The sequence below is a fragment of the Oncorhynchus clarkii genome, chromosome 7 (genome assembly GCF_045791955.1).
Source record: "Oncorhynchus clarkii lewisi isolate Uvic-CL-2024 chromosome 7, UVic_Ocla_1.0, whole genome shotgun sequence".
NCBI lineage: Eukaryota > Metazoa > Chordata > Actinopteri > Salmoniformes > Salmonidae > Oncorhynchus > Oncorhynchus clarkii.
In genome coordinates, this window is record NC_092153.1 from 68,138,640 (window position 1) to 68,193,060 (window position 54,421).

General features: G+C 46.4%; 3 protein-coding genes across 5 annotated transcripts; 2 read left to right on the forward strand and 1 right to left on the reverse strand.

Moving 5' to 3' along the window:
- Positions 1-7,110: 7,110 nt before the first annotated feature.
- Positions 7,111-19,506, reverse strand: LOC139413718 (ADP-ribosylation factor-like protein 8A). The gene is made up of 7 exons (XM_071161410.1): positions 19,065-19,506; positions 11,282-11,362; positions 11,083-11,156; positions 10,794-10,887; positions 9,714-9,781; positions 9,555-9,625; positions 7,111-9,452 (listed from the first exon to the last, which is right to left on the reverse strand). Exons 1-7 carry the CDS (start codon positions 19,185-19,187, stop codon positions 9,397-9,399), a joined length of 567 nt encoding a protein of 188 aa, XP_071017511.1. The 5' UTR covers positions 19,188-19,506; the 3' UTR covers positions 7,111-9,396.
- Positions 19,507-20,006: 500 nt separating this feature from the next.
- LOC139413719 (bombesin receptor-activated protein C6orf89 homolog) lies at positions 20,007-28,694 on the forward strand. Of its 2 annotated transcripts, none has more exons than XM_071161411.1 (8): positions 20,007-20,127; positions 20,644-20,964; positions 21,323-21,488; positions 21,603-21,751; positions 21,939-22,087; positions 24,040-24,175; positions 24,294-24,417; positions 25,991-27,285. In XM_071161411.1, the coding sequence occupies exons 2-8, from the start codon at positions 20,776-20,778 to the stop codon at positions 26,071-26,073; spliced, it is 996 nt and encodes a 331-aa protein (XP_071017512.1). In that variant the 5' UTR covers positions 20,007-20,127; positions 20,644-20,775; the 3' UTR covers positions 26,074-27,285. The 2 variants fall into 2 exon arrangements, with proteins under 2 accessions (XP_071017512.1, XP_071017513.1); XM_071161412.1 differs by having other exon boundaries at positions 20,022-20,127; positions 20,677-20,964; positions 25,991-28,694.
- A 911-nt stretch (positions 28,695-29,605) lies between these two features.
- Positions 29,606-50,930, forward strand: LOC139413720 (zinc finger protein 76). 2 transcript variants are annotated; one of them, XM_071161414.1, is made up of 13 exons: positions 29,606-29,654; positions 32,639-32,738; positions 32,869-32,952; positions 33,063-33,140; positions 33,335-33,525; positions 33,749-33,934; positions 35,622-35,823; positions 47,991-48,170; positions 48,486-48,689; positions 48,786-48,877; positions 49,150-49,311; positions 49,431-49,544; positions 49,631-50,930. In XM_071161414.1, exons 2-13 carry the CDS (start codon positions 32,666-32,668, stop codon positions 49,718-49,720), a joined length of 1,656 nt encoding a protein of 551 aa, XP_071017515.1. In that variant the 5' UTR covers positions 29,606-29,654; positions 32,639-32,665; the 3' UTR covers positions 49,721-50,930. The 2 variants fall into 2 exon arrangements, with proteins under 2 accessions (XP_071017515.1, XP_071017516.1); XM_071161415.1 differs by lacking the exon at positions 29,606-29,654 and adding an exon at positions 29,686-31,670.
- The last annotated feature ends 3,491 nt before the right edge of the window (positions 50,931-54,421 follow it).

The following is a 54,421-nucleotide window of genomic DNA, read 5'->3' on the forward strand; positions in this document are numbered from 1 at the left end:
TAAACTTCTGACCCACTGGAATTGTGATACAGTCATAAGTGAAATAATCTGTCTGTAAACAATTGTTGGAAAAATTACTTGTGTCATGCACGCAGTAGATGTCCTAACCGACTTGACAAAACTATTTGTGGAGTGGTTGAAAACAAGTTTTAATGAGATGTTGTTACCTACCCTCACCACATGGGGGCGGCCCGTCAGGAAGTCCAGTACCCAGTTGCACAGGGCGTGGTCGACACCCAGGGTCTCGAGCTTGATGACGAGTTTGGAGGGTACTATGGTGTTAAATGCTGAGCTGTAGTCGATGAACAGCATTCTCACATAGGTATTCCTCTTGTCCTTTCAGTTTCGCGCGAATGCTGCCATAAATCCACGGTTTCTGGTTTGGGAATGTTTTAATCGTTGCTGTGGGTATAACATCATCAATGCACTTCCTAATGAACTCGCTCCCCGAATCAGCTTATTCATCAATGTTGTTGTTGGACGCAATGCGGAACATATCCCAAATAGCAACATATACAGAGTAGCAGACAAAGACAGACAGACAGACAGACAGACAGACAGACAGACAGACAGACAGACAGACATTTAGGTAAAGTCACTCGTGTCCTCAGAGAAACCTAGAGTTTGTGTTTTGTCCGACCATGCTGACCACATCAACAATTTTCAAAGAACAGTTCAGTGATGTCATCAAATTGTGGAATATACAGTGCATTCGGGAAAGTATTCAGACCCCTTGACATTTTCTACATTTTGTTACGTTAAAGCCTTATTCTATAATTTATTAAATAATTTCCCCCCTCATCAATCTACACACCCACTCCCCTATAAGGACAAAGCAAAAACAAAGCAAAGCAAATGTATTACAAATAAAAAACGGAAATATCACATTTACATTATTACGTATTCAGACCCTTTACTTTGTTGAAGCACCTTTGGCAGCAATTACAGCCTTGGGTCTTCTTGGGTATGACACTACAATATTGGCCCAATATTGGAGTTTCTCCTATTCTTCTCTGCAGATCCTCTCAAGCTCTGTCAGGTTGGATGGGGAGTTTCGCGGCACAGCTATTTTCAGGCCTCTCCAGAGATGTTTGATCGGGTTCAAGTCCGGGCTCTGGCTGGGCCACTCAAGGACATTCAGAGACTTATCCCGAAGCAACTCCTGCGTTGTCTTGGCTGTGTGCTTAGGGTCATATTCCTGTTGGAAGGTGAACCTTCGCCCCAGTCTGAGGTCATGAGCGCTCTGGAGCAGGTTTTCATCAAGGATCTCTGTACTTTGCTCCGTTCATCTTTCCCTCGATCTTGACTAGTCTCTCAGTCCCTGCCGATGAAAAACATCCCCATAGGATGATGATGCCACCAGCTTGCTTCACTGTAGGGATGGTGCCAGGTTTCCTCCAGATGTGACACTTGGCATTGGGGTGGCAGGGCAGCCTAGTGGTTAGAGCGTTGGACTAGTAACCAGAAGTTGCAAGTTCAAACCCGCGAGCTGACAAGGTACAAATCTGTCAGTCTGCCCCTGAACAGGCAGTTAACCCACTGTTCCTAGGCTGTCATTGAAAATAAGAATTTATTCTTAACTGACTTGCCTAGTTAAATAAAATTCAGGCCAAAGAGTTCAATCTTGTTTTCATCAGACCAGAGAATCCTGTTTCTCATGTTCTGAGAGTCCTTTAGGTGCCTTTTGGCAAACTCAAAGTGGGATGTCATGTGCCTTTTACTGAGGAGTGGCTTCCGTCTGGCCACTCTACCATAAAGGCCTGATTGGTGGAGTGCTGCAGAGATGGTGGGATATCTGGAAGGTTCACCCATCTCCACAGAGGAACTCTGGAGCTCTGTCAGAGTGACAATCAGGTTCCTGATTACCTCCCTGACCCAGGCCCTTCTCCCCTTATTGCTCAGTTTGACCGAGCTTACATTTAAGAATGATGAAGGCCACTGTGTTCTTGGGGACCTTCAATGCTGCATGATTTTTGGGTACCCTTCCCCAGATCTGTGCATCGACACAATCCTGTCTCGGAGCTCTACGGACAATTCCTTTGACCTCATGGCTTGGTCACTATCTCCTCTTTATGCTGGGAGCATGGAGTAAAGATTGGTTTACCGTGGTTCACAAGATTAATTGTAGTTTACTGATGTTGCAGAGACATTCATGAACCATGATGTAAATATTTTTATAAACTCAGCAAAAAAAGAAACGTCCCTTTTTCAGGACCCTGTCTTTCAAAGATCATTCGTAAAAATCCAAATAACTTCACAGATCCTCATTGTAAGACACTAACAGCTTACAGACGGTAGGCAATTAAGGTCACAGTTATGAAAACTTAGGACACTAAAGAGGCCTTTCTACTGACTCATCAAAAGAAAGATGCCCAGGGTCCCTGCTCATCTGTGTGAACGTGCCTTAGGCATGCTGCTAGGAGGCGTGAGGACTGCAGATGTGGCCAGGGCAATAAATTGCAATGTCCATACTGTGAGATGCCTAAGACAGCGCTACAGGGAGACAGGGCGGACAGCTGATCGTCCTCGCAGTGGCAGACCACGTGTTACAACACATGCACAGGATCGGTACATCTGAACATCACACCTGCGGGACAGGTACAGCATAGCAACAACAACTGATTGAGTTATGCCAGGAATGCACAATCCTTCCATCAGTGCTCAGACTGTCCGCAATAGGCTGAGAGAGGCTGGACTGAGGGCTTGTAGGCCTGTTGCAAGTCAGGTCCTCCCCAGACATCACCAGCAACAACGTCGCCTATGGGCACAAACTTACTGCCGTTGGACCAGACAGGACTGGCAAAAAGTACTCTTCACTGACGAGTCGCAGTTTTGTCTCACCGTGGGTGATGTTGGATTCGCGTTTATTGTCGAAGGAATGAGTGTTACGCTTAGGCCTGTACTCTGGAGCGGGATCGATTTGGAGGTGGAGGGTCCGTCATGGTCTGGGGCGGTGTGTCACCGCATCATCGGACTGAGCTTGTTGTCATTGCAGGCAATCTCAATGCTGTGTGTTACAGGGAAGACATCCTCCTCCCTCATGTGGTACCCTTCCTGCAGGCTCATCCTCCAGCATGACAATGCCACCAGCCATACTGCTTGTTCGGTGCTTGATTTCCTGCAAGACAGGAATGTCTGGTGGCCACACCAGATACTGACTGTTACTTTTGATTTGGACCCCCCCCTTTGTTCAGGGACACATTATTCAATTTCTGTTAGTCACATGTCTGTGGAACTTGTTCAGTTTATGTCTAAGTTGTTGAATCTTGTTATGTTCATACAAATATTTGCACGTTAAGTTTGCTAACAATCAACACAGTTGATAGTGAGAAGACATTTATTTTTTTGCTGAGTTTATGTAACAATATGATATGATATATTCAATGTGTTAATGTAGCCTTATTGGTCTTTTATTTGGGAATTGGTCAGTTTGGTTTCATTTATATTATGTATATTATGTATTAAGAAAGAGAGAGAGGAAACAAACAGTTTTAAGCTTCTCAATGGCAGCATTATTTCAGATGTACTAAAGATAACCCATCCACTCATCAAAAATCACAAGTTCACTCACATAAGACAGACACAGACAACCCATCATCTTTCCTACTAAAAATGACATACACTTTATCACAATGCCTTTGTAATAATGTCATAATGATGACATAACATCTATCACAACATATTGATGTGGTTCCAGGGAGCTGCTGTAAGAAAAGTGGTTGTATGTTTACATTAAAAGAATGATCATATTCATCAGGCCTGATATTCAGGAGAGTTGTTTTGGTTTAACCTGTTAGTGATCCCTTCGCGCGCCAATCCCTTTAGCGGGATCGATTTGACAACATCCAGTGAAATTGCAGAGCGCCAAATTCAAACTGCAGAAATATCAATATTCAAGATAACTGAAAATGTAAGTGTAATACATCAAAGTAAAGCTTCACTTCTTGTTAATCCAGCTGCAGTGTCAGATTTCAAAAAGGCTTTACGGCAAAAGCAGCCCATGCGATTATCTGAGGACAGCGCCCCGCATACAAACACATGAAAATCAGGTGGCGACACAAAACGATATAATAAATGCCTTACCTTTGAAGAGCTTCTTCTGTTGGCACTCCAAAATGTCCCAGAAACATCACAAATGATCCTTTTGTTCAATAACGTCCTTCTTTATATCCCCAAAATGTCATTTTTTTTGGCGCGTTTGATTCAGAAATACACCGGTTCCAACTCGCCCAACGACTACAAAGTATCTAATACGCTACCTGTAAACTTGGTCCAAACATTTCAAACAACGTTCCTAATCCAACCTAAGGTGTCCTAAAACGTAAATAATTTATCAAATTTAAGACGGGATGAACTGTTTCCAATACAAAAAAACAACGTGAAGAGCGTTCCAGTTCACACGCACCAAACAGTAGAATCCATCTGGAGTGACACTTACAAAGAACAGCCATACTTCTTCATTTCTCAAAAGAAAAACATCAACCAATTTTTAAAGACTGTTGACATCTAGTGGAAGCCATAGGACCTGCAACCAGGATCCTATTAAATAGGGCTTTCAATAGAAATCTCATGGGAAATACTATGACCTCAATTTTTCTTCCGCCTGGATGGTTTGTCCTCGGGGTCTGCCAAATCAGTTCTGTTATACTCACAGACATTATTTTAACGGTTTTAGAAACTTTAGAGTGTTTTCTATCCAAATCTGCATATGCATATCCTAGCTTCTGGGCCTGAGTAACAGGCAGTTTACTTTGGGCACGCTTTTCATCCGGACGTGAAAATACTGTCCCCTATCCCTATGAAAGTGGCTATTTACAAGATCCTATCTGAAACTATTAAAAACACTTAATACATGTTTATTAGTACAGATTCCAATTCATGAGAAATATGCATATTCTCCCCAAAAGCAGTCAGGTGTATTAAACTTAATTGTATTATTTTTTTAAATACAGAATAGGCTAACTAAAGGCAGAGTTAATTCCAGTAGACAGTAATGATAGGGTTGGGGTCAATTCCATTTTAATTCCAGACAATTTAGGAAATACACTGAAATTCATATTCCAATTCTCCACAATGCTTTTCAATTAGTACAATTTGGAATTGGATGTTGGTTAACTTCCTAAATTAAAATGGAATTGACCCCAAACCTGAATAAAACCCAACACAACCAGGGCCCTGTTTCACAAAAGCATCTTACGGCAAATTTCATCGTTAGAACATTCATAGGAGCGTCGTTAAATCTCTGAGATGTTTCCCAAAAGCATCATTATTAACGTTGTAGTTGGTTGCTGTGCCCTCCCACGTCACTTTATGTACAGAAGATCTATGCTAAACATAGAATCAGATGGTTGATCCGTTTCTCTGTGACTGCCGATAACTTCAGAACAACGGTAACTAAAAATACAAAGTTGCCAATGGCTATAGATAGAAACAAGCGATATATAAAATTGCAATAAATTCATTAGGCCCCTAATCTATGAATTTCACATTACTGTTAATACAGATATGAATCTGTTAGTCACAGATACCTTAACAAAAGGTAGAGTTATGGATCAGATAACCACTCAGTACCTGGTGTGACCACCATTTGCCTCATACAACGCCATTTGATTGTGGCCTGTGGAATGTTGTCCCACTCCTTTCAGTGACTGTGTGAAGTTACTGGATATTGGCGGGAATTGGAACACACTGTCGTACACGCGTTCCAGAGCATCCCAAAATTGGTCAATGGGTGACATGTCTGGTGAGTATGCAGGCCAAGGAAGAACTGGGACATTTTCAGCTTCCAGGAATTGTGTACAGATCATTGCGACATGGAGCTGTGCATTATCACGCTGAAACATAAGGTGATGGCGGCGGATGAACGGCACAACAATGGGCCTCAGGATCTTGTCAAGGTATCTCTGTGCATTAAAATTGCCATCGATAAAATGCAATTGTGTTCGTTGTCCGTAGATTATGCCCGCCCATACCATAACCTCTCCATGGGGCATTCTGTTCACAACATTGACATCAGCAAACCGCTCGTCCAAACGATGCCATACACACTGTCTGCCATCTGCTCAGTACGCTTGAAACCGGGATTCATCTGTGAAGAGCACCCTTCTCCAGCGTGCCAGTGGCCATCGAAGGGGATGCTGAACTGCAGTCAAGACCCTGGTGAGGACAACAAGCACCCAAAAAGTCCTGGATGGGGTTACACGTGGTTTACTGTTGTGAGGCTGGTTGGACGTACTGCAAAATTCTCTAAAACGACATTGGAGGTAGCTTATGGTAGAGAAATGAACAATACATTTCTGTCAACAGCTCTGGTGGACATTCCTGCAGTCACCATAACAATTGCACACTCCCTCAAAACTTGAGACATCTGTGGCATTGTGTTGTGTGACAAAACTGCCCATTTTAGTGTCCTTTTATTGTCCCCAGTACAAGGTGCACCTGTGTAATGATCATGCTGTTTAATCAGCGTCTTGATATGCCACACCTGTAAGGTGGATGGATTATCTCAGCAAAGAAGATATGCTCACCAACAGGGACGTAAACAAATTTGTACACAGAACCTGAGAGAAATCAGATTTTTGTGCATACTGTATGGAACATTTCTGGGATCTTTTATTTCAGCTCATGAAACATGTAATGTAATGAAACATTACATGGTGCATTTATATTATATTTTTGTTCAGTATTTTTCATATGTAAACTTATGTACATAATTAATTTGTATTGAGTAGCCTAAGCATTAGCCGCATCAATGTTTGCAGCCGTAGGTGGTAATATCTCTCTTGGAGCTGATTCGTTGTCAGTATTGTGAAATAATTCTAATGCCAAGGTAATATTTGAATGGAGGAAGCTGATCCGAGAGCAGTGCTATCTTCTTTTGATCCTATCTGTATGCTCCAACCATGGACTTAGCAACCATTCTCTCAGCGAAGTGTTTAGCCGTTGTAAGAAAGATGCATCATTAAAACACTTGTAAGCCTAAATTCCATCACTATTGGGAAACTGGGCCCAGGCCTGTTCCGTATTAGGCAAGAAACTCCTGTTTTTAGGCAGAGGAATAAGACAAAGCTGGTCCTTCACTGTCAACCAATAACACATCACTGTCTGTTACTGTAGCGGCAGGGTAGCATGGCAGGTGCATTGTGGAACAAATTACACCTTTCACTTTATTTTAGAGACAAGACCGTTTTTTACTTTGAGGGCTTCAAGCCAATTCACTCATTGTACATTATGTCAGGTACAAACATTCAACTTAAAATAACAAATAGCAACCTTAAACTGGCAATAAGTCAATGGAGTGGTGTTGAAATGAATGATGGGACTAGGAGGTTGCATCTCAATATTCTGAAGGGGCTTTGTCTACTAATCTCCTTTCCTTCATCTGCACTGATATGAAAAGGCAGCATGTGTGAAAGCGATATGGCGGATGGATGCTTTTTTTTTCACCAGTCTAGTTCTGTCATGTCTGTGCGGATGAAGGAAAGGAGGAAAGGATTCAAAGAAGAGGAAGCCACGGTAGACTACTGGGAAGCACCCTACAACTGCATGACACTACATTAAAAGGCTGAGCTGAAAACTCTAAATCCAACAGGGAGAAACTGTAGAGGAGCCAACGGCTTGATTCATATTTAGAGTGAATTATCAGACAAAACCTGTTGAAAACAACAAAAAACAAGTTGGTTATTGTGTGCTTTACATCATTTCTGTGCTCCATGAGGTATGTTTAGAACATGATTTTAGTATTGAATCTTTTTTCATGGTTTCATGTTCAAAACATAAAAACAAAGAAAACCTAACACTAAAATAGTTCATAAATATTTCCTTATGAATATTAAACATTGTTATATGAGATGGCACATAGCATTCATTAACATTCATGGACATGTGTTTGTTAGTAACATACATGTCAGACAGAAAAGCTTGTGAATGTCAATGCATGCTAATGTCAGGTGACATAAAAATAGCCAATTAGCTGCAGTTGCCATCTTCAAATATTGTTAAATAACATTAGGAATAGCTAGCTAAATTATCGGAGAAACTCTTTCAAGGTTGCAATTGTTACACTTTACTTGACCCCTCCATCAAACTTCTCCAAATCCATCAGTTGCCATAAGCAAACATGACTGTTTGACAGGGTCATGTAGGCCTCTAAAGGAAGGTTCAAGTAAACGGTTGCAATTATAGTTTAAACTGATATTGATGATAAAAATATGTACAACTCAAATCAGGGTCTAAAACTACCCCAAATAACACGATATAAATCGTATATTACATTGTTTCAATTCCAAACGCAAAACAGACTGACTGTGATATGAGAAAATATGTTCTAATTGAGCAGCATCAAGGTGAATAATATGTTTGTTTGGATAAGATGACCATCAAATTGTTTTACTTATTGTCAAGGATATCGAACATGTATAAAACATTATTGAGTTCTGTTGCATCAGTATGGAACAATTCTCTTTGATGTCTTGTAAACTTGTGAGCTGACCTCTGTATTAAATGTATACATCCTTCCTATTGAAGAGGAATGCATTTCCTTTCAGTTAGGTAACATGCAAAAGAAATTAGAAATAATTGTGTTTGATAAAATATAAAATCATTGGTCAGAGCTTGTCACCTGATCCAGTAAAAAGACAAAATGGCCACCATGTTGCTATGGGAACAGCTGTGAAGATGCAGGTTAGTAGGCAGAATGAGTGAGTGAGTGTGTGTGTGTGTGTGAGTAGTTTGCACTTTGAACAACACATGATTCATTTAAGCAAGAGAAAATAGATTACCTCCTTGACCAGAACCTCATCAAAATCAGATCCACACTGTACAAGTATAGTACATATATATTTTTTTAAAAAAAGAAACAAATCTATAACAGTCAACGAAAACAAGAGTTGCTCGGAGTCCACTTTGTTCAGTCTGAAGTACATGGTGTAAAAAATGCATATAGGTAGAAAACAAAACCATTTAAACAGTGCAAATCATAATTTTTCACACACTCTTTACAAGAATGGAATCAGGTAGAGAGAGGAAGAAGGGCTGTTTTTAAAGAGTAAAATATAGGGATCTCAGATGGGTAAGAAGAAAGGAGAGCTGAGGATGAGAGGACAGCCCCTTCTCCTAGTCTCTATCTATTCCATGTTCACAGATCCGAGAAGATTAGATATGTATACATTTGATTTGTATAAGCATTGTGACGCTGGGTCCATATTCTGACATATTTCTCACACCTATCCAATCCTGTCAGATCTGTTAACACCCAAAGGTGTACGAGATAAAGGAAGGGGCTAGAAATGGAACCAGGGTGATAAGAGAAGGGAAGAGAAGAGGAGGCAAGAAGGAGGGGTACGGTTGGTCTTAGGGCAGAGGAAGGGGAGAGGGGTCGTCCAGTGAGTTGAGCCCTCATGTTGTTGTCTTCCTGGTTCTGGAATGCTGGATCAGCCACTGTAGTGTGATGTCTGCCAGAGGATAGAAAGTCCATTTGTTTCAAATACTCCAAAGAAACAAAAAGTCCTTATCAGGTAATTAGGTCGTTTTGAATCAACCATTTGTTTTCTCACCAATGTTGTCTTTTTCCTTGCAGGAGATAGAGTAACAGCAGATCTCTCTGTCCTGGATGGCTGACAGGTTCCTAGGTTAGGCAGAGAGGATAGTGTTAGAGAGAAGAAAACTTAGTAAGCTTCATTTACAAAAGGAAATGTCACAGCTCCGATACTCACATCCTCTCAATCAGCTCCTTCTCATCCAAGGCACCTGGAACATCTCTTTTGTTCCCTAAAACCAGTACCTGAGAGAATTCAAGGGAAACCACATGAGTGTTGTCTTTGCCAATGCACCTGCCTTTAGGCTTTTCTCCTGCAAACCCATTCCATTTCAACTTTACATTCCACAGGCTTTATAACACACTAACTAGAGCTGATCATTACTGTTGAAAGCCAATATCTGCTAGAGTGGAGAAATAAAAGGTATTTTGTGAGAATTGTTGTGAATGGGGGAGTAGCTAGCTAGCCAGACAAACTGTTATTCATCTTCTTCCTCTCATTTAAAAATGGTTGACAGCCACACTCCACTGCTTTAAATAAACATGTCTTCCCACTGGTCAGCTGTAGCATCTGTAGTTAGGGTGACAGTGTGTTAATGCTACTCCTGCCATCCATTCCCTGTCTTTTAGGCCCCTATCATCATCTCAATGTGAGCAGTGATATGTTAAGAGATGTAAGGAGGAAACCTTCTCTCCCCTAACGTTACTCTGAGGATCATCCTGTATGGATCTCACTGCACTGCCCAGGCCTGCTAAGGGTCTCCCCCCCCAGTCAATACACGTCTGGACCCAGACAGACACACACTCCCCTCCCTCTGTCTGTCCGTCCCTCCCTCAATCCCTCCATCTCTCCTGCAATGCTACAGCACTAGCCTTGGAGATGCTAGTAAAACTAGAAGCATCTGCAATGCTCAAGCACCGCCCACTGTTTCGCTCTCCCTCCATTCCTCTCTCCCCTGTCTCTCTTAAACCTCTCTTTCTCTCCCTCCTTACTCCCCCTCGACTTATATCTCACTTACCATCAAACTTTCCCTCCCTTCTCTTTCTGTCTGTCTGTCTCTTCCTCCCTCTCCATCTATCCCTCCCTTTGGTTCGATAAATCAGGCCCACATCACTCAGACACACATTCATTATTCATGTCTGGGCTACAGAGAGAGGGGGGTGTTGTTAGGTACGTGACAGATGCCACTATGAGTCTGCTCAGGGTGAGCTTCTGATGCCCAATACCTTCACTCATATCGACCTCTTCCATACTCACTGGGATCCCCTGTAGCTGGGGTTTGTCTAGGAGGTTGTGTAGTTCGTTCTTCGAGGCCTCAATCTTCTCTGGGTCTGCAGCATCTACCATGTAACTGAGAGAGAGAACGAGAGAGGCACATGGTGAACAATATGTTTGGAACATCGAATCGCAACAAAATTACAGTATCGGATCACAATACATATAGAATCGTGAGAATTGCAATACATATCTTATCGGCACCTAAGTATCGTGATAATATTGTGTCGTGAGGTCCCTGGCAATTCCCAGCCCTAGTGTGTGTACTTACACAATGACACTGACACCTCGGCAGTATCTTTCCCACATGCTCCGGAATCGAGGCTGACCCCCAATATCCCACAGCTGGAGAACAACAGAACACACACAAACACCACTTCAGTCTCAAAAAGGTAGTCGTACAAACACAAACGATCAGTAATACTATCAGCATTAGTACCAAGGGTAATTATCAAGTATGTTGCTCTGACCTTAATGGTGACGTTGCCCTTGGTGATCTTCCTCATGTTGAAGCCCACTGTAGGAATCATGTCCTCACTGAACTGTCCTGACTGGAGGGAGGGAAGGAAGGGTAGGGGGGGCGGGTAGATAAACTGTTCAGCAGAATAACAAACACATTAATCATAACAATGAGTCACTAATTATGTGGAGATCTGACACATGACCACAAGTCACCTGATCCCGACAACCAGCAGCACCTTCACCACACTCACCAGACTACAGCATAAGATACATGCAGAGAGGTGTGTAAAGACACAGAAATAAGGTTCCTGTACTGTACACACTCAGGCCTTAATATATGTACATGTGTGGATATGTACATTGTGTGTCACTCTGAAAGCAAGGTGGTAGCACATTTCATGAAGCAGGATCAATGAGTTATCTAGCTACCTTTGATATATACACTGTAATAGTCCTAACTTTCTAGACTATAATAAAGAGAAGCTAACATTGTCAAATGAGGTAGTAATACCAATAACATATTCAATAGGTTTTTCTTTAAACAGAAGAGAGAGAGTTGTTTCAGAGCAAGCTGACAAAAAGTCACTGAAATAGCCTACAGGTTCCACGCTTAAACAATATGTCAAATTCCTGGTTGATGTCTCATGCTAGGTGTCACTGTGTCTGCCTAGATCACAGTGTTGTTGGGGCTTTCAAAGGTTTACTTTTGGTGCAGGGTGAAGTTGTCCCTAGACACTGGTCTTGGGTCAGTTTAGCATTTTCCCCAATCCCTACTAATGGTTAAGGTTAGAATTGGGGGAGCGGAAGCTGAACCTAGATCTGTATCTAGGGGAAACTTCTCCCTGGAGCTGACATTTCTGACTAGTCATTAATCTGCAGAGCGCTGACACTAGAGGTCAGTCTAGACAGCAGTACTAACAGTAACCTTTTAGGAAAACAATGGATTTAGTTTATCTGATGAGGAAAATATGGAAATGTTCAAATATATGCAGTGGTAATGTCCGTCTAATCTCCAATTATAAATTAGTTTACAATATAAACCTTCCTGTAGGTTAACTCAAGAAGAAAGCCTTCGTCTTGTTCTGTCAAAATCCTGTTACTCTACTGTCTGTGATGAACAATCTTTTCAAGTTGAGAGCATCATGTGCAGCCATTTCCGCTGCTTCCTATTAAATTAACAACTCGAAAACGCCTCCGTTGCTGTTGTCCTTGGGCTAAAATTACAAAACAGGTTATTCCACACCATCACCTGATGCACTTCATTTTCTAAGTCAGTTCTCTTGAGGCAAGGTTAAAGCAGTATACTAAGCACAAGTAGGACACTGCTACCCTATACAGCACAAGGCCATATCTCTACTTGACATAAATATGACACTTTCTCAATATAGGGCCTGCTCCTAGCTCAATTTCCTTCCTCCCGAGGCGATGTGTTGCCCTGATCATGTTGTCCTGATCGTATATATTTATATATTTCTTAATTCCATTATTTTACTTTTAGATGTGTGTATTGTTGTGAATTGTTAGATACTACTACATTGTTGGAGCTAGGAACACAAGCATTTCACTACATCCGCAATAACATCTGCTAAATATGTCTATGTGACCAATAAAATTGGATTTTATTTGGAGGTGTTTCAGACAAGGCTAAAGCACTGGTGGAGCAATGTAACCAGGAACTATATTTCAGCCAGACACACCGACACTTTAATACCAAAGAACTGTAAATCCATTTCAATTCAATCACTTTTTGACAGCATCCCATTAGATTTAAATGTTACCTCATGGAAGAAGAGGTCAGAAAGTTACTTTTGGGACCTGAATGCCAAAACATTCAGGAGAATGGCTCAAAGTTGGCCCCATTGGCAATACCCCACCATACCATGAGAAATCCATGTCTTCATTACTGGAAAATATACATTGAGTTTGATATCATTTAAAAGCTTACAAACAGGGTTGGGAAACTATTTTAGAATGTATTCATTTTTTTGTAAAAAAAAATATATATAATAATTCAATTTGACCAAATACTTATTTTCCACCATAATTTGCAAATAAATTCATTAAAAATCCTACAATGTGATTTTCTGGATTTTTTTTCCTCATTTTGACTGTCATAGTTGAAGTGTACCTATGATGAAAATTACAGGCCTCTCTCGTCTTTTTAAGTGGGAGAACTTGCACAATTGGTGGCTGACTAAATACTTTTTGGCCCACTGTATAAACTCAAAGTCCTATGTAGAAGGTCAACAGGATTAGCCTACAGCCAACCTATTGATTAGATTATGGAGTGACCTCATTATCTTGGGAGGAAATAAGTGAGGCCTTTGTATCACCTTTATAACCACTGAACAACATCGGACCTTAATATCCCAGAGTATCCAAGAGCATCCCAGAGTATCCCTCTGATCCTCAGGAGAACACTGTCAAGTAGGGCCATTGTCCTCACAACATGGTATCAACATCCCATGAAACTCACTGTTAAGTAAGATGTCATTGTCTGGATATGATGATATAATAAGGGTCCAGAGTTTCCTGACCATGTGACCTGAGTCTAACTAGGAAACGGTGCCTATAGTTTTCCCTGGTCAGGTCACATGCTCCGGAAAGACTCAGGCACCTAGCTATACTATATTGCATTTATATAGCTGAGATCACTGGACCTCAGTCTCACATGCTTTACTTGGGGGTATGTCACCTCATCTACCCCATCTGAATTAACCAGAAACACATAGCCTATAGCAGAGCCAACATATCTGTACTTGGATTTCTGAGCATGAGTGGGAGCTTGCTTCAATGCTTTCACAACAACCTGGAAATAGAAATGTAATGTCTAGAATTGATATGGTCCCCTCTCTATTAAGTGGAACCGAACACCATTTCTACTCTATACATCACATCTCAATCTGAACATGTCATCCCAAAATGTTTACGCATTTAAAGATACACATTCTCACTAAGTGGTCATACTGCAGCCACCTACTACCTCTGCCTACTGCCCAGTGTATGGCTAAGTCCACTTCTGGGCCTTCAGTTGTGTAATAAAAGCAGACTTAAAGGACACTTAACTGCCGCTCAATGGGACTGTTATGAGACGGATGAGACCACAAAAGGCCCAGATGGGAGGATCTGACAAACAAGGACGAGTCTCTATGTCACCGTCTTCCCAAATCCCTGTCTAGCACTCAGTAGGGAGCCAAGACCAGATCCAGAGCATTCTCAAACAACAAGACAGAACAACCCCACTCACTGCCACCTGTGGCAGCTAAACAGATACACCATAAGGATCAGTAACTTGGGTATTGGACGGTCTGTGAAACCAGACGGATATGGCCCCGCAGACAGTAAGTTTGAAAGCCATGAACTAAACAGTGGGCCTGGGGGTGGTGATGGGGCTGGGTAATGGGACGAGGCTGGGTAATGGGATGAGGCCAGATAATGGGATGAGGCTGGGGATGGGCTGGACCTGGGGCTGTGGATGGAGCAGGGGCTGGGTAATGGATGAGGATGGGGCTCAGGTGATGCTGGAACAAGTGCAGGGTCTGGGGTTGGGCTGGGAGCAAGGGCAGAGTCTGAGGCATGGTCTGGGAATGTGGCTGGGCGATTGGTCTCAGCTGGAGCAGGTAGATGCAAGAAGGGCACCGGAGGAGATGGCTGCCGGTTTACGGGCTCCTAAGGCAATTGTGCTATTGTGTGTGTTTTTGCGTGTTATTTTGTACATAATGTTTCTGCCACCGTCTGTTATGACCAAAAAGAGCTTCTGGATCTCAGGACAGCGACTACTCACCTCGTAGTGGACAAAGATTTTTTCTTTAACGAGTCAGATGAGAAGGATTTACTTGAGACACCCGACAAGGCCCAAATCCCTCTCATTCGGGGACGTAGGTCAGGGTGCCTTGTAAGGATCCAACAGCGAGTGGTAATCTGCCTCTACCGTCAGTCCTATGAGCCAACGTACAATCATTGGATAACAAAATAGACGAGCTAAGATCACGTATATCCTACCAACGGGACATTAAGAACTGTAATATCTTATGTTTCACAGAGTCGTGGCTAAACGACAACATGCATAACATACAGCTGGCAGGGTTTACGCTGCATCGGAAAGATAAAACAGTTGCCTCCGATAAGACAAGGGGTGGCGGTCTGTGTAAATTTGTAAACAACAGCTGGTGCATAAAATCTTATATTAAGGAAGTATCAAGGATTTTCTCACCTGAGGTAGAGTATCTCATGATAAGCTGTAGACCACACTCTTTACCAAGAATTTTCATCTATATTTTTCATAGCTGTCTATTTACAACCACAAACCAATGCTGGCACTAAGAGCGCACTCAATGAGCTGTATTCCGCCATAAGCAAACAGGAAAACGTTCATCCAGAGGCGCCGCTCCTAGTGGCCAGGGACTTTAATGCAGGGAAACTTAAATCAGTTTTACCTAATTTCTACCAGTATGTTAAATGTGCAACCTGAGGAGAACAAAAACAACTCTAGAACACCTTTACTCCGGACACAGAGACACGTACAAAGATCTCCCTCGCCCTCCATTTGGCAAATCTGACCATAATTTTATCCTCCTGATTCCTGCTTACAAGCAAAAACTAAAGCAGGAAGCACCAGTGACTCGGTAAATAAAGAAGTGGTCAGATGACGTAGATGCTAAGCTACAGGACTGTTTTGCTAACACAGACTGGAACATGTTCCGGGATTCTTCCGAAGGCATTAGGGATTACACCACATCAGTCACTGGCTTCATCAATAAGTGCATTGATGACGTCGTCCCCATACTGACCGCACGTACATACCCCAACCAGAAGCCATGGATTACAGGCAACATCCACACTGAGCTAAAGGGTAAAGCTGCTGCTTTCAAGGAGCGGGACTCTAACCCGGACACTTATAAGAAATCCCACTATTTTTATTTATTTAACCTTTATTTAAGGTTATGCCCTCCGATGAACCATCAAACAGGAAAAGTGTCAACAAAGGACTAAGATTGAATCGTACTACACCGGCTCCGACGCTCGTTGGATGTGGCAGGGCTTGCAAACTTTTATAGACCAGAAAGGGAAGCAGAGTCGCGAGCTACCCAGTGACACGAGCACACCAGACGAGCTAAAATAATTCTATGCTCGCTTCGAGGCAAGCGACACTGAAGCATGCATGAGAGCATCAGCTGTTCCAGACGGCTGTGTGATCACCCTCTCCATAGCTGATGTGAGTAAGACCTTTAAAACAGGACAACATTCACAAGGCCGCAGGGCCAAATTAATTACAGCATGTGCTGACCAACTGGCAAGTGTCTTCACTGACATTTTCAACCTGTCCCTGTCTGAGTCTGTAATACCAACATGTTTCAAGCAGACCACCATAGTCCCTGTGGCCAAGAACACTAAGGCAACCTGCCTAAATGACTACCGACCCGTAGCACTAACATCTGTAGCCATGAAGTGCATGAACTGTAGCCATGGCTCACAACAACACCATTATGCCAGAAACCCTAGACCCACTCCAATTTGCATTCTGCCTCACAGATCCATAGATGATGCCATCTCTATTGCACTCCACACTGCCCTTTCCCACCTGGACAAAAGGAACACCTATGTGAGAATGCTATTCATTGACTACAGCTCAGCGTTCAACGCCATAGTTCCCTCAAAACTCATCACTAAGCTAAGGACCCTGGGACTAAACACCTCCCTCTGCAACTGGATCATGGAATTCCTGACGGGCCACCCCCAGGTGGTAAGGGTAGGTAGGCCTGATCACCGACAATGATAAGACAGCCTAGGAGGTCAGAGACCTGGCCGTGTGGTGCCAGGATAACAACCTCTACCTAAATGTGATAAAGACAAAGGAGATGATTGTGGACAACAGGAGAAGGAGGACCGAGCACACCCTCCTTCTCATCGACATGGCTGTTGTGGAGCAGGCTGAGAGCTTCAAGTTCCTTGGTGTGCACATCACCGAACTACCATGGTCCAAACACACCAAGACAGTTGTGAAGAGGGCATGTAAAAGCCTTTTCCCCTCAGGAGACTGAAAAGATTTGACATGGGTCCTCAGGTCCTCAAAAGGTTCTACAGCTGCACTAACTGGTTGCATCAGTGCCTGACATGGCAACTGCTCAGCCTCCGACCGCAAGGCACTACAGAGGGCATGGCGTACGGTCTAGTACATCACTGGAGCCAAACTTCCTGCCATCCAGGACCTGTCAGAGGAAGGCTCTAAAGATTGTCAAAAGACTCCAGACACCCTAGTCATAGACTGTTCTATCTGCTACTGTACGGCAAACTATACCGGAGCACCAAGTCTAGGTCCAAAAGGTTTCATATCAGCTTCTACCCCCAAGCCATAAGACTCCTGAAAAGCTGATCAAATGGCTACCCAGACTATTTGCATTGCCACCCCCACCCCCCTATTTTACACTACTGCTACTGTTTATTATCTATGCATAGTCACTTTAACTCTACCTACATGTACATATTATCTCAATTACCTCGACTAACCGGTACCCCCGCACATTGACTCTGTACCGGTACCCCCTGTATATAGCCTCGCTACTGTTATTTTACTGCTGCTCTTTAATTTCTTTTTTGACTTATATATTTTTTACTTAACACTTATTTTTCTTAAAACTGCATTGTTGTTTAAGGGCTTGTAAGTAAGCATTTCACTGTAAGGCCTACACCGGTTGTATTCGGTGCATGTGACAAATGTCCAGGTTGAATTTATGTGCTCTGACTGTAAGGTGTGAATTTATACACAGATGACCTTCTTCTGCACAGCCTGGTTTTATACGTGTTCTTAGAGGGAATACTCATCAGCACCGGTAGAAGGGTGAACACACACACACACACACACACACACACACACACACACACACACACACACACACACACACACACACACACACACACACACACACACACACACACACACACACACGTCTACAGTATTAACACAAATTCTAACAATAAAGATAGGGTAATAATTATTTCCTCTTCATTCAACATACCATTCATAAACCTGTAGAATTGACAAACCATTATACATCCATCAACCTACTACCACACTGCAGATGATATCACTACAATCCCACAAATCCTCATCAGGCAAACAGGAGTCAAATGAGGACCCACACTGAATGGAGCAGGTGGAAGGGCTGTTGTTGTCATAAAGTAGTAACAAATGAGGGCTCTGGGTGATACAATGCATACAGTCAAAGAGGAAGCATGTATTTGAGGCTAATGTATGTAGCAGCCCAACTGTCATCTAGCCTACGGCTGGTGTCAGAGATAAAATATTGTGCAGCCAAGTGTAGCCTGCAGTGTGGAACACTAGGTTGTGTAACTCTGGTGTACAATGAAATAACAGTGCCCCATTTCAAGGTTGTAATGCTTGTATTTCACGACAGCATAAACTAGGACGTCACTTGTGATGTCGTCATCACTACTAGCGAACACATCATATGATGAAATAGCCAGCCAGTCTCCATCCCTCAATAAATCAAATAGGCCAATTAATATAGCCTACCATCCGTCCTATTTGCAGTTAAATACGACCATTATTCACTCCACACACATATAGCATATTCATTTCTGCCTAGGTCGAAAAGGTCCTGATTACAAATAGTACTGCGACACTGTAGCAATTAAAGGGTGGAGTGGCGTTTCAATCACGGGACCGCTACTTTGTACCACGGTCTATTCCCGTCGTAAATCGGTGCACACTAATGACTGTAGTTTTATGAAGGCGCATACAGACACAGAGCGAGTAAACAGCGAAATTACCGCTATCACGTTCACGAAGGTTGTCTTTCCCGAATACTGCAGACCGACCAGTGTCAATTCCATCTCTTCCTTCCAAAATAGCTGTTTGAACCAGTCCAACAGCTTGTTAAAGAGGGCTATCATCTTGAGAGAGCGGCTAGGAGCTGGTAGCAAAATATCAGCTGACTGGCTGTCTTCACCGCCGCGGCGCTCAAAGGTCTTTAATTTTCGGTCTTTAAAAATCGCAATATAAACGGCGGTGTTTTGACTTTACGCCTTTAATGAATGACAATCGCTTTGAAGCCTCGTATTTTCCTGAGGTCGGTATTGCTTCGCTTCACTTCTTTCCTTCCTCATTGGGTGGGGTTTTAGATCCACTCACAGCTGATCCGCGAAACAATGCGCTGAGGGGCGCTTTGGTGAAAGGAGGTTCAACGGGTCCAGCTTAGTTGCGATCCACTCACGAAAATGCGCCCTCTGCCGATTGATAAAATAGCTGCATATTACATTTTTTTTTTACATTTTATGACAAAGCAGATTCATCAACACATTTCTCATATACATGTAAAAAAAATATATATATATATACTGCCAATACAAAAATAACAAGTGTACTAATATAGACTATATAATTCATATTTTACCAATTGTTTTTTTTTTAAACATCAATCTTGAGTTTTACTACACGAATCTGCTGTTGACAGTCTCAAGGTGAATCTGTCCAACAGGGAAGTCAAGTGACATCGGTAAATTCTGGTTTCCATTAGTTACCACAGCCACAAAGTCAAATTGTCTATAGGCCTATCATAAAAGTTTATGAAAACAAACATTTAGGTTGGGGTTAGGCATAAGATTTGCAGTGTGATTAAAGTTCGGTCTAAAATATGATTTTAAGAAGATAAATTGTAGAAATTGGCGGAGGTGGTTTATGACTTTAAGGCTGTGGTAACTAGTGACGACCGCAAATTCTCAAACAGCAAGCAAGTGGGAAGGGTTGCTTGGTCGACACGAAGCTAAATATGAACGTGACAATAGATCTGTAAAAAAAATAATAATAATAAAAAAAGAACAATAAAAAAAAACGGTGAGTTCAAGATCACTGTTTGAAATATGACGTTTCCTTGATCTTATGAAATCTAGCTAGCTATACCTGTTAAAAGTAGAAAAGCTAAGTTAGGGTCCTAGCCAATTAGCTAGCTAACGTTAGCATTGTTTATTTGTTTACCCCACTGCTGTCGCTGGCACACTCACTGTATGATAAAGGTAAAACGACAACGTTAGAATAACATAAATATATACAATGGTTAGATTGACATCGAGTTGAACTTAGTAACGTTAGATGCGTTCTGTACATTGTGGATTTCGAAGGAAAGATTTATCTGCCTGTTTAGCTTCTGTCCAACTTTCTTTTTTTTTAACCTCTCAATTGTTTGTTGATATTGTTCACACATGCAAATTACTACTTATTGCATACAGTTCACATATGCCTCTGAATGCATGTGTTGACATTGACACGGTGTCTGTTTTGACCACAGTCCAATGCCATGTTCAGCCAAATAATTAGGATTGTTTGTGTATCTTCTGTCTGGGGCTTCGGAAGTGCTTTCTTACCAACCTCTTCAACTTCAAACAGGGAAGACAATATGAGTGACGCAGCTGCAACCGGAAGGCTAGAGGCACTGTCCTCCTAAATTAACTGTTGACTGAAATCAGTTGGACCACATTGTTTGCCATGGGCACCACACTGAGTGAGCCTTGCATCTACGACAAGCTGTCTGAGAGCATCGATATTCTCCGCCAGTCGGGGTATCGCTATGGCATGTCAGAGCGGGAGATCGAGAAGTTTATCAAACAAGTCTTGGAGACCAACGAGCCTCGAAGAGACCCACCACAATTCCCCATCCTTCGAGCCACCATCAAGGTATGATGCGCACACACACTCATGTAAGATCATACACAGGGACTGTCTAAAAGGCACTTGCCCATCGGGAAAGTCAGGAGTATTTTTGGGTTGCCCAAAGATTGATCGCTTGCAGAAAAATCTAAAGTGGCTATTTGCACCTACATGGGAGGAACCAGAAAGAACAGACTGCTAGAATTCTTTGCATTTTGTTTGTTATCAGTAAAACACAATCACCTACCCAATGGGGAAACCACAGAGCAGGCTCATCTTGCATGATTGCTCAGGTCACTTGCCCTGGTCAATAAGGCAACCCTTAATATCAATCCCTGCATTGATGAACCATCCTCTCACTAGTTCCTCTTTTTCCATACTGTAGTTTGTGGTAGCAGTAGGCTTTCTGGTGGTGGTGGTGCTGGCCTTCACCTACCCCCAGACTCGGCCCCAGCTAGGTGTGACGTACACGGGGGGACATAACTGGTCCTCCCCCCTCAGCCACATCAGACTGCTGGCTCTGCCCATTGCTAAGAAATACAACCTGCAAGGTACAGTAAGTCTAAAACACTATTTTAGACACTATCCATAGTTGTTCACTATAGACAATAGGTCTTTGTTCCTAGCCAGTGTGTGTAACAGCAGCTTCTCTCTCTCTCCTGTAGGTTTCCATGAGTGGTGGAGTGCAGGGGCTCTGCGACAGGGCCTGGTCAACTGTTCTGGCTGTGCTGAGGTGTCCTCTGTGCTGGAGGTCCCTGAGACACTCAGAGAGTCTGCAGCCATGCGCAGAGGTCCACAGCCTGTGCTGCTCAAGGTACGACCACCACTAACAATAAAGAAAGACTGAAAAACAACAAGTTCCCTGAAAGTGAGGGTCAAGTCTGCTCATTGTTTACGGATCCACCACAGAATGATCTTTATTGAGCTAGTTCATTTAGCTAACATCAGCAGTTAGTCTTGTCTGCGGCTGTGCCTGACATATGTCCTCTGTCTTTATGTAGGGTGGGGAGTCTCTGTGTCTGCAGAGGCAGCAGCTAGAGGAGCTCTACTCAGCCCACTCCAGCTCCATGAGTATACTACTGGAGGAAGATAACCTACTGTCACATGATGAGGGTTTTCCACAGGGCCCCGCAAACTTTACCCTGCTCTGGTACATTTACATTACATTTGACATTTTAGACATTTAGCAGGGTGGGAAATGAACACCCGCCAAATGCGGGTAGATTTTGGCATTGGCGGGTAAAAATATCACCAGCCACATTGGCGGCTGGTCACACAGCATTTGGGAACATTTTTTAAATATTTATTTTTATTTTATTTTAAACCGAAGCCCAAATGTAGAAGTTAGTCAAATTGACCTGAAAGGCTACTAAAGTGTGGCTTTGTCCTCATGTTTCTTGGCTAGTTGTTCAATATTATTTTGCGTTTGCTGCAACTGTCTGACACAGAGATTCTCAATCTCATCCCTGACAGACACTGAATGCTGCCACCACAGTAATGGCCTGCCCTTAAAGGGGCAGCTGAAAAATTGTGTCACCTAATCACTCAAATATTTGGGGGTACATTGTGCTTGATTGAGCATGGAACACTGCAAAAACCTTTTTATTCGTAAATGTTTAGTCATGTCTTATCATTAAGACACCTTTCCAGGATACAGGCCCAACGCTCTTAACCGCTAGGCTACCTGGTGTGTGTGTGTGTGCGTGCATATGTAGATAAACACAGACACACAACTACACACACGCAGTGCATTTGGAAAGTATTCAGATCCCTTCCCTTTTCCACATTTTGTTACATTAGACTTATTATAAAATTTAATTAAAAAAAAATGTTTTTCCCCTTAGCAATCTACACACAATACCCCATAATGACAAAGTGAAAACAATGTTTGCAAAGGTAAAACAGATAACTTATTTCCATAATGATTCAGACCCTTTGCTATGAAAGTTGAAAGTTTCCATTGAACATCCTTGCTGTTTCTACAACTTCATTGGAGTCCACTTGTGGTAAATTCAATTGATTAGACATGAATTAGAAAGGCAAACACCTGTTTATATAAGGTTGACAGTGTATGTCAGAGCAAAAACCAAGCCATGAGTTTGAAGGAATTGGCCGTAGAGCTCTGAGACAGGATCTGGGGAAGAGTACCAAAAAAATGTCTGCAGCATTGAAGGTCCCCCAAGAACACAGTGGCCTCCATCATTCTGAAATGGAAGAAGTTTGGAACCACCAAGACTCTTCCTAGAGCCCCAGCCCGTCCAAACTGAGCAATCGCGGGAGAAGGGCCTTGGTCAGTTCCTCTGTGAAGATGGGAGAACCTTCCAGAAACCCAACCATCTCTGCAGCACTCCGCCAATCAGTCCTTTATGGTAGAGTGTCCAGATGGAAGCCACTCTTCAGTAAAAGGCACATGACAGCCCCCTTGGAGTTTGCCAGGCACCTAAAGGACTCTGACCATGAAAAACAATATTCTCTGGTCTGATGAAACCAATATTAAACTCTTTGGCCTGAATGCCAAGTGTCATGTCTGGAGGAACCCAGGCACCATCCCTACGGTGAAGCATGGGGGTGGCAGCATCATGCTGTGGGGATGTTTTTCAGCGGCAGGGACTGGACGACTTGTCAGGATTGAGGGAAAGATGAACGCACAAAGTACAGAGAGATCCTTGATGAAAACCTACTCCGGACATCCTACTGGGGCAACAGTTCACCTTCTAACAGGACAGCGACCCTAAACACACAGCCAATACAATGCAGGTGTGGCTTCGGGCAAGTCTCTGAATGTCCTTGAGTGGCCCAGCCAGAGCCCGGACTTGAACCGGAAAAAAAAAACATGCATTAGCAAAAATCTCAAACCTGTTGGCTTTGTTGTTATGGGGTATATTGTGTGTAGATTGAGGGGAATATATATTTTTTTTAGAATAAGGCTGTAATGTAACAATGTGGGGGGAAAATCAAGGGGTCTGAATACTATTTCTGACTGCACTGTAATGAGCATGACTTGGTCACTTTAAAAACAGGTCTCCAAGGAAAGAAAACAAGGACGCATTTCTGTTATTCTCATCTGACTAAATCACCTCTCCTCCGCCCTCCACTCCCTAGGAGGTTTGCATCTGGTGCCAGAGAGAAGGTGTTGAGGTGGCTGTTCCCCAAAGCTGAGCTATGTCCTCTACTGGACAGCGCTGGAACAACACTGCAGCGTTGCCTGGTCACGCATAGTGCCAACTCTCAGAGCAGAGTGAGTCTGGCCTCTAACACAGCCCAAATATACAAACATGCATGTTTGTTGTTATGGTGTTTGGTGTGATTCAGCAGCATGTTGGTACAGTGGTATTGTGTGTGTGTGTGTGTTTTAGGGGGTGCGTGTGTTGGGCTGGCTGGTGGTAGGAGAAGGGCTACCCACGGTTCGAGTGGTCCCTGTCCACCGCTGTCAAAAACACTGTAGCTCCTTCAACCTTTGGCTGGGACCGGGAGATATGGGTGAGAACACAAACGTACTTACACGTATACTGTGTTAATTTTTTAGTTCATTATTTGAATATGGTGTGTTTGTGCTAGAGGTTGACCAATTAATCGGAATGGCCAATTTAATTGGGGCCGATTTCAAGTTTTCATAACAATCGGCATTTTTGGACACCGACTATGGCCGATTGCATTGCACTCCACAAGGAGACTGCGTGGCAGGCTGACTACCTGTTCTGAGAGTGCAGCAAGGAGCCACGGTAAGGTGCTAGCTAGCATTAAACTTACCTTAAAAAAACAATCAATCTTAACATTCACTAGTTAACTACACATGGTTGATGATAATACTAGTTTATCTAGCTTGTCCTGCATTGCATATAATCGATACGGAGCCTGTTAATTTATCATTGAATCACAGCCTACTTATTTAACAAAAGTGCATTTGTGAAAAAAGCACAATCGTTGCACGAATGTACCTAACCATAAACATCAATGCCTTTCTTAAAATCAATACACAAGTATATATTTTTTTAAGAAATTCATGTTAGCAGGCAATATTATCTAGGGAAATTATGTCACTTCTCTTGCGTTCATTGCACACAGAGTCAGGGTATATGCAACAGTTTGGGCCGCCTGGCTCGTTGCGAACTAATTTGCCAGAATTTTACATAATTATGACATAACATTGAAGGTTGTGCAATGTAACAGGAATATTTAGACTTATGGATGCCCCCCGTTTGATAAAATACGGAATGGTTCCGTATTTCACTGAAAGAATAAACGTTTTGTTTTCGAAATTATAGTGTCCGGTTTTTACCATATTAATGACCTAAGGCTCATTTCTGTGTGTTATTATGTTATAATTAAGTCTATGATTTGATAGAGCAGTCTGACTGAGTGGTGGTAGGCACCAGCAGGCTCATAAGCATTCATTCAAACACTGTTTGCCAGCAGCTCTTCGCAATGCTTCAAGCATTGAGCTGTTTATGACTTCAAGCCTATCAACTCCCGAGATTAGGCTGGCAATACTAAAGTACCTATTAGAACATCCAATAGTCAAAGATATATGAAATACAAATGGTATAGAGAGAGAGTCCTATAATAACTACAACATAAAACTTCTTACCTGGGAATATTGAAGACTCATGTTAAAAGGAACCACCAGCTTTCATATGTTCTCATGTTCTGAACAAGGAACTTAAACGTTAGCTTTTTTACCTGGCACGTGTTGCACTTTTACTTTCATCTCCAACACTTTGTTTTTGCATTATTTAAACCAAATTGAACATGTTTCATTATTTATTTGAGACTAAATAGATTTTATTGATGTATTATATTAAGTTAAAATAAGTGTTCATTGGTCATTCAGTATTGTTGTAATTGTCATTATTATAGATGTATATACATTTTAAAAAACGGCCGATTTTAATTGGTATCTGCTTTTTTTTGGTCCTCCCAATAATCAGTATCTGCGTCGAAAAATCATAATCGGTCGACCTCTAGTTTGTGCTAGGCTGTAACAAACTCCTTTTTTTTTATAGACCTATACAAGTTTGCATTTAGTTTGACCTTTGTGCTTTGACCCTGCCAGTATATGCTGACCCGCGCTACTGGCAGATGGAGCTGTTCCCCGGCCGAGACCAGAACATTGTTTGTGACGGTTCCACTTTCTGAGGGAGGAGAGGAAAAACTGAACGAGACAGAATGGGAGTAAAGGGGAGGAGAATGGAGGGTTTGGACTTGCCATCCAGAACTCTTAAACCCTCACTCCAGTCCAGACTTCTTACCGGCTGAGAATATCACTTCCTGTGATTGGACCTTTTAACTGTAGGCTTGTCCCACCCTCCTCTCTAGGTCTGGAAAAGTATACTTTCCACAGGCACAAAAGAGACTGAAGAGTTTCCCCTAATACTACACACATCCCTAGCCCCTACTGTTCTCTTGCCTAATACCAAACCAATCCCTAAACCTCACCCCTCTCTGGCCTAATATCAAACTCATCTCTAGCCCCTACCTGTGCCTCTTCATTGATATCCCTTCACAGATCTGCGGCAACTGGATGATTATAAGCAGGGAGGGACCACACTCGGGCTGGGAGATGTGTGTTGGTGAGGAAGAGGCTGGAACGTTCTCCCATTCAGCCCAAAGAAGAGAAATGGAGAGGGTGACTGATCTAATTTTTGGAACATCAGAAGGCCTTTGCTCCTATGCTGTGTTCAGTGGGAATGTTCAAGATTATTTTGGTTATGTATTTTAGTTGCGATCAAATCACATCCAGAATTGGACAGTTTTGCAGTGCTGCCCTCCCTCATCTACTCACTTATGAACTGGTCTGTATTCATCTAAATTCAACATGTCGCTGCTAATGTAACAATGACAGTTGGTTAGGAGGATGTGTAAAATTGATTTCTACATTTAAGGTGAATTGCTTTTGATAACAAAGTGCAGAAATTGTATTTAATATATAGTTGATGGTAAGTGCTTGTGCCATAATTTTAAATGCTGTATGTTAATGTTCTTTTCACTGATTGTTTTTGTTTTGTCTCTGCTTTTTCCCCCTGTCGTCCATTCGCCCATGTAAGCACTTTAGCTATCCGGAACTTGTTGACAATGTCAGTGTTTGATGTTGTCACACTGTCGCCGTTCTGAGAATTGATCCTGTTCTATTGCTGAACATAATATTTATACAGTTTTATTCTCTCAGAATTCACAATTTTACACAATGTCAAGTTATGGCCATATTGTTAAGTTATACATTGTCACCGTTTTAAGTAAATCTGTTTTTAGACTTGTCACTTTGGTTTTCTCAATGCATCAATAACAATGTGATTATGTACTGGTAACTGCCAAAATAAAGGAAACTCTTGAGTAAATGAGGGATACAAAGTATATTGAAAGCAGCTGTGGTTCCTGAGTTAATTAAATAACATCCCATCATGCTTAGCGTCATGTATAAAAATGCCCAGTTGCCCATTATCTACCATGGCTAGGAGAAGAGATGTCAGTGACTTTGAAAGAAGGGTCTCAAAGGAGCATAGGGGGTTTAAGTAGTGTGTCACCAGATCTCAACTCAATTGAATACATGGGAGATTTAGGAGCATAACCTGAGACAGCGTTTTCCTCCAACAAAACAGCAAATTATGGAATTTCTCGTGGCAGAATGGTGCCTCCAATAGAGGTCCAGACACTTGTTGAATTTATGCCAAGGCTCATTGAAGCTGTTCTGATGGCTCAACACCATATTAAGACACTATGTTGGTGTTTCCTTTATTTGAGCAGGTACCTGTGTATTTTCAAGGGAATTCTGTTATCAGAGCTGCTTTTATTATTTTGTCATGTTCAAATGATGTCCATGTATTGAAGCCTAAATTATTAACAGTGGTTATTACGGTTAGACTTCATGACTGGGGATGTATTGGCATGTACTACTGCCATATTGTGTATATACATACTGTGAATGCAACTGTTCTTTGGTAGTACACATATCCAATTTCCTTTGTATGAACTCTGAGGATAGTGCCAAAAATGTCCTTATTTGAGTCAGTTTTCTGGGTGGATAACCCAGTCTGAAACCCAGTTGGGTGGTGTTTGATCTCTTTACTCGAAGCCCAGTTGGGTGGGTGAGATCTTTATCATTGTCTTTGCTGCTCAAAGTATATATTTGGTTCAAGGCCCTCAGCTTTCAGCAACCGCTATCATCTCCTTCCTGATCCTGAAACATTTGCCTTGAGTTCAAGCTTGCCTTTTTCTTATCACGCCTTACTTACAGTACCACCACTAACACTGAGTGGCTGCTGCCAACACACTGACACTGACTCAACTCCAGCCACTTTAATAATGGGAATTGATGGGAAATGATGTAAATATATCACTAGCCACTTTAAACAATGCTACCTTATATAAATGTTACTTACCCTACATTATTCATCTCATACGCATACGTATATACTGTACTCTATATCATCGACGGTATCCTTATGTAATACATGTATCACTAGCCACTTTATACTATACTATGCCACTTTGTTTACATACTCATCTCATTTGTACATACTGTACCCGATACCATCTACTGTATCTTGCCTATGCTGCTCTGTACCATCACTCATTCATATATCCTTATGTACATATTCTTTATCCCCTTACACTGTGTACAAGACAGTAGTTTTGGAATTGTTAGTTAGATTACTTGTTATTACTGCATTGTCGGAACTAGAAGCACAAGCATTTCGCTACACTCGCATTAACATCTGCTAACCATGTGTATGTGACAAATAAAATTTGATTTGATTTGATTTGTATGTTAAATTATTTTGTTTTTTTTCTGTTAGCAAGGTTAAGACTACTATTAATGTTGTCCTTCAAGCAGGCTGTACTGGATACTTTGATGAAAACAGGGTAATGTATGTCGCTGGCTTTAGAGCTGCAATATTTAACTTTCTGGGCCACCTGACCAAATTCACATAGAAATGTGAGTTATATATCTGTCATTCTCATTGAAAGCAAGTCTAAGAATTGGTAGTAGAGCTGTTATGTGCCGGATTTCTATTCTTCCCATTCTTACATTTTGTTTGTGTGCCTTTTACTTTCAGTTTGTACACCAGCTGAAAATACAATTAAGACAATTCAACTTGTTTAAATTGGCTTTGAATAATAGCTTTGTGTGATCAAATTGCAATGTGAGTCTAGGTTTACACACGCAACCAAAACAAGTGTGTGTGTGTGTGTGTCTAATAGGTGTCATGGAAATCAACACTGATTTGACCATTGTATTTTCAGATATCCCTTGAAAAAATGAGACCTTATAAAATGTGCAATAATCTGTGTTGGATCGTAATCAGAGAGCATTATATCAAATAGTTTGATTTTCTGCACTCTTGTCAGATGCTGAATGTTTATATAATGTTTATAAATAAATGTTTTCTGCTCTGTGTGCTGTGTTGCTTGTCAGTTATATGCAGAGATTGACAAAAAGTAAGTACTTTCAGGGCTTTTTCCTATGTGGCTACTGCTACATATTTTCAAGAAGTAAATGTTCACCTTTTACATATCTGAACAGCCTGCAGAAATTGCTGATCCTAAAAAGTATCTATAACCAGTCCTACGCACCCCGGGAACAACACCTTTGAGGTCAGGACGACAAAACTGACCCTAGATCAATCTGGTGACTGGTGGTGTAATGATCCAACTCGTTTTCATACCATTCAGGTTCCCGGGTGCTTCTGTGGTGCCTGGTGCATGGCGGTCTGCTGGAGGTGAGTATCCCAGTTTGCGCTGCAACTTGTCAAACCGAGGGAGAGATGGGATATAAAAATGGGGGATATGGAGGGGAAAATAAAGAGCTTGTGATTTTCTGGATTTCTTTAGCGTTTGAGAAGAAATATCAAGAAATAGAAAACGCTTTGTTAGGGATCGATTATCGGCGTTACCGATGGGAGTAACCCGGTTGCGTTGCAAATGTCTGATTCAAGCGCAAACGTGTTGTAGTGAATGAGGCCTGGTTGTATTTCTACTGCCGTGCGCCTTAGCTATTTAGCTAGTTAGTCACGTCAAAAAACATATTGTAAACGTAGTCAAAGTTGTGGCGCTAGATATTTACTATTAGGGTAATTTATGGTGTTATGTGACTTAGTTGGCGAAGAAAATGTGTTTGTTGAAGTTAAAGCTAGCCATAGCACCAATAGCCAGCCAGCTAACTTTACCTTTCAGTGTAATGGCGATGTTAGCTTACTAGATGCCTAGCTGTCACTCGACCTCTAGCCTGTTGGTTAAGCAGTTAACTTAGCTTGCCATTTGAAATTGACTATGAGTCCACATTTCTTCTTGACTAATTAACTATAGGATTCATGGCATATTGTTATACTATATTCCCAGTAATTATTGACTCGGATGAAAGTTAACGTTAGCTGTGTGGTCTGCTTAGAGTGGAGTTAGGTCCGCTACAGTAACCAGCTGTAGAATAATGAATTAAACCATTCACAAACCTCTCTCATTACCAACAAAGAACCCATCTAAACCGGTACAGTGACAATTAGCTCTAGTGTAGATCCCTGTAGTATATACTGAGTGTACTTGTTAGATATTACTGCACTGTCGGGGCTAGAAACAAAAGCATTTCGCTACACCCGCAATAACATATGTTAAACAGGTATGTGATTTGAGTGTAGAAAAAAATAGGAATGCCTTCCAAATACTCAGTTGCACCCCACTTTGCCCTTAGAACAGCCTCAATTCGTCAGGGCATGGACTCAACAAGGTGTCGAAAGCGTTCCACAGGGATGCTGGCCCATGTCTACTCCAATCCTTCCCAAAGTTGGCTGGATGTGCTTTGGCAGGTTGACCATTCTTGATAAACACAAACTGTTGTGTGAAAAACCCAGCAGCATTGCAGTTATTGACACCCTGTTCAAAGATACTTCAATCTTTTGCTCCTGAGTGGTGCAGCCATCTAAGGAGGTGCATCTCAGTGTTAGGTGCTTCACTACAGACACCGTGGTTCGAATCCAGGCAGTATCACAACCGGCCGTGATTGAGAGTCCCATAGGGCTGCGCACAATTGGCCCAGCGTCGTTCAGGTTTGGCCAGTGTAGGCCGTCATTGTAAATAATAATGTTTTTCTTAACTGACATGCCCAGTTAAATAAAGGGTCACCCTCTGAATGGCACACATACACAACCGGTCTCAGGTCTTTAAAAAACTTTAACCTGTCTCATCCCCTTCATCTACACTGATTTAAGTGTCATCAATGAGGGATCATAGCTTTTCCCTGAATTCACCTGGTCAGCCTGTCATGGAAAGAGCCGGTGTTCCTAATGTTTTGTACACTCTGTGTACACTAATACAGCAAATGTATGTGGACACCTGCTCGTCGAACATCTCATTCCAAAATTACGGGTATTAATATGGAGTTGGTCTCCTTTGTTGCTATAACACAAGGCTTTCCACTAGATATTGGAGCATTTAAAAAATATATATTTATTTAACTAGGTAAGTCAGTTAAGAACAAATTCTTATTTTCAATGACAGCCTAGGAACAATGGGTTAACTGCCTTGTTCAGGGGCAGAACAACAGAGAGAGAGACAATAGTTGAACAGTTTTGAAGAAATTGATTTCTTCCAAAATGAAGAAGCACTTTCAGTTTCTCTTACTTAGCTAGCAAATGCAGCTAGCTAGTTTAGCCTACTGAAACACCCTGCTCAAACAGAGGGATGCTATGTTAGCTAGCTGGCTATGACTTTCCAACACAACACTGGAACTCTTCCAACTCAAGGTAAGCTTTTGGTGTTACTAATTTATTGCCACTGGGGCCTGCCTGTGTAACTGCTTACTGACTGTACACAAACGTTACTGCATGATTGTAGCGGGTTTACTAATGTGTTAGTTCTATTAGCTATGCTGACATTACTTTAGCTAATATGGTGACAACGATGTACAGTAGCTGTGTAGAGATTTGGCTTGGAAAGGTTTTTTTCAACTGGTCACATACAGCTGATGTGTTGTGCATTAAAGTCCAGAAGGGAAGAGAAAGGAATACAACGTGGCTGCTATGAAAGTGTACTCGGTTTACGTGTGATTAGGGGTGTATTTGTTCCTCAGATTCTGTTGAAAAACTATTCTTAACCGGAACAAAACGGGGATAAACATACCTGAATTTGTCAAATAGAAACTCTCGTTTGCAACTCTTGGATGATAATGATTACACCCTATACCAGCTAGATCCAGGCAAGAGTGTGTCTCTTGACCTGTGTCTACCTAAACTTTCAATAATGGCACAGGACAACCGGATGGCCATAAACCCTTGTAGAAACTTGATCATAAGCAGATAGCTATGTCCATTGACAGTAAAATAAGTCTCCCCCCCCCCATAGACTCATCTTCAACCTATCCTAGGTGCATACACATAATAGTGTATGCACCTGAGTGTCTAGGCCAGCCACATTTTGGGAACGCATCACTCACCTCCCTTTCTCTTCATTGAGGTGTCAAGCTACCACACAACCCCTAGGTCATCATCACTGCATTGAGGTCACATCAGCTGACCCAGGGAATATAACCTTGCTACAGAGCAAGATGTTAGGACAGTAGCTACATAATAAACAACACAATGCAGCAGTACACAGGATTGCTGGGGATCCTCCATAGTGTGTGTGTAGTAGGAGAGTGTCAGCTCATAGCAACTGCCTGTCTCGGCAGTGGAGTTTCAGTAGCTATGTGTCTCTGTCTCTCTCTTATTGTCAGAAAGAGCATCTGTAGCTGAGCAGAAGGATGGAGAGTTTGGGATTGCAGGCTGTTGCCCTCAGTGATGGCTCCACAGCCTACATTGAACAAGCCATCAAAGGTGACAAAGTCACACATTCACACACTGCAAAAAAATTATGAAATGCACAACTCAAAGCTAACATTTACATGTCCACCAGTATGAGTATGTATGACTGCCACTGATATCAACAATATACTGATTTCATCAGATGGCAACCTAGTGGAAGGCGATACTATTCAGTTGGAGGATGGTACTACAGCCTACATTCAGCAGGTTACTGTACAGCAGAAAGGTCAGTGTACACCCTCAGAACAACATGTCTGCCGGAGGGTTTGTGAATAACCTTTTGTGTGTTCTGTTGCTCATACCTCTCCTGATGCTGTTTTCCTGTCGTCTCCCCAGAGCCCCTGCCCTTTGAGGACGGCCAGGCAGTGCAGCTGGAGGACGGGACCACGGCATACATCCACCACACACCCAAAGGTATATTAGCATCTAACCAGATGCTGTATTCACCACTCTAGGAAAGGTTGGCTTGTTGAAGCAATAGGGTGGTCATCATCATCTTGTTTTATCATTATCCAGCCACACATCAGTTATTATTACTTCTGCAAAGGATGGAAGGGAAGTCATCTCAAACATTTTCAAAGAGGACCATTAACCTCTAACCCCTGCAGATGGGTATGATCCCAGTGCGGTGGAGGCGGTGCAGCTGGAGGATGGCAGCACGGCGTACATCCACCACCCCTCGGGCCTGCAGACTGGCAGCACCATCCTGACTTTGCAGCCAGGGGGTGGCCTGGAGGAGCTAGCTACAGACGACACTGTGGACACAGACACCATCACCACCCTGGAGAACTACGCCAAGGTCTCGCTCTTTTCCTGCTGTTGTATCACTCATGTGTTCTGTCACTCACGGTTTCCTGTAAATATTTTTTTTGTTATTTTTCTTGAATGCTCAGTTTCCCCCCCCATGTGTCTTTCTCTCTCTCACAGATACTATGCAGTTCTACTTCTGGTGGAATAAGTCATGTTGTACTTTTAATCAATATAATGCTCTCAAACTCTGTTCTCCCATGTTTTCTCCCCAGATGACGGGGTCTGAGGTGGAGGTGGATGAGACCATGAGCAGTACCAATGGACTGCAGGACATAGAGCCTATTGTACAGGTGATGGGGTCGTGGGGTTCCCCTAAGGGTCAGCAGACGGCTGAGAAGACATTCCGCTGTGACTACGAGGGCTGTGGACGTCTCTACACCACAGCACACCACCTCAAGGTACCACACACACCCTCTACAGCACACACTGACTCTCTGACCACAGTACCCCACCTTAAGATACCACACACACACACACCCTCTACAGCACACACTGACCCTCGGATCACAGTACCCCACATTAAGATACCACACACATACAGTGGCAAGAAAAAGTATGTGAAGCCTTTGGAAATACCTGGATTTCTGCATAAACTGGTCCTAAAATTTGATCTGATCTTTGTCTAGGTCACAACAATAGACAAACACAGTCTGCTTAAACTAATAACACTCACACAATTATCTTTATTGAACACACAGTGTGAACATTCACAGTGCAAAATCCTTTGCAGCAATAACCTCAACCAAACGTTTTCTGGAGTCAGACCTACACAGCGGTCAGGAGGAATTTTGGACCATTCCTCTGTACAAAACTGTTTCAGTTCAGCGATATTCTTGTGATGTCTGGTGTGAATTGCTCTCTTGAGGCCATGCCACAGCATCTCAATCGGGTTGAGGTCAGGACTCTGACTGGGCCACTCTAGAAGGTGTATTTTCTTCTGTTTGAACCCATTCTGTTGTTGATTTACTTCTGTGTTTTGGGTCGTTGTCCTATTGCATCACCCAACTTGTCTTGAGCTTCAATTGGCGGACAGATAGCCTAACATTCTCCTGCAAAATGTCTTGATAAACTTGGGAATTCATGGACAGAAAAAGGATCGCAAGCTGTCCAGGCCCTGAGGCAGCAAAGCAGCCCCAAACCATGATGCTCCCTCCACCATACTTACCAGTTGTGATGAGATGTTGGTGTGCTGTGCCTTTTTTTTCTCCACACAGAGTGTTGTGTGTTCTTTCCAAACAACTCAGCTGTAGTTTCATCTGTCCACAGAATATTTTTGCCAGAAGCGCTGTGGAACATCCAGGTGCACTTTTGCAAATTCAGATGTGCAGCAATTTTTTTTTTAGACAGCAGTTGCTTCTTCTGTGGTGTCCTCCCATGAACACCATTCTTGTTTAATGTTTTCCGTATTGTGGACTCATCAACAAAGATGTTATCATGTTCCAGAGAAGTCTTTAGCTGACATTCTAGGATTTTTCTTAACCTCATTGAGCATTCTGCGCTGTGTTCTTGCAGTCATCTTTTCAGGACGGCCGCTCCTAGGGAGAGTAGCAACAGTGCTGAACTTTCTCCATTTATAGACACTTTGTCTTACCATGGACTGATGACCATCAAGGCTTTCAGAGATACTTTTTTTTTTTTCTTTTTTTTTTCAGCTTTATGAGAGGCAACAATTCTTAATGGTTCACATCAGGCAATGCTTCTTGTGAATAGCAAACTCAAATTTTGTGAGTGTTTTTTATAGGGCAAAGCAGCTCTAACCAACATCTCCAATCTCGTCTCATTGATTTGACTCCAGGTTAGCTGACTCCTGACTCCAATTAGTTTTTGGAAAAGTCATTAGCCTAGGGGTTCACATACTTTTTCCAACCTACACTGTAAATGTTTAAGTTATGTATTCAATATAGACAAGACAAATACACAAATGATTGTGTTAGTTTAAGCAGACTGTTTGTCTGTTGTGACCATTTTATGTAGAAATCCAGGTAGTTTCAAAGGGTTCACATACTTTTTCTTGCCACTGTACACACATTTGTTCCCACTTGAGAAGATATTCATGTTACATTAACGTTGACCCTGTCTTGTCAGGTGCATGAGAGGGCTCACACAGGTGTCCGGCCATACAGGTGTGATGTGTTGACGTGTGGAAAGGCGTTCGCTACAGGTTACGGCCTGAAGAGTCACCTACGGACACACACTGGAGAGAAACCATACAAGTGTCCTGAAGACATGTGCTTCAAGGCCTTCAAAACCTCCGGAGACCTCCAGAAGCATGTCCGCACACACACAGGTAGTAGGACACGCACACACACAGGTAGTAGGACACGCACACACACAGGTAGTAGGACACGCACACACACAGGTAGTAGGACACGCACACACACAGGTAGTAGGACACGCACACACACAGGTAGTAGGACACGCACACACACAGGTAGTAGGACACGCACACACACAGGTAGTAGGACACGCACACACACAAGTAGTAGGACACGCACACACACGGGTAGTAGGACACGCACACACACAGGTAGTAGGACACGGACACACACGGGTAGTAGGACACGCACACACACAGGTAGTAGGACACGCACACACACGGGTAGTAGGACACGCGCACACACACGGGTAGTAGGACACGCGCACACACACGGGTAGTAGGACACGCGCACACACACGGGTAGTAGGACACGCGCACACACACGGGTAGTAGGACACGCGCACACACACGGGTAGTAGGACACGCGCACACACACGGGTAGTAGGGCACGCGCACACACACGGGTAGTAGGACGCGCGCACACACACGGGTAGTAGGACGCGCGCACACACACGGGTAGTAGGACGCGCGCACACACACGGGTAGTAGGACGCGCACACACACGGGTAGTAGGACACGCGCGCACACACACGGGTAGTAGGACGCGCGCACACACACGGGTAGTAGGACACGCGCACGGGTAGTAGGACACGGACACACACAGGTAGAAGGGCACGCACACACACAGGTAGTAGGACACGCACACACACAGGTAGTAGGACACGGACACACACAGGTAGTAGGACACGGACACACACAGGTAGTAGGACACGGACACACACAGGTAGTAGGACACGGACACACACAGGTAGTAGGACACGCACACACACAGGTAGTAGGACACGCACACACACAGGTAGTAGGACACGCACACACACAGGTAGTAGGACACGCACACACACAGGTAGTAGGACACGCACACACACAGGTAGTAGGACACGCGGACACACAGGTAGTAGGACACGCGGACACACAGGTAGTAGGACACGGGGACACACAGGTAGAAGGACACGGGGACACACAGGTAGAAGGACACGGGGACACACAGGTAGAAGGACACGGGGACACACAGGTAGAAGGACACGGGGACACACAGGTAGAAGGACACGGGGACACACAGGTAGAAGGACACGGGGACACACAGGTAGAAGGACACGGGGACACACAGGTAGAAGGACACGGGGACACACAGGTAGTAGGACACGGGGACACACAGGTAGTAGGACACGGACACACACAGGTAGTAGGACACGGACACACACGGGTAGTAGGACACACACGGGTAGTAGGACACACACGGGTAGTAGGACACACACGGGTAGTAGGACACACACGGGTAGTAGGACACGCACACACACGGGTAGTAGGATACAGACAGGTAGTAGGACACGGACAAGCGCAGGTAGGACACGGGCAGGTAGTAGGACACGGACAGGTAGTAGGACACGGACAAGCGCAGGTAGGACACACACGGGTACTAGGACACGCGCACACACACGGGTAGTAGGACACGCGCACACACACACGGGTAGTAGGACACGCACACACACACGGGTAGTAGGACACGCGCACACACACGGGTAGTAGGACACGCGCACACACACAGGTAGTAGGACACGCACACACACACGGGTAGTAGGACACGCGCACACACACGGGTAGTAGGACATGCGCACACACGGGTAGTAGGACACGCGCACACACTGGTAGTAGGACACGGGTAGTAGGACACGCGCGCACACACGGGTAGTAGGACACGCGCACACACACGGGTAGTAGGACACGCGCACACACACGGGTAGTAGGACACGCGCACACACACGGGTAGTAGGACACGCGCACGGGTAGTAGGACACGCGCACGGGTAGTAGGACACGCACACACACAGGTAGAAGGGCACGGACACACACAGCTAGAAGGGCACGGACACACACAGGTAGTAGGACACGCACACACACAGGTAGTAGGACACGCACACACACAGGTAGTAGGACACGCACACACACAGGTAGTAGGACACGCACACACACAGGTAGTAGGACACGCACACACACAGGTAGTAGGACACGGATACACACAGGTAGTAGGACACGCACACACACAGGTAGAAGGACACGGACACGGGCAGGTAGTAGGACACGGGCAGGTAGTAGGACACGGACACACACAGGTAGTAGGACACGGACACACACAGGTAGTAGGACACGCACACACACAGGTAGTAGGACACGCACACACACAGGTAGTAGGACACGCACACACACAGGTAGTAGGACACGCACACACACAGGTAGTAGGACACGCACACACACAGGTAGTAGGACACGCACACACACAGGTAGTAGGACACGCACACACACAGGTAGTAGGACACGCACACACACAGGTAGTAGGACACGGGGACACACAGGTAGAAGGACACGGGGACACACAGGTAGAAGGACACGGACACACACAGGTAGAAGGACACGGGGACACACAGGTAGAAGGACACGGGGACACACAGGTAGAAGGACGGGGACACACACAGGTAGAAGGACACGGACACACACAGGTAGAAGGACACGGACACACACAGGTAGAAGGACACGGACACACACAGGTAGAAGGACACGGACACACACAGGTAGAAGGACACGGACACACACAGGTAGTAGGACACGGACACACACAGGTAGTAGGACACGGACACACACAGGTAGTAGGACACGGACACACACAGGTAGTAGGACACGGACACACACAGGTAGTAGGACACGGACACACACAGGTAGTAGGACACACACGGGTAGTAGGACACGCACACACACGGGTAGTAGGACACGCACACACACGGGTAGTAGGACACGCACACACACGGGTAGTAGGATACAGACAGGTAGTAGGACACGGACAAGCGCAGGTAGGACACGGGCAGGTAGTAGGACACGGACAGGTAGTAGGACACGGACAAGCGCAGGTAGGACACACACGGGTACTAGGACACGCGCACACACACGGGTAGTAGGACGCGCGCACACACACACGGGTAGTAGGACACGCACACACACACGGGTAGTAGGACACGCGCACACACACGGGTAGTAGGACACGCGCACACACACAGGTAGTAGGACACGCACACACACACGGGTAGTAGGACACGCGCACACACACGGGTAGTAGGACACGCGCACACACGGGTAGTAGGACACGCGCACACACTGGTAGTAGGACACGGGTAGTAGGACACGCGCGCACACACGGGTAGTAGGACACGCGCGCACACACGGGTAGTAGGACACGCGCACACACACGGGTAGTAGGACACGCGCACACACACGGGTAGTAGGACACGCGCACACACACGGGTAGTAGGACACGCGCACACACACGGGTAGTAGGACACGCGCACGGGTAGTAGGACACGCGCACGGGTAGTAGGACACGCGCACGGGTAGTAGGACACGCGCACAGGTAGTAGGACACGCACACACACACAGGTAGAAGGGCACGGACACACACAGGTAGAAGGGCACGGACACACACAGGTAGTAGGACACGCACACACACAGGTAGTAGGACACGCACACACACAGGTAGTAGGACACGCACACACACAGGTAGTAGGACACGGATACACACAGGTAGTAGGACACGCACACACACAGGTAGAAGGACACGGACACGGGCAGGTAGTAGGACACGGGCAGGTAGTAGGACACAGACACACACAGGTAGTAGGACACGGACACACACAGGTAGTAGGACACGGACACACAGGTAGTAGGACACGCACACACACAGGTAGTAGGACACGGACACACACAGGTAGTAGGACACGCACACACACAGGTAGAAGGACACGGGGACACACAGGTAGTAGGACACGGACACACACAGGTAGAAGGACACGGACACACACAGGTAGAAGGACACGGACACACACAGGTAGAAGGACACGGACACACACAGGTAGAAGGACACGGACACACACAGGTAGAAGGACACGGACACACACAGGTAGAAGGACACGGACACACACAGGTAGTAGGATACAGACAGGTAGTAGGACACGGACAAGCGCAGGTAGGACACGGGCAGGTAGTAGGACACGGACAGGTAGTAGGACACGGACAAGCGCAGGTAGGACACGGGCAGGTAGTAGGACACGCAGGTAGTAGGACACGGGCAGGTAGTTGGACACGGACAAGTGCAGGTAGGAAACGGGCAGGTAGTAGGACACGGACACACGCAGGTAGTAGGACACGGGCAGGTAGTAGGACACGGGCAGGTAGTAGGACACGGGCAGGTAGTAGGACACGGACAGGTAGTAGGACACACACAGGTAGTAGGACACGGACAGGTAGTAGGACACACGCAGGTAGGACACGGACAGGTAGTAGGCGACACAGACAAGGACAGGTAGTAGGCGACACGGACAGGTGGTAGGACACGGACAGGTAGTAGGCGACACGGACACGGACCGGTAGTAGGGGACACACACAGGTAGTAGGACACGCACACACACAGGTAGTAGGACACGCACACACACATGTAGTAGGACACGGACACACACAGGTATTAGGACACGCACACAAACATGTAGTAGGACACGGACACACACAGGTAGTAGGACACGCACACACACAGGTAGTAGGACACGGACACACACAGGTAGTAGGACACGCACACACAGGTAGTAGGACACGCACACACACAGGTAGTAGGACACGGACACGGGCAGGTAGTAGGACACAGACACACACAGGTAGTAGGACACATGGACACACACAAGTAGTATGACACGCACACACACAGGTAGTAGGACACGCACACACACAGGTAGTAGGACACGGACACACACAGGTAGTAGGACACGCACACACACAGGTAGTAGGACACGCACACACACAGGTAGTAGGACACGGACACACACAGGTAGTAGGACACGGACCGGTAGTAGGACACGGACACACACAGGTAGAAGGACACGGGGACACACAGGTAGAAGGACACGGACACACACAGGTAGTAGGACACGGACACACACAGGTAGTAGGACACGGACACACACAGGTAGTAGGACACGGACACACACAGGTAGTAGGACACGGACACACACAGGTAGAAGGACACGGACACACACAGGTAGAAGGACACGGGGACACACAGGTAGAAGGACACGCACACACACAGGTAGTAGGACACGCACACACAGGTAGTAGGACACGCACACACACAGGTAGTAGGACACGCACACACACAGGTAGTAGGACACGGACACACACAGGTAGTAGGACACGGACCGGTAGTAGGACACGGACACACACAGGTAGAAGGACACGGGGACACACAGGTAGAAGGACACGGACACACACAGGTAGTAGGACACGGACACACACAGGTAGTAGGACACGGACACACACAGGTAGTAGGACACGGACACACAAAGGTAGAAGGACACGGGGACACACAGGTAGAAGGACACGGGGACACACAGGTAGAAGGACACGCACACACACAGGTAGTAGGACACGGACACACACAGGTAGTAGGACACGCACACACAGGTAGTAGGACACGCACACACACAGGTAGTAGGACACGGACACACACAGGTAGTAGGACACGGACACACACAGGTAGTAGGACACGGACACACACAGGTAGAAGGACACGGACACACACAGGTAGAAGGACACGGACACACACAGGTAGAAGGACACGGACACACACAGGTAGAAGGACACGGACACACACAGGTAGAAGGACACGGACACACACAGGTAGAAGGACGGGGACACACACAGGTAGAAGGACACGGACACACACAGGTAGAAGGACACGGACACACACAGGTAGAAGGACACGGACACACACAGGTAGAAGGACACGGACACACAAAGGTAGAAGGACACGGACACACACAGGTAGTAGGACACGGACACACACAGGTAGAAGGACACGGACACACACAGGTAGAAGGACACGGACACACACAGGTAGAAGGACACGGACACAGATAGGTAGTAGGACACGGACAAGCGCAGGTAGGACACGGGCAGGTAGTAGGACACGGACAAGCGCAGGTAGGACACGGACAGGTAGTAGGACACGGACAAGCGCAGGTAGGACACGGGCAGGTAGTAGGACACGCAGGTAGTAGGACACGGGCAGGTAGTAGGACACGGACAAGTGCAGGTAGGACACGGGCAGGTAGTAGGACACGGACACACGCAGGTAGTAGGACACGGGCACACGCAGGTAGTAGGACACGGGCAGGTAGTAGGACACGGACAGGTAGTAGGACACACACAGGTAGTAGGACACGGACAGGTAGTAGGTGACACAGACAAGGACAGGTAGTAGGCGACACGGACAGGTGGTAGGACACGGACAGGTAGTAGGCGACACAGACACGAACAGGTGGTAGGACACGGACAGGTAGGTGACTCGGACGGGTAGTAGGAGACGCGGACGGGTAGTAGGCGACTCGGACGGGTAGTAGGCGACACGGACGGGTAGTAGGCGACGCGGACGGGTAGTAGGCGACGCGGACGGGTAGTAGGCGACGCGGACGGGTAGTAGGCGACGCGGACGGGTAGTAGGCGACGCGGACGGGTAGTAGGCGACGCGGACGGGTAGTAGGCGACGCGGACAGGGACGGGTGGTAGGCGACGCGGACAGGGACGGGTGGTAGGCGACACGGACAGGGACGGGTGGTAGGACGCGACAGGGACAGGGACGGGTGGTAGGCGACACGGACAGGGACGGGTGGTAGGCGACACGGACAGGGACGGGTAGTAGGCGACACGGACGGGGACGGGTAGTAGGCGACACGGACGGGTCGTAGGCGACACGGACAGGGACGGGTCGTAGGCGACACGGACAGGGACAGGTAGTAGGCGACACGGACAGGGACAGGTAGTAGGACAGGGACAGGTAGTAGGCGACACGGACAGGGACAGGTAGTAGGACACGGACAGGGACAGGTAGTAGGACACGGACAGGGACAGGTAGTATGCGACACGGACAGGTAGTAGGACACGGACAGGGACAGGTAGTAGGGGACAGGTAGTAGGACACGGACAGGGACAGGTAGTAGGACCCGGACAGGGACAGGTGGTAGGACTGGGACCGGTAGTAGGACACGGACAGGGACAGGTAGTAGGACAGGGACAGGTAGTAGGACCCGGACAGGGACAGGTGGTAGGACAGGGACAGGTAGTAGGACAGGGACAGGTAGTAGGACAGGGACAGGTAGTAGGACCCGGACAGGGACAGGTGGTAGGACACGGACAGGAACAGGTAGTAGGACAGGGACAGGTAGTAGGACACGGACAGGGACAGGTGGTAGGACACGGACAGGAACAGGTAGTAGGACACGGACAGGGACAGGTGGTAGGACAGGGACAGGTGGTAGGACACGGACAGGTGGTAGGACACGGACAGGGACAGGTGGTAGGACACGGACAGGAACAGGTAGTAGGACAGGGACAGGTGGTAGGACAGGGACAGGTAGTAGGACACGGACAGGGACAGGTAGTAGGACACGGACAGGGACAGGTGGTGGGACCCGGACAGGGACAGGTGGTAGGACAGGGACAGGTGGTAGGACACGGACAGGGACAGGTGGTAGGACACGGACAGGAACAGGTAGTAGGACACGGACAGGGACAGGTAGTAGGACAGGGACAGGTGGTAGGACACGGACAGGAACAGGTAGTAGGACACGGACAGGGACAGGTGGTAGGACCCGGACAGGGACAGGTGGTAGGACAGGGACAGGTAGTAGGACACGGACAGGGACAGGTGGTAGGACCCGGACAGGGACAGGTGGTAGGACAGGGACAGGTGGTAGGACCCGGACAGGGACAGGTGGTAGGACACGGACAGGAACAGGTAGTAGGACACGGACAGGGACAGGTAGTAGGACAGGGACAGGTGGTAGGACAGGGACAGGAACAGGTAGTAGGACACGGACAGGGACAGGTGGTAGGACCCGGACAGGGACAGGTGGTAGGACAGGGACAGGTAGTAGGACACGGACAGGGACAGGTGGTAGGACCCGGACAGGGACAGGTGGTAGGACACGGACAGGGACAGGTGGTAGGACAGGGACAGGTGGTATGACCCGGACAGGGACAGGTGGTAGGACACGGACAGGTGGTAGGACACGGACAGGAACAGGTAGTAGGACAGGGACAGGTGGTAGGACAGGGACAGGTAGTAGGACACGGACAGGAACAGGTAGTAGGACACGGACAGGAACAGGTAGTAGGACACGGACAGGGACAGGTGGTAGGACCCGGACAGGGACAGGTAGTAGGACACGGACAGGGACAGGTAGTAGGACACGGACAGGGACAGGTGGTAGGACCCGGACAGGGACAGGTGGTAGGACACGGACAGGGACAGGTGGTAGGACAGGGACAGGTGGTAGGACACGGACAGGGACAGGTGGTAGGACCCGGACAGGGACAGGTGGTAGGACCCGGACAGGGACAGGTGGTAGGACAGGGACAGGTGGTAGGACCCGGACAGGGACAGGTGGTAGGACAGGGACAGGTGGTAGGACAGGGACAGGTGGTAGGACCCGGACAGGGACAGGTGGTAGGACAGGGACAGGTGGTAGGACCCGGACAGGGACAGGTGGTAGGACAGGGACAGGTGGTAGGACCCGGACAGGGACAGGTGGTAGGACAGGGACAGGTGGTAGGACACGGACAGGGACAGGTGGTAGGACCCGGACAGGGACAGGTGTAGGACAGGGACAGGTGGTAGGACAGGGACAGGTGGTAGGACAGGGACAGGTGGTAGGACACGGACAGGGACAGGTGGTAGGATCCGGACAGGGACAGGTGGTAGGACAGGGACAGGTGGTAGGACACGGACAGGGACAGGTGGTAGGACCCGGACAGGGACAGGTGGTAGGACAGGGACAGGTGGTAGGACCCGGACAGGGACAGGTGGTAGGACAGGGACAGGTGGTAGGACCCGGACAGGGACAGGTGGTAGGACACGGACAGGGACAGGTGGTAGGACCCGGACAGGGACAGGTGGTAGGACACGGACAGGGACAGGTGGTAGGACAGGGACAGGTGGTAGGACAGGGACAGGTGGTAGGACAGGGACAGGTGGTAGGACAGGGACAGGTGGTAGGACCCGGACAGGGACAGGTGGTAGGACACGGACAGGGACAGGTGGTAGGACAGGGACAGGTGGTAGGACCCGGACAGGGACAGGTGGTAGGACACGGACAGGGACAGGTGGTAGGACAGGGACAGGTGGTAGGACAGGGACAGGTGGTAGGACAGGGACAGGTAGTAGGACACGGACAGGGACAGGTGGTAGGACCCGGACAGGGACAGGTGGTAGGACACGGACAGGGACAGGTGGTAGGACACGGACAGGGACAGGTGGTAGGACACGGACAGGGACAGGTGGTAGGACAGGGACAGGTGGTAGGACAGGGACAGGTGGTAGGACAGGGACAGGTGGTAGGACCCGGACAGGGACAGGTGGTAGGACAGGGACAGGTGGTAGGACAGGGACAGGTGGTAGGACCCGGACAGGGACAGGTGGTAGGACAGGGACAGGTGGTAGGACCCGGACAGGGACAGGTGGTAGGACAGGGACAGGTGGTAGGACCCGGACAGGGACAGGTGGTAGGACACGGACAGGGACAGGTAGTAGGACCCGGACAGGGACAGGTGGTAGGACCCGGACAGGGACAGGTGGTAGGACCCGGACAGGGACAGGTGGTAGGACCCGGACAGGGACAGGTGGTAGGACACGGACAGGGACAGGTGGTAGGACAGGGACAGGTGGTAGGACAGGGACAGGTGGTAGGACAGGGACAGGTGGTAGGACAGGGACAGATGGTAGGACAGGGACAGGTGGTAGGACAGGGACAGGTGGTAGGACAGGGACAGGTGGTAGGACAGGGACAGGTGGTAGGACAGGGACAGGTGGTAGGACACGGACAGGGACAGGTGGTAGGACCCGGACAGGGACAGGTGGTAGGACAGGGACAGGTGGTAGGACCCGGACAGGGACAGGTGGTAGGACCCGGACAGGGACAGGTGGTAGGACCCGGACAGGGACAGGTGGTAGAACACGGACAGGGACAGGTGGTAGGACCCGGACAGGGACAGGTGGTAGGACCCGGACAGGGACAGGTGGTAGGACACGGACAGGGACAGGTGGTAGGACCCGGACAGGGACAGGTGGTAGGACACGGACAGGGACAGGTGGTAGGACACGGACAGGGACAGGTGGTAGGACCCGGACAGGGACAGGTGGTAGGACACGGACAGGGACAGGTGGTAGGACACGGACAGGGACAGGTGGTAGGACCCGGACAGGGACAGGTGGTAGGACACGGACAGGGACAGGTGGTAGGACACGGACAGGGACAGGTGGTAGGACCCGGACAGGGACAGGTGGTAGGACCCGGACAGGGACAGGTGGTAGGACCCGGACAGGGACAGGTGGTAGGACCCGGACAGGGACAGGTGGTAGGACCCGGACAGGGACAGGTGGTAGGACCCGGACAGGGACAGGTGGTAGGACCCGGACAGGGACAGGTGGTAGGACCCGGACAGGGACAGGTGGTAGGACACGGACAGGGACAGGTGGTAGGACCCGGACAGGGACAGGTGGTAGGACCCGGACAGGGACAGGTGGTAGGACAGGGACAGGTGGTAGGACCCGGACAGGGACAGGTAGTATGCGACACGGACAGGTAGTAGGACACGGACAGGGACAGGTGGTATGACAGGGACAGGTAGTATGCGACAGGGACAGGTAGTAGGACACGGACAGGGACAGGTAGTAGGACACGGACAGGGACAGGTAGTAGGACACGGACAGGGACAGGTAGTAGGACACGGACACGGACAGGTAGTAGGACCCGGACAAGGACAGGTGGTAGGACACGGACAGGGACAGGTGGTAGGACAGGGACAGGTAGTAGGACAGGGACAGGTGGTATGACCCGGACAGGGACAGGTAGTAGGACACGGACAGGGACAGGTAGTAGGACAGGGACAGGTAGTAGGACACGGACAGGTGGTAGGACCCGGACAGGGACAGGTGGTAGGACACGGACAGGTGGTAGGACAGGGACAGGTAGTAGGACAGGGACAGGTGGTAGGACAGGGACAGGTGGTAGGACCCGGACAGGGACAGGTGGTAGGACCCGGACAGGGACAGGTGGTAGGACCCGGACAGGGACAGGTGGTAGGACAGGGACAGGTAGTAGGACAGGGACAGGTGGTAGGACCCGGACAGGGACAGGTGGTAGGACCCGGACAGGGACAGGTGGTAGGACCCGGACAGGGACAGGTGGTAGGACAGGGACAGGTGGTAGGACCCGGACAGGGACAGGTGGTAGGACCCGGACAGGTGGTAGGACCCGGACAGGGACAGGTGGTAGGACCCGGACAGGGACAGGTGGTAGGACAGGGACAGGTGGTAGGACCCGGACAGGGACAGGTGGTAGGACAGGGACAGGTGGTAGGACCCGGACAGGGACAGGTGGTAGGACCCGGACAGGGACAGGTAGTAGGACAGGGACAGGTGGTAGGACCCTGACAGGGACAGGTGGTAGGACCCGGACAGGGACAGGTGGTAGGACCCGGACAGGGACAGGTGGTAGGACCCGGACAGGGACAGGTGGTAGGACAGGGACAGGTGGTAGGACCCGGACAGGGACAGGTGGTAGGACAGGGACAGGTGGTAGGACACGGACAGGGACAGGTGGTAGGACCCGGACAGGGACAGGTGTTAGGACCCGGACAGGGACAGGTGGTAGGACAGGGACAGGTGGTAGGACCCGGACAGGGACAGGTAGTAGGACAGGGACAGGTGGTAGGACCCGGACACACTTTCCCCCACCACTACTTTTCCTCTTACTGTCATTTTCTCTTTTCTTCAGTCTCCTCATCTCTGTATTTCTCCACCCTGTCTAATCCTCTTACGCTCTCTCTCCCTCCTTGTTCCCCTCCCTCTTTGTTTGATGGGACAGTGTTTAGGTGTGTGTTCCAGGGCTGTAGGTGCTCTTTCCCCATATCTAATATCCCCCTCGTCTCCCTCTTTTGTCTTTCATTCCTTCTCTCCATATCTTCCCCTGACACTTCTCCTTCTGTCAGGTGAGAAGCCGTTTAAGTGTCCGTTTGAAGGTTGTGGTCGTTCCTTCACCACCTCTAACATCAGGAAAGTCCACATCAGAACACACACAGGAGAACGCCCCTACATGTGCCCTGAACCATCCTGTGGACGAGGCTTTGCCAGTGCTACCAACTACAAGAACCACATGAGAATACACACAGGTAAGAAACACACACACACTACTAAAATCATATGAGAGTACACGCTAGTAAGACGCACACACACTACTAAAATCATATGAGAGTACACGCTAGTAAGACGCACACACACTACTAAAATCATATGACAATACACACAGGTAAGAAACACACACACACTACTAAAATCATATGAGAGTACACGCTAGTAAGACACACACACTCTACTTAAATCATATGACAATACACACAGGTAAGACACACACACTACTTAAATCATATGACATTAACTAAGTGCTCCACTCTTTCTCCCTCCCTCTATCTCTCTCTCTCCTCTAGGGGAGAAGCCCTACCTGTGTACAGTCCCTGGTTGTGGGAAGCGATTTACAGAGTACTCCAGCCTGTACAAGCACCATGTGGTTCACACACACTGCAAACCTTACACCTGCAACCACTGTGGCAAAACTTACAGACAGACCTCCACGCTGGCCATGCACAAACGCACCACGCACGGAGACTTTGAGGCCACAGAGGACGGGGAAGGTATGTACACACACACTCCTGTAACAAACACCAGCTGAGGACAGAAGGTCTGAACAGTATTCATTAATTAATTGGCTGCCTCTGTCTCTGTTGCAGAAGCGGTGGATGACCAATCACAGGCCTCCTTCCTGGAGGGGGCGGAGCAGAAAGAGGATGGGTCGGATTCCCAGGTTATCATTGGTTCTCAGGTAGTTAATAATTTCCAATCTAGTAATTCAGGTTGTGTGATATAGATAGAAAATAGCATAAGCTTTCAGCTGTCCCACCAAAGACTTTGTGGATGCAGTCAACTCCTGAAACATGCAATAGTTTTCCATTCCCATTCATTTGATTGCAGCATGCTTCGGTTTAGCACATGCTGTCAAGACAACCTCAAGCTGTTGCATTTATCAGAGCTTTACTGTATTATAAAAAACGGTTGGTTCTCTGTCCTTCAGTTTGATTGGTTCTGTTCTGGCAGGTGGGTCTGTCGACAGAGGACCTGCAGGCACTCAGCACGGCCATCACCATGGTAACGCAGGACGGCACAACCATTTCCCTGCCGACCCACCAGACAGACATGGCCGCCATGGGACACCACCACATCACCATGGTTACAGGGGAGGGCAAGGAGCTGCAGCCAGTATGTTGCACACACATCTTAGCCCACACTAAGCTATCTGTGTGAATCAGTATTTGCTCTTGCATGTCAATGTTTGTCCTGTAAAGTGGATCATCATGTGGTTTGTCTTTCCTCTCCAGGTTGCCATAGTGACATCGGAGGGTATTATGACAGGCGGCTTGCAGGGCTCCGGCCCTCACTACCAGCAGGTCGCACTGCTGGCCACGGCTAATGGCACCCAGATTGCTGTTCAGGTCAGTATAGAGTACACACACCAAGATTAACAACCTGTAAGTGACACTGAGCATTACACTGATTTGTTAATTGTGTGTGTGTGTAGCTGGAGGAGCAGCAGACGTTGGAGGAGGCCATCAGCATGGCGACAGCTGCCATCCAGCAGGGAGGGCTGGTTCAGGACGAGGACACATGAGAGGGGATCTGCTGAGACACACCTACCTCCCCCAAACAGAGCATCTTTCCCTGGGTACGACACAGTACCTGCTTAGCGCCAACCAGCTCCACAGCACTCCTGGAGCCCTGTCTCCTGCAACAGGCACAGAGTGAGCAGAACTCCTATCTCGGGAACCAATCAGAGAGAGACTCCGAGAAGCTGTTGTCATGGAGACTGGCTTTAGAATGTTCAGATGTGAGCATGAGCAGATTGATCTTTGTTTTTTTTAGCCACAATACAGTAGCATACTCATCCTGCTGCTTCTGAGAAGCAGCACCTGCACTAAAGCTAGCTCCAGTTTGATTTTACCTCTAGTCTTCATAATCATGATACAATAATGGATAAAAGCGTCTGCTAAATGGCATATCATGATACAATAAAGGATAAAAGCGTCTGCTAAATGGCATATCATGATACAATAAAGGATAAAAGCGTCTGGTAAATGGCATATCATGATACAATAAAGGATAAAAGTGTCTGCTAAATGGCATATCATGATACAATAATGGATAAAAGCGTCTGCTAATGGCATATCATGATACAAGAACGGATAAAAGTGTCTGCTAAATGGGCATATCGTGATACTTTTATCCTTTCTTGTATCACAATATGCCCATTTAGCAGACACTTTTATCCGTTCTTGTGTCTGCTAATGGGCATATCGTGATACAAGAACGGATAAGTATCTGCTAAATGGGCATATTGTGATACAAGAACAGATAAAAGTGTCTGCTAAATGGGCATATCGTGATACAAGAACGGATAAAAGTGTCTGCTAAATGGGCATATCGTGATACAAGAACGGATAAGTGTCTGCTAAATAGGCATATCGTGATAGCAGACGCTTTTATACGTTCTTCAAATTGGCATATCATGATACAAGAACGTTGGTTTTGTATTTGTCTGATTGCAGTGAGTTTTCCAGTACTGTGTACTTCTGCGTCTACTCTGAAGTTTTGGTTTGAAGAGTGCTCTTAAACAGATGGATTCTTTCAACTGAAACACTTGTGAAACTGTTCAGAGGTAGACTGTTTGTCTGAGGAGCTAAACGTTGGCCTTGTCTACGTCATTGAAGAAATTAACTGCAAAACTACAGAGCCCAAAATCAGCGGTATCAAGTTGCAACGTGTATCTGGATCTATGCTGACGTTGCCGAGGTGTACATTTGTCAATAAATAGCTTTACCGTTGCTGTGTGTCTCTCACAATGCTTTTCTGGCTGATATTATTTCTGATTGTCTTTTCACCACCAGAGGGCAGACTCACACCTAAAATACCCCTCAACCAAGAAAATGTTTTTGAGAAAGACCTCAGTCAGCTATGGTGTTTTCCTTCTTTCAGAAAGATTAGCTTGTCTTTGATTAAGTCTCTCCTATGAGATGTTTTGTTTACGGCATAATGTGCATGTTTAAAAGTTGTTTTTTAACAAGACAAAGACAGTAACACCATAAAACGTCACTGTACAAACAGTGCATCTTAATGTAATAATAGGTCAAGGAAACAGGAGAGACAGATGAGTCTTGAATGATAATTCACTCATGCATGTTTTAATGAAACAACTCAAATCATGGCTAAAGAAAAAAGGGTGGAAAAATGACCTGGGATTAAAACTAACGGGAGACAAAACATGTGGTCACCATTGAATCTTTGCATTCCACCACTAGCTGTCTCCACCTTTCTCATTTGTTATGGGTTGCCACTTGTTGTGCCCACCCCCTCCCTGCACCCTCCAGCCTCTCACACAAAGGGGCAGATGGCAAAGCAGCAGCCCAGCCCTCTCTCATCCCCAGGATCAGTGCATTTCAGCCCCGCCACACTCCAACTAGTCCCCCCTTTATCACGACTCTCGTGGTGGTGGTGGTGGTGGTTTTCAGGCCAAGAAAATGAACTAAACACGGAGGTATGGTGATCTGGATCTCATCGCTGTTCAGAAGGAGGAGAGCCTTTAACAACCGTGTTTTGGTCACATTCCCCTGCTCAGACTTTACATGCATCAACCAATGGTCGGATGCCACGTCATCGTCAGACAGATTGCTATAACATATGTTGTGTTTATCTGATACGTAAAATACAGTACCTTGCCAGGTGTAGTTAGATCTGTAATGCGTCAGCAATGTCTGGGCAGAGGAACACACCCATAATCTACACCAGCTCCCACCAGGCAGACCACAGGACACACCAAACCCTTCCTCCTCTCCACCCTTCCTACTTCCTTTCCTCTGCTTTGCTGCTCTGTTCTCCCTTGACAACAGCACCTGATTGGCAGGGGCGGCTGTGACATAACGCCTCATCGGGACCAACAGCTGCAGTGAGTGAGAGAGAGAAGGTAGAGAGAGCAGAGCCAAAGGAGTTGGTGTAAAGGGAGAGTGAGAGGTGAAACTGTAAATAGAGATTTGAGACAGGAGAACCGAGGAGAGGTACAAAGAAAGACATGTAAGAGGAGGTTAGGAGAAATATAGAGCAGAGCCAGAGAGAGAGGAGCTTTGGACAACCTACTCTATTGTGGTCCTCCCAGCTCTCCGTGCTCCCTCGCTTCCTGTAGTTCTTCTGATTACTGACACGTGTTAGAGCGGCCTTGGCTGCATCCTGTCTGAAAGGAGAATGGGGAGAATAGGGCCTACGCCTAGTACCAACACACACAACTACACACACACACACATCTCAAGGCCTAGCACCAAAACACACTCAAATCTCACACACTTTCCCATACACAAACTCCCTGAAGTCAAACACTCAGTGAAACCCCCTTATAGCCTATAATCACCTCCTTCAGCTAACTGATGCCAGACTAGTGTTTCATAAATAGTGCGTTGGGACTGGTGGGTTGGGGAGGATTCCCTTCAGATTACAATTTCAGGATACTTTGACTACTTGCTGATTTAACATTGGTTTTGTTGACTTGGTGGCCTAAAAGCATTAGGTGGGTCTCATAAACAACAAAAATGTTTTTGATTGGGTTGGTTGACGTCGTATGACCTCTCATGTGTTGTGTTTGTGGCTGATAGGGTGGCTGGCTCTAGCCATAACTAAAACAACACACCTCACCGTTAGTATAATCAGCTGTCATCTTTGTTTACTAATCTGATGAACAAAGAGACATTCACAGGAGCTGGCTTCTTGCCAGAGGTGTACAGTGCAACCTGTGTAGGAGGTCGAGGAGTGACCTAGGCTCCTCCCTCTGTTATCCAGATCTGAGTGATATGAATCTGTGTGTTGGAATGATGTGCTGACACACAAACACGTGCAGGATCTCTCATTTACTCATACACAAGCATGCTGACACACAAACACGTGCAGGATCTCTCATTTACTCATACACAAGCATGCTGACACACAAACACGTGCAGGATCTCTCATTTACTCATACACAAGCATGCTGACACACAAACACGTGCAGGATCTCTCATGTACTCATACACAAGCATGCTGACACACAAACACATACAGGATCTCTCATGTACTCATACACAAGCATGCTGACACACAAACACATACAGGATCTCTCATGTACTCATACACAAGCATGCTGACACACAAACACATACAGGATCTCTCATTTACTCATACACAAGCATGCTGACACACAAACACGTGCAGCATCTCTCATGTACTCATACACAAGCATGCTGACACACAATTCATTATAGAAAAGGCTTCATCATTAGTCCTGTTGTCTGTACATTTAGCTTATTCACACACTCATACATTTTGGTCAGAGTATGGAAAGGGCACCCAAGTTCTTATGGATACTTTATCACTGCAAATTCAATGCAAAACATGGGTCCTAAAACACTACTGTTGGTCAAGCTGATGGTTCTTCATGCTACCTCATTTACCCCACATCATGACCTCTATTGTCTGTGATCTGTGCCTTCTCCAAGGGGTGTTTACACACACACACACACACTTTCACGCACATATACAGTGTGGTGAAAAAGTATTTGCCCCCTTTCTGATTTTCTGTTTTTGAAACGGAGTGTTATTATTTATTTTATTAATTTAACCTTCATTTAACTAGGCAAGTCAGTTAAGAACAAATTCTTCTATATAATGACGGCCTACTAAAAGGCAAAAGGCCTTCTGCGGGGACGGGGGTCTGGGATTAAAATAAAAATATAGGACAAAACACACATCACGACAAGAGAGACCACTACATAAAGAGAGACCTAAGACAACAACAGCATGGTAGCAACACATGACAGCAGCACAACATGGTAGCAGCACAAAACATGCTACAAACATTGGACACAGACAACAGCAAGAAGGTAGAGACAACAATAAATCACACGATGCAGCCACAACTGTCAGTAAGAGTGTCCATGATTGAGTATTTGAATTAAGAGATGGAGATAAAACTGTCCATTTTGTGTGTTTGTTGTACCTCGTTCCAGTCACTAGCTGCAGCGAACTGAAAAGAGGAGAGACCCAGGGATGTGTGTGCTTTTGGGACATTTAACAGAATGTGACTGGCAGAACGGGTGGAGGATGAGGGCTGTAATAGATATGTCAGATAGGGGGGAGTGAGGCCTAAAAGGGTTTTTATAAATAAGCATCAACCAGGGGGTCTTGCGACAGTTATACAGAGATGACCAGTTTACAGAAGAGTATAGAGTGCAGTGATGTGTCCTATAAGGAGCATTGGTGGCAAATCAAATGGCCGAATGGAAAAGAACATCTAGCC

What these genes read in the sequence shown, in the direction of transcription:
- LOC139413718 (XM_071161410.1), bottom strand. Translation starts at nt 19,187, where the DNA reads ATGATAGCCCTCTTTAACAAGCTGTTGGACTGGTTCAAACAGCTATTT. An exon ending in CCCAGCTACAGGGGATCCCA is followed by an intron (nt 9,782 to 10,793) that starts GTGAGTATGGAA and finishes GAATTCTCTCAG; the next exon opens with GTACTGGTTTTAGGGAACAA. An exon ending in CAAGGAAAAAGACAACATTG is followed by an intron (nt 9,453 to 9,554) that starts GTGAGAAAACAA and finishes ATCCTCTGGCAG; the next exon opens with ACATCACACTACAGTGGCTG.
- LOC139413719 (XM_071161411.1), top strand. Translation starts at nt 20,776, where the DNA reads ATGGGCACCACACTGAGTGAGCCTTGCATCTACGACAAGCTGTCTGAG. An exon ending in TAAGAAATACAACCTGCAAG is followed by an intron (nt 21,489 to 21,602) that starts GTACAGTAAGTC and finishes TCTCTCCTGTAG; the next exon opens with GTTTCCATGAGTGGTGGAGT. An exon ending in GTGCCAACTCTCAGAGCAGA is followed by an intron (nt 24,176 to 24,293) that starts GTGAGTCTGGCC and finishes TGTGTGTTTTAG; the next exon opens with GGGGTGCGTGTGTTGGGCTG.
- LOC139413720 (XM_071161414.1), top strand. Translation starts at nt 32,666, where the DNA reads ATGGAGAGTTTGGGATTGCAGGCTGTTGCCCTCAGTGATGGCTCCACA. An exon ending in CCCTGGAGAACTACGCCAAG is followed by an intron (nt 33,526 to 33,748) that starts GTCTCGCTCTTT and finishes TTTTCTCCCCAG; the next exon opens with ATGACGGGGTCTGAGGTGGA. An exon ending in AGGGCAAGGAGCTGCAGCCA is followed by an intron (nt 49,312 to 49,430) that starts GTATGTTGCACA and finishes TTTCCTCTCCAG; the next exon opens with GTTGCCATAGTGACATCGGA.